This window comes from Thamnophis sirtalis, unplaced genomic scaffold (genome assembly GCF_051295495.1).
Source record: "Thamnophis sirtalis isolate CommonGarterSnake01/CBP01778 unplaced genomic scaffold, rThaSir2_p1.2 scaffold_2, whole genome shotgun sequence".
NCBI classification, from domain to species: Eukaryota; Metazoa; Chordata; class Lepidosauria; order Squamata; family Natricidae; genus Thamnophis; species Thamnophis sirtalis.
In genome coordinates, this window is record NW_028261382.1 from 30,022,952 (window position 1) to 30,095,040 (window position 72,089).

A 72,089-nucleotide genomic window follows, 5' to 3' on the forward strand; every position below is an offset into this window, starting at 1 on the left:
GTAGAGAATGGAGCCAGACCTTGGAAGCGGGCAGGGGTTAAGACAAAACACTATATTGGATTGCTTTTCGATTTAATGAAAACAGACTACATTAAGGGTATTGCTCCTATATATTTTAAAAACAGTCCCTTCCTCTCCACGTTTCGTCCTTATCATCAGAAAACAATAACGGGGAGAGGCTGTGGTTTGCTTAAGCATCCGAATATGTTTGACACCAGAAACCTCAATTTAAATTTTTCTTGCATGGTGGAGCCCGTGAGATGGGAATGAAAAGAAACCCACCGCCAATTAAGACTGGGTTCAATTCATAATGGCTTCCTCAAGCTTTTAATGCATTTTTTTTGGGGGGGGGGGATTTTTGTAATGAATCAATCAGAGCTGGAAGGGACCTTGGAGGTCTTCTAGTCCAACCCCCTGCTCAAGCAGGAGACTCGATGTCATTTATTTAAAAACTCCAGTGATGGAGCGCTTGCAACTTCTGTTCCACTGGTTAATTGTCCTCACCGTTGGGAAATTTCTCCTTCATTCCAGGTTGTTTCTCTCCTTGATTAGTTCCCATCCATTTTTACTTGTCTTCTGGTGAGATTTTCTTAGAGATCTTCTAGTCCAACCCCCTGCCTAGACAGGAAACCCTATACCATTACAGATGAATGGTTGTCCAATCTCAAAAACTTCCGATGTTGGAGCATTCAGAACTTCTGGAGGCAACTTCTGTTCCCCTGGTTAATTGTTCTCACTGTCAGGAAATTTCTCCTTAGTTCTAAGTTGCTTCTCGATTAGTTTCCACCCATCGCTTCTTCTTCTGCCCCCAGGTGCTTTGGAGAATAGTTTGACTCCCTCTTCTTTGTGGCAGCCCCCCAAATACTGGACCCTGCTATCATGTTCCCCCTAGTCCTTCTTTTCTCTAGACTAGTCAAACCCACATTTAATTTAATTTAATTTAATTTATTGAATTTATAGGCCGCCCAATCCTGGAGGACTCCGGGCGGCTTACACAGAATAAGAAAAGAATAAAACAAACAAAATAAAAATAAAGATTAAAATTCTCCAACACGCATACATTCAAATTGGGACTGGACCCTACATAATAAAGTCAACAGCCCCAGGCCTGCCGGAACAGCCAGGTCTTAACAGCTTTTCTGAAGGCCATGAGGGTGGGCGAGGTCCGGACCTCTGGGGGTAGCTGATTCCACAGGGTCAGAGCGGCCACAGAGAAGGCTCTCCTCCGAGGCCCCGCCAGCCGACACTCTCCGGCTGACGGCATCCTAAGGAGGCCCACCCTGTGGGATCTTATCGGCCGTTGGGAGGTATGCGGCAGTAGGCGGTCTCGCAAATACGCTGGTCCTAATCTTGCAACCGTTCTTCGTGTGTTTTGGTCTCCAGGCCTTCAATCATCTTAATTGCTCTTTGCACTTTTTCCAAAGTCTCAACACCTGTTGGCATATAATGTTGATAAGTGTATTATGTTTAAATTGTAATAATGGTATTAGTGACGCTTATTGTGCATGTTGTACACTGGCCAAGACTCTTTTTTTTAATTGAAAATTTTTAGAAAAAAAAAACTTTTACAAATATTTGCCTCCCCTCCCCTGCCCTCCTCACCCGACCCCCCCAATCTCCCCCCCCGACTTCCCAGAACAAATACAGGGTATAAATCTTTAACAAAGATATTCTAAAATAAACTTAAGGAAAGTTAGTATCATCTTTCATTTGAGCTTTAATTCCTCTTTGTTAGGCTAACTCTAAACACATTATATCATTCCTCGCTTTTTCAGTCATAAACTATCTGGAATTTCTTAGTCTTGTATTTATTTTGAATATAGTCAATCCATCTTCTCCACTCCAGTTTATATTTCTCGTTTGAGTGGTCCTTGAGATATGCTGATATTTTAGCCATCTCTGCTAGGTTTGTTACTTTTAAAGTCCATTCTTGAATAGTAGGCAAATCTTCCTTCTTCCACTATTGCGCCACCAACAGTCTTGCTGCCGTTATTAAATACAAAAGTTAGTCTCTATAACAGTACAATCAGTAGTTATACCTAACAAGAATAACTGGCCAGGACTCTTAAGGGACTGGTCAGCCTGTTAATGTCTTCTCAATCAATGAATCAATTAAAATATCATCCAAATCGATAATCACTTCTATAAGCTGTCCAAGACTCTTAAGGGACCGGCCAACATTGATTGACTTCCTCAATCAATACATCAATTAAAATATCATCCAATTATTACTCCTCTGGCCCACAAATCAATTAAATAAGGAACGATGAACTACATCTTCCCCGTCCTGATTAACACATCATACCTTTTCCCTTTCCTCCAAGGAAATTAGATGTCTTTTTTTTAAAAAAGGGAGCCGAACAATTCTCCCCCTCCCTTCTGCTGTTTCCTTTATTGCTTGAATATTTGTTTCAGCCTGTTGCTTCTGTAGGTTTTATGAGCGCTTTTCTACAGAGTAGATTTGCTCTGAAGTGATAAAAAGCTGACTTTAATCGGGAAGCTTTTGTTCTTGGGCACAACCGGTAGTAAATGCCACTTTGGAGAAGGTTTCCTTCGGTGCCTTTATTGCGGTGATTAGTCTAAGACACTGTGAAGATAGCAACAAACCCCAGGCTTAACTGATTAGACTTGGTTAAGAGGGCTTTCTGCGTAACGATAAAAACAGAAGCTCTTCAGGTAGGGCGCAATTCCAGGAAGAAAAGCCATGATTAGGGGAAAGGGGCTTAGAGCAATGTCCAGAAGAGATCAAAGTACATAAGCCATGTTCTGTTGGAGTGGAACTGTGGATCTTCTAGGACAGGGGTCCTCAACCCTCCAGTCTATGGACTAGTACTAGGCTGCAGCATGCCAGAAACTTGATTGTGCGAACAAGAAAAACTCCCTTTGGGGATGCAGGCAGCATGTGAAACCATGTCCCTCTCTGGTTTGTGGGAAAACCAAGGTCCCTTCCAACTCTGTTATTGTGTTATTCTATTCTGTTAAATTTAAGTAAACAATGACTTCCCTATATAATTCAGGTCACAGAACAAGACAATCGTAGACAGATTTTATATGTGTGTGTGTGTGCGTATGTATGTATATATATGATAAAGGAGGAGAACCTGTGGCTTAGTGGCTAACACAACTGCCTAATATGTAATACAGCCCAGTTTCGAATCCCAGTAACGGTATGGCTAGCTGATGAAAGCTAAATAGCTTGAAATAGATCTATACTAGTCTCCCTTTATTTATTTATCAGCTCAAATGCAACACACACACACACACACACACACACACACACACACACACACACAATCTCCAAAACAGAACACTTCAACAGGAGAATAATTATGGAAGCTATCGAAATAGAGAAACACCCCCACAACATGAATAAACCTGACGATTCCTCCCATCTACCAGACATCTGGAAACCAGCCCTAGTCAACAAATGAGCCCCATCCACCACCCAGGCCGTTACAACACGAAACATCAACAGACACACAGCCAGCACCAATCAGCACCAATCTACCAATCACAATACAACCACACGACCAATCATTCCACTTACTGAAACAAAGCCAGCCCTCCACACACACCCCACCAAGATTTATAGAAAGACGGCAGCTCGATCTTACACGGGAAAAGACCTGAATACAACAAGACTAGTATACCCACACCCATGAAAATCTACAAAAACAAATTACACACACACACACACACACACAAACACACACACAGTATATTTTACGAGGAAAACATTTTATGTAAAGCGAATAGAAGCAATTTTAATGTTTATAAATAATTGGTGCAATCATCATGGGTAGAATGTAGACGGAGTTTTGGAGGGTATTTTTTTAAAATTTTGATTCCTTTCATAAGATTATGTGCATTTATTTGAGATAATGTTGAAGTGATGATTCAATATAAATATTACAGAAGGTGGCAATGATTTGCAATCATTTCTCAGAACGGCACGGTGCTTTGAGCCAAATGTATTCAATTAGTTATGTAATCAATGAAATAACGAATTGCGCATTTTTTTTGCCACAATTGTAACTTTTCTTGCTTATTCATTATTTTATTTTCCTGCTGATTATACAATCGCTGTCAAAAAAAGGGGGAGAAATCCTGCGTGAAGTCAAGTCCATCGGAATGAACGGCGGGCGTCAAGGGAAGGTGAAATTTTGCAATTTTATTCAGAACTTGGTTACTTTCCCTCCTTTGCGAAACTACCTTCGGTGTCTTGCAGTAGATAATTCTCGTTTCCTGTTCATTTGTGGCTTCCTTCTAACACATTTGATTTCCTTAATGAGGGCTTCACGTTCTGCGCTTGACCTTTTTAAAGCATTCGCAACTTCCTCTCTTCAACGATTACAACTTTTTTTTAAAGCAAATTGGGGCTGGGGACAACTCAGCTCTCAGATGAGTTAGGAAATAATCACCAGTCTGCTCATTACATGCCAGACTTACGTTACGTTGTCGGGAATAGAGGGAAATTTGCCAGAAACTCTTGCAGGATTTAAGCTGGTGGTCAGAGGGGTGGAGGCCAAAGAGAACTCAGCTCTCCAATCTTTGTTCATCCCTTGAGGTCCTTCAGATGTCACTCCTTTATTTTTCCTTTGGTAAAAAGCTTTATTTTATTTTATAACTTACAGAAATTCCAATTTCAATTGAACAGTGTGTTGTCTGGGTTCAAATCATTTGAGAAACTGATAGTCAACGTATTTACAATGTTGTTGTTAATTGGGAAGTTGTGTCTGATCCATCGTGACCCCATGGACAATGTTCCTCCAGGCCTTCCTGTCCTCTGCCATCCTCTGGAGTCCATTTAAGCTCACGACGGCTGCTTCGGTGACTCCATCCAGCCACCTCCTTCTCTGCCATGCTCCTCCTCCCCCTTCTCTTTTCTCCTCTTCTCCACTATTCCTTCTCCCTCTCTTTCTCTCTTCACATTCTTTGATTGTTGTTGTTGTTAGTTGCAAAGTTGTGTCCGACCCATCGTAATCCCATGGACAATGTTCCTCCAGGCCTTCCTGTCTTCTACTATCCTCTGGAGTCCATTTAAGCTCACACTGACTGCTTTGGTGACTCCATCCAGCCATCTCCTTCTCTGCCATCCCCTTCTTCTCTTGCCCTCCATCATTCCCAGCATGAGGCTCTTCTCCAGGGAGTCCTTCCTTCTCATCAGGTGGCCAAAGTCTTTGAGTTTCCTCTTCAGGATCTGGCCTTCTAAAGAGCAGCCAGGGTTGATCTCCTCTAGGACTGACCGGTTGGATGGCCTTGCAGTCCAAGGGACTCAATGCAGGAGTCTTCTCCAGCACCAGAGTTCAAAGGCCTCCATTCTTTGGCGCTCAGCCTTCCTTATGGTCCAACCTTCACAGCCATCCATTGCAACTGGGAAAACCACAGCCTTGGCTAGACACACTTTTGATTGGCAGGGTGATGTGTCTGCTTTTTAGTAGCCATAATCAACATGGATCTCTGGACAATTCCCATCTATAGCAACCCCTCTGGAATATTTCAGGCTGGTTGGGTTTTCACAAAGATGGTGTTGTGTGGGTAGATTAGAGATAACTTACTTAACTTCCTTGGAGCAAGAGGAGAATATAACCATACTCCCCACCCCCGTTGAGCAGAAAATAGTTCTACCAACTTCTTTAAAAAGTTGGAGAGAAATGTGGGTGATTAGAAGAGGTTGAGCTAAGCGGGGTCGGCAGCCTGTCACCGATGGAGGTCATGCCGCTTCCTGACAAGAAATCCATTCCAGTTCATCCATAACAGTTGATCGACCTTCATCCTCACCAGCCAAATATATGTTAATGAGGAGATAGGAGACAAGACAAAATGAAGGGTTAAGCACCTCATTATTCATTGCTACCAGACTGGAAAGGAAGGTGGAGAAGAACAAAGAACTTCTACGGCCCCACACCTGCTGGCCCTTTTGCTGCTGGTCCACCCCTTTCACGAATGATGGTCCATATCCTTCTTGAGATGAATCAAAAGGACTACACCAGAGCTGGTTTTACTGTGAGGCTACCAGTGCAGATGGGTATCACTAATCCACTGGTGGGTTTTAAATTTTTTTCAAACCTACTCTGTGGGTGTGGCCTCCTTTGTGGGAGTGGCTTGCTGGCCATATGACCTGGTGGGAGTGGCTTGCTGGCCATGTGTTTGTTTGTTTGTTTGTTTCTCTCTCTCTCTTTCTCTCTCTCTTTTTCCTTCCTTTTGTCTCTCTGTCCCTTTTTCCTTTTTTTCTTTCATCTCTCTCTCACTTTTTCTTTCTTTTTTCTTTTTTCCTTTCTTCCTTTCTTTCTCTTTCTCTTTCTTTCTCTGTGTGAGTCTGTGTGTGTGTGTGTGTGTGTGTGTGTGTGTGTGTGTGCTGGGTTTCAAAAATTTTTGGAAGCTCTTCTGTAGGTGTGGCCTGCTTTCCGGGTCCACTAGTGGAACTTCTTCTAACCGGTTCGGTAGATTTGACGAACCGGTTCTACCGAACTGGTGCGAACTGGCAGGAACCCACCTCAGCACTAATCGGTAGAAAGCATCCTTCCCTATGATTGGTTTCTTCTGTAAATTTTTTTTTAGAGGGAAAGCACGTAATGGTATGTAGAACTCTCAATTCTGGCTTTACATTACTGTAATTCATGTAGAAGTGGCTCAGTGCTTAAGAGGTCCCTTCCTGTCCTATGCTTCTATGTTTTTATGTTTCTGTTTATATGTTTGCATGCTTGCATGTTTGTATGTTTGTATGTTTATCGCATGGCTAGTCTAGTGAAGAGAAGGACCAGGGGAAACATGATAGCAGTCTTCCAATATTTGAGGGGCTGCCCCAAAGAAAGAGGGTGGGGGGTCAAGCTATTTCCAGGGCATCCGAAGGCCAGACAAGGAATAATGGATGGAAACTGAACAAGGAGAGATTCAACCTGGAAATAAGGAGGAATTTCCTGACAGTGAGAACAATCAACCCGTGGAACAGAAGTTGTGGGAGCTTTATCATTGGAGGCTTTCAAGAAGAGACCGGATTGCCATCTGTTAGAAATGGTTTAGAGCCTCATGCTTGAGCAGGGGGTTGGACTAGATGACCTACAAGGTCCCTTCCAACACTATTAATTTGTAAAGGATATCGAGACTCTAGAAAGAGTGCAGAGAAGAGCAACCAGGATGATGAGGGGACTGGAGGCTAAAACATACGATGTTTTAGGTTGCAAGAACTGGGCATGGCGGTCTAGGGAAGAGAAGGACCAGGGGAGACAGGATAGCAGCCTTCCACCTTCCATCTGAAGGTCAGACAAAGCATAATGGATGGAAACTGACCAAGGAGAGATTCAACCTAGAAATAAGGAGGAATTTCCTGATAGGGAGAACAATCAACCCATAGAACAGAAGTTGCCTTCAGAAGTTGTGGGAGCTTCATCCTGAAGCTTTCAAGAAGAGTTTGAACTGCCATCTGTCAGAAATGGGGTAGGATCTCTTGCTTGGGTGGGGGTGGGGGTTGGACTAGATGACCTATAAGGTCCCTTCCAACTCTGTTAATCTGTTATCTGTTTCTTTCACAGCCCCTTCCCTTCAGCAGATTTTTTTATTATTATTTTTCCCTTCAACACCTTACAGTCATTACATCAACACTGTTATGTCACCATACCTGTATATGTATATAATATTTCGCTTCTGTATTTACACACCTTTATACACAGTTCTATATATATTTATATATATATTGTTTTTTGGCTTAATTAATTTTATTCTTGTTTTGCAGCCATTGGTACCAATTGTTCCAAATTTCATAATATTCCGACTCTTCTTTATCTTTTAATTTCAGGGTTAATTTGTCCATCTCTGAACAATCCAAAGGTTTTTTTTATCCCTAATTCGTCCGAGGGGGTATTATTTTGTTTCCAGCATTGGGCAAATGCTATTCTAGCTGTAGTTAGCAGATGTGTTAATATGTACTTAATTTTCTTTGTATATTTCCCTTTGATTATTCCAGGTAGAAAGATTTCGGGTTTGTATTTTATCTGTTCTCCTGTAATTTCTTGCACCCATTTCCAAATTTTTGTCCAATATTTTTGTGTTTCCGGGCAGGTCCACCATATGTGATAATTGGTCCCTTGTTCAAACGCAGAAGAGGAGGGAGAGAAAGGAACCCATTCAAAGCTTCCGGGCAGTCTACAACTTCTCCTGGAGCATCAGTAAAACTTTTCGATTGGACCTGATTTTTATTATTTCAGCCCGCAGCCGCTGAGCAATTTCCAAAAACAGGAGGGGAAGAAGTTGGTGTGTTGTCAGCTCTTAAAGGCCCAGAATCCTTGCTGAGTTGGGAAGCGGAAAAAAAAAACCCAGGTAATGAAATTGCGACTTGACCTTTGCGATGGAGATGTGTGCATCTTGGCATGCCTTTTCCCTTCGAATTGTTTTCTCCTTTGGAGAAGTGCGGTGCTTCACAGGTTCTGTCCCAAATTAGCTCCAAATTTAAGTCCAGGTCAATTGGGGAGACGCGGCTCTGATTCCTGGATTGCTTGTCATCAATCAACCCCAAATGCACTAAACAAATTGACCTGAAAGCTGGATCTTTCTGATGCTTCTCTCTTTCATTTATTCCAGTGTTTCTCAACCTTGGCAATTTTAAGTCCTGTGGACTTCAACTCCCAGAATTCCCCAGCCAGCTGTGCTGGCTGGGGGATTCTGGGAGTTGAAGTCCATAGGACTTAAAGTCGCCAAGGTTGAGAAACACTGATTTATTCTTTTCGTTCGGAAACCTCCCCGCGAACTAAATTGCTGGGTTATTTTTAGGAGAAGGGTGAGAAGCTCGGCGTCGGAGGTCAGGTTTTGGGATGGAAAGAGATGTCCTTTTAGAAAATAAAATAAAATAATCCGTACAAGGAAAAGCAAACAAACACACATGTTGAAACCATCCAGGAAACCGTCTGTTTCTCGTTATAAAGTTTTTTATTTTTATTTTTCATTTTCAAAAGAGCCAAGGTGGCACAGTGGTTAGGGTGCAGTACTGCAGGCCACTTCAGCTGACTGTTATCTGCAGTTCAGCGGTTCTAATCTCACCGGCTCAAGGTTGACTCAGCCTTCCATCCTTCCGAGGTGGGTGAAATGAGGACCCAGACTGTGGGGGTGATATGCTGACTCTGTAAACCGCTTAGAGAGGGCTGAAAGGCCTATGAAGCGGTATATAAGTCTAACTGCTATTGCTATTGCTATATCCACATGTGTACTATTACATAGCCAACATCATATTGTGTTATTAAATGTTTACATTAATTCATTTTACCATCAACTCCCAAACACAATTATTGGCTCTTCTGCTCTCCATACACCATATTGTACCTTATCCATCACTTTCTTCTCCCTCTCTCCTCCCCGTTCCTACCTCCTCTTTCTTTCCCCTGTCATCCTTCTCTACTTCAGAAACTAAATTTGTCGATCAGAAAGGTTGGCAGCTCGGCAGTTCGAATCCCTAGCGCCGTGTAACAGAGTGAGCTCCCGTGACTTGTCCCAGCTTCTGCCAACCTAGCAGTTCGAAAGCAGGTAAAAAATGCAAGTAGAAAAATAGGGACCACCTTTGGTGGGAAGGGAACAGCGTTCTGGGCACCTTTGCCATTGAGTCATGCCGGCCACATGACCACGGAGACGTCTTCGGACAGCGCTGGCTCTTTGGCTTTGAAAGGGAGATGAGCACCGCCCCCTAGAGTCAGGAACGACTAGCACAGATGTGCGAGGGGAAATCTTTACCTTTAGCCAGTTTCTGCAACCGTTCTTCATATGTTTTAGTCTCTATTCCCCTAGGCATCTTCGATGCTTTTTTCTGCAACCTTTCTAGAGTCTCATTGTTTGTGTATCATGGTGACCCCAACCCGTAAATAATATTCCAAGTGTGGCCTCACCACTGCAGTATAAAGCCGCATTATCCCTTCTTGCGATCCGGAAAGGAACGATGGCTCGGGATGTCGAGTGACAATCCAGATTTGCGGTGGGGAAAGGCAATATTTTATGAGCCAAGATTAATTGCATTTGTCCATAATAATTACTACTCCAGGCCAGCACAGGCTGGTCAGCCGGAGGGCTTCAGGAAACTCATTAAACCGAGTTGCAAAATAATGATTCAGCCAAAGTGGTTTTAAGAGGAAGTAAAAACACAGCCGGGAGAATTGGTTTTTTCGAGACTCGTAAGGTGTTTGGTTAGCGATGAGGGCTCAACATGGCTAGATTAAATAAAGAAACAGATAAATAAATTCTGCTTAGAGCCTGTGTCAGCTTTTCATTAAGCTGTTTTTAATTGCAGCCACATGGGCGTCTTGTCCTCTCCTCTACCTTCTTGTCTTCCATGGGGTTTTAGCCACTTCTATTTTTCGTTTTATAAAAACTTTACTTTTTGTTGAATTCATTAAAATCTTTGCTTTGCAGAAGCATACTGTCAGGCCTGCAATCATATTCCTTTTAGAATTTTGGCCTGCCATACTTTCTCTTATTTCATTATGCTGTTTCTTTAGTATAGTTGATGGGAGGGGGGAATAGACAGGAGTAGGATTGTGGAATGTATTGTTGTCATTCTTTTCTAGAAGCCAAAGTCATCTTTTGTCTCCGTACTTTTACACCTGACCGGAAGCGGCTGGGTGTAGATGCCAGCATGGAAGAAGAAGATTGGACCATGTGATGGATTGTGGGTGTGGGGACAAGATCATGAACTTTTAACTGGGTGGGATTCTGATGTCATTTCCAGAATTGGGATTAACACAGATGTGCTAAGATGTCTGCTTTATTAAATTGGAATTTTAAGGATCGTTTTGCCTTGGACTTTGATTTAATTCTACATGATACTTGGAATGCTGACACATACATTTGCTTCTATTCGCCTTTATTTTCATTGAGTATCAACACTCCAGCCTTAATGTCTAGGGAGATTCTCATCCATCCAGGTCCTGGTTGCCCCAAAGGTGCTTTTTCAAGAGGCAACTGGACTTTCTGGTTTTTTCTTTGAAGACATTTCGCTTCTCATCCAAGAAGCTTCTTTTAAATATATATATATATATATATATATATATATATATATATATATATATATATATATATATATATATATATATATATATATATATATATATATATATATATATATATATATATATATATATATAATTTTCAAAACAAACACAACACATAAAATCTTCCTTCCTTACATACTATAGAAAGTGTATCAGTTGGTTTTCGTGCATCTCTTCCACAGTCATCAAACATAATTCATATTAGCTTAAGTATTTTAACTCAAATATTTATACATGTTACCCTTGTACCTCCATTTATATTTGACTATAATTATTTAAATGTCCTTCATCATAAAATATACCGAAGTTTAATATCTAACCACATAATGACATTTCATTTAATATTTCTAAAATCCTCCAATAACACTGAATCCTTATGTCCTGTTCTAGCTAAACATCCATAATATTTAATAACAGACTTTTCTAATCCTCCTTTCCAAATCGCTGTTAGCAATTTTCATCTAGTTTCCTTATATTATACTCATATATATGTATATAGATGGTCATCATTATCCCTCCTTTATTTGACTATATCCTGTATCATAACATTTTCTCCCTAATAATAAAAACTGTATCTAACCTAATTCTTTTTTATTAACTTTTATATATAATCCAAAAGGATTTCTAATCTTCCTTTCATGGTTACCATTCAATGTTCATATCCAATTATTACTTATCATAACACTACACATTGTATACATTATTATCATTATCAATTATTTGTTTGATTATATCTATTATTACTAAATTTTACTAAGTTTATCTAGTTTTAAGTTATATTCTTCCATCTATCAACCTGTATCTTTCCAATAACAAAACAGTCTTGTATCTTCTGCCATAGTATTTTAACTCAGATATTTATCCATGTTGCCCTTATACCACCAATATTTATTTGACTATAATTGTTTGAACATCCTTCATCATAAAATATATCCAGATTTAATACATAATCGTATACTTCTTCAGCTCTGACTTTATGGTGGGGAATGGAAGGATTGATACTCCTTGCAGAGAGTTGGCTATCTGCATTCTTTTTAGAGAGTCGTTGAGGCCACTTGGAGGTTTAACTGTGTCCTCAGGGTCCCTTGAGTGCTGCAAATGGATGTGGAACCTTCTTGGAACTCTTGAAAGGATTGTGTTGTAGACTGTGTTGGATCTTTCAACAGTTCCAAGGCGGCTATACACCCATTTGTGGCATCTTTTGGATCTTTGGCCTGCCACACTTTCTATTATTCTACTCTGCCTTTTCTATTGTGGGAAAATGGGAGGAGGGGATTGTACGGAGTTAGATGCTATGTAGCCATAACAACATTCTTTCTAGAAAGCCAAGGTCATCTTTTGTCTCTGCACCTCTGCACCTGACCGGAACTGGATGGGTGGAAGCTGCCAGCGTGGCAGTGGGAGATTGGACCATGGGATGGACTTGTGGGTGTGGGGGGCAAGATCTTGAACTTTCAACTGGGTGGGCAAAACCGGGAAGCTTTCAGATTTGGGTTAATGTCGGGGTTCCAAATATCATCCAAAATTAAATCCAAGGGTTACGGTTAGGGTTAGGTGAGCCCAAGGCAAAGTATTCCTCAAAGTTCGAATTTATTAAGAGAGCCATGTTGGCACATCTGGGAAAACCCAAATCTGAAAGCTTCCCAGTTTTCCCCACCCAGTTGAAAGTTTAAGATCTTGCCCCCACACCCACAAGTCCATCCCATGGTCCAATCTCCCACTGCCATGCTGGCAGTTAACCAGTGGAACAGCTGGCCTCCAGAAGTTGTGGGTGCTCCATCACTGGAGGTTTTGAAGAAGAGACTGGGCAGCCACCTATCTGAAATGGCACGGGGCCTCCTGCATGAGCAGGGGGCTGGACTAGAAGATCTCCAAGGTCCCTTCCAACTCTGTCATTCAGTTATTCTGTAGAAGTAGAAATGAATTTTGGGTTCTTTGTGCCCTTGTCTTTGGAATGACCTTGAACAAGACCAGCTATGGAGGCTCACCCAGGTCTCTCTTGCCACCTTTGTCCTCAACTGTTCTCAAGGCAAACAGGGCTGTTCAAACCAACCAGCTCCTAAGCCAATTTTTTGGGGGTCTCTCTCTCTCTCGATGCTCATCTCAGCTGTGAGAATGTCCTTTCCCTGACTTTGACCTTGGTAGAAACAGCCATCTGCAGTGAAGAGAGGAGAACCATCTGCGTGCGAGGTCTTCTCCATCACGACTTCCCTAAACCCTGAGAAAGGTTGGAGCACAGTTATGAAATCATAACACTGAGCTCAAAGGAAGGTGGGAGGTGAAGAAAAAAGACAGCTCAGCGTAGCAAGGGATCATTGAAATCCAATCCAGTAGAATTATTCCAGTACCTTCCACTAGAGGGCAGTGTAGCACTGCATTTTCGGGAACCGGCTGTCTTAATCCTCCTTTTAATCAAGCACAGATCTAAATCCACTCCACAACCTCTCCCCAGACTGGATTTTGATGGCAATACATTTAGGCATTGCAACGGCAGGGTTTTGATTTGCAAGGACCTCCGTTAGGTGAGGTGAAAATTGAGCAAGGCTGAGATATTACTCTGCTGAGGCTGGCGCGGCGTTCGGCCCACCTCGGCGAAGAGGAAGGCGGCCGAGGGATGAAAACGGCCTTGGGTTGTCTCTCCCCTTGCATCTCATCTTCTCTGGATGTTCTCAGCTCTGAGAGAGAGAGGAAAAAATCACCTGTCCGATAAATGGGTCAGGAGCGAATGAGTTGACGTGATAGGATGAAGGAGTAGAAGGTTGCAGGGAGCAATCCTAACCTTCAACCAACTCTTCTTCTTTTGGGAGAATAACAGAGTTGGAAGGGACCTTGGAGGTCTTCTAACCCAATCCTCTGCTCAAGCAGGAGCCCCTATATCAGTTGGCGAACATTTTTGGCACCGCGCATGCACATGGGGCAGTGCTGGAAACTGGAAGAGCAGTTCCCCAGCGAGCATGTGCCCACCAGGAACCGAAGCTTCCAGTTTCTGGCGCATGCATGCACGCTGGTTACATGGTCTTCCAGTTTCTGGCCTGCATGCCAATTCTAGCATGTGTGCCATCGCTTTGCCATCACAGCCCTCTACCATTCATAACAAATGTCTTGTCTTCTTAAAATCTCGAGTTGGAGCAACCACAATTTCTTTTTTTTTTTTTAAAGTAGTTTTATTCCCCCCCCCCCCTCATCTACATTCACAAATATACATTCTCATAAGCACTATTAGAATAGAATAGAATTTTATTATTTGTATGTCGCCCTTCTCCGGGAGGACTCAGGGTGGCGAACAATTCAAGTGGGAAAAAGGGGAACATAAAAAACAAAATACAAATAATAAAAGTAAACAGCAGTCGCACAACCATACATGTCGAGAGGGGAGGGAACTCATCACCCCCAGGTCTGCCGGCAAAGCCAGGTTTTGACGGCTTTTCGGAAGGCCTGGAGAGAGGTGAGGGTCTGAATCCCTGCGGGGAGTTCATTCCAGAGGGCCGGAGCTGCCACAGAGAAGGCCCTCCCCCGGGTAATAGCCAGGTGGCATTGGCTGGTAGATGGCACCCGGAGGAGGCCAACCCTGTGAGATCTAATGGGTCTGTGGGAGGTAATTGGCAGCAGGCGGTCTCTCAAGATTGATTGATATTTGTATGTTATCTTTTAACATTTACCCCAATTTATTTAAAAATGTAAAAATATAATCGGGGTCACTTTCCTGCCACCCCTTACATCCATCGTATTTTACAACAATCCTCCTTTTTCCTCCTTTCCTCCCAGCCTCCCTTCTCTCCCTTCTTCTTTCCTCCTCTCCTTTCTCTTTTCTTCTCCCGCACTCCTCCTCTCTCGTCTTCCCCTTCCTACCCTCTCTCCTACTCTTGCTACCCCTCCCTTGCTTCCTCTCCTTTTCCCTTTCTTCTTTCCCTCTCCTTTCTCCCTCCTTCCGTTGTTACCCATAACTTCTGGAGGGAAGTTGTTCTACTGATGAATTGTTCTCGCTCTTGAGGGAATTCCTCCTTCGTTTTTGGTCGCTTCTCTCCTTGGTTAGTCTTCATCCATTGTTTCTTGTTCTATCTTCAGATGCTTTAGAGAAGAGATTGACCCCCTTGTCTTTGTGGCATCCCCTCTGTTTGAGGGGAACAAGGGAATAACAGAGTTGGAACAGACCTTGGGGGGTCTTCTTAGACTAACAGGAGACCCTCTACCATTTCAGACAAATGGTTTTCCAGTTTCGTCTTTAAAATCTTTAGCGTTGGCGCACTCACAACTTCTGAAGTTAAACTGTTCCACTGATTGATTTTCTGGAAATCTCTCCTTAGTTCTAGGTTGCTTCTCTCTTTGATGAGTTTCCATCCCTTTTTTTTTGGTCTGCCTTCAGTCCAAACACATGGAACAAACCAGAAATAATTTGAGTTTGATTGACCAAGCCTCCTGAGTTACAAAGAACTATAGAAGACACTGTATATGTTTGTCATGAGAACCGAGCTCAAGAAAATAAAATAATTGCAACGAGAATGATGAATAACGTTGAAATGATAGCTTTCAAATTGCAAGTAGTTGAATTGTTTGATAACCAGAAAAGAATCGTTGGTGCAACGTATCTTAAATGAAACTGTAAACCAACTCCCTCCCCCCAGACTTTTGCGAGTCCAATTTTTCAAAAAGAGTCATATTCTTCTCCGCGCAGAAATCGCTCATTCCTAAATATCGCTATATATTTCCCATTCTCCCTCCTTAACTGTTATTTCCATGCTAATAGCCCCTCAAAGCGTTTTAATTGGATTTTTTTTTCTTTTAGAAAAAAGAAAGTTCTCCAAAGTTAATTAAAAGTTATCCCCCCCCCTCTAATTGTGCGAAAGCAGACTTTCTGCTCTGAAAATTAACTCCCATAATTAAAATCCTATATCTGTTGTGGATAAAAAATGGTATGTTTATTACTCATTTATTATCATTGGTGATGCAAAGCAATTTACATTTGTTGACACACAGAGAGGGGAAATCTTATTCATAAATCATTATGTGTGTATATGCAAACACAAACCCACATACTTGTGAATAAAATTCTCCACCCCTCTGTAAATATATATATGGATGTGTGTGTTTACTTACTGGTTTATTAATTTATTTTGGTGTAGAAATCTTTTCACCATTTGGAAAAATAATTGCAGGAGAGAAGTTCCCGCCCCTGCTATGGCATCGGGTTATCTATTTCACAGAAATGACAAATGTGACATGAATATTTAGCTTTGCAGATTCAAGCACACAGACTTGTTAGTTTAAGGGCAATATACTGAGGGACGCGGTGGCTCAGTGGCTAAAACACCGAGGTGTCAATCAGAAAGGTCGGCGGTTCGGCGGTTCGAATCCCTAGCACCGCATAATGGAGTGAGCTCCTGTGACTTGTCCCAGCTTCTGCTAACCTAGCAGTTCGAAAGCACATTTAAAAAATGCAAGTAGAAAAATAGGAACCACCTTTGGTGGGAAAGGAACAGCGTTGCATGCGCCTTTGGCGTTGAGTTATGCCGGCCACATGACCACGGAGACATCTTTGGACAGCGCTGGCTCTTCGGCTTTGAAACGGAGATGAGCACTGCCCCCTAGTGTCAGGAATGACTAGCACATATTTGCAAGGGGAACCTTGATCTTCACCTTCCTCTATCTAGATTTAATTTCTCTGCCCCTTCCCCCGCTGTGGAACACTGAGGACTAGCCTCTTGGTTTGCTTTTTTAAAATCTGTTTAACGTTGCAGTCAAAACACCCGGCCTTAAATCTGTGGTAACGTCAGCTAAGAAAGGGCTCCTCTATAAAACTTTGGGGGAGCCACTGGCAATCCATTCAACTGGCTTTGACATCTAACGGGTTGTGGGCTGTCCATGATGTGTCCACAGGCGGCTGGTAAGGCCTCTGCGGGCACAAAATGTTCTGCCACATGTCGGGGAAGACATGGGTGGGCACCACTGTTGTAGCATTTGCAGCTCTGGCTTGGCGGAGTGCCCGCTTCTCTTGTGCTACGGTTGTCCTCCTGTCCTCAGATGTCTGGCAGCCTCGGTGGATCAGCGTGTCGATCGATCTTGTGCCAGCGTTTCCCAGGAGGGCCTGCTGATATCCAGGGACTTGAAGGAGGCATCTTTGTATCGCTTCCTTTGTCCCCTGTGTGATTGCTTTCCTTAGCTCACCATGGAGGAGCTGTTTGGGGGTGCGATGGTGTGGCATCCTTGCAACATGGCTTGCCCTAGCTGAGTAAAGAGAGAGAAAGTGGTGACAGAAGGAGAAAAAGGAAGGAAAGACTCAGGAACGACGCTCTGCTCTGTACATCATCCCTTTAATGCCCAGCCCAGAGGTCTCCAAACTTGGCAACATTAAACTTGTGGACTTCAGCTTCTAGAATTCACTTCTCATGCTGGTTGTTGGAATTCTGGGAGTTGAAAAAATATTGGGGGAAAAAAAATAAAAGATCGGCTAGAGGAGATCCCTACAACACCAAATTGCACTAAAACCTGATTTTTTTTTGGTTAGGCACTATAAAAGGAAATTATGAAAAAAAATTAGATACTTAATTCTACACATAATCACGGCAGCGAGAATTACATTCGCACAAAACTGGAAAAAAATAATTATACACCAACAGAAGAAAATGTAATAAAAAAAATTATTGGAATGTGCAGAGATGGATAGGCTCACGAAAGAACTAAAAGAGAAAGAAGAATCTGAAATATTACTCCCTATGGGATTTATTGTATAATTGGCTAGAGGAAAGGGGGGGAAAAACAGGGAAGCCAAAAAGAAAGGAAGAAAGATCAATAAACTAATAAATAACTACAAAAGCGGAAAACTATTAAAAGATAGAAATATGAGATAGACTGTAGCAAATAAATATTATACAAAATGAATCAAATGTATTAAAGACTGTTATACATAGAATATATAGAATATTATATATAGAATGAAAAAAATGTACTAAATAATATAAATGCACATGTGTGTGTGTGTGTGTGTGTGTGTGTGTGTGTATGTATTTAGTGTCACAACCCCTGGTATGCCCAAATATGGGAGGAAGCCTACTGCTTCCTTTCTCTGTCTATCGGCTCGTCACAAGAGACCATCCAGACAGAAACCCAATATTTTTACTGTTGCCTTTGTTACATTTGTGTTGTATTTGTGCTGATAAATAAATAAAGGGAGACTAGTATAGATCTATTTCAAGCTATTTAGCTCTCATCAGCTAGCCGTACCCTTACTGGGATTCGAACCTGGGCTGTATTACATATTAGGCAGATGTGTTAACCACTAAGCCACAAGGTTCTCCTTTATCAGCTGAGCCAGGAAAATAGGTATGTATTTAGTGTCACAACCCCTGGTATGCCCAAATATGGGAGGAAGCCTACTGCTTCCTTTTTCTGTCTATCGGCTCGTGAGCTGATGAGAGCTAAATAGCTTGAAATAGATCTATACTAGTCTCCCTTTATTTATTTACCACCACAAACACAACACAAATGTAACAAAGGCAACAGTAAAAATATTGGGTTTCTGTCTGGATGGTCTCTTGTGACGAGCCAATGGACAGAATGGAAGCAGTAGACTTCCTCCCATATTTTTTTTATATATATATATATATATATATATATATATATATATATATATATATATATATATATATATATATATATATATATATATATATATATATATATCTCTGTGTGTGTGTGTGTGTGTGTATATGTATATATGTATATGTATATATATATATGTGTGTGTGTGTATATATATATATGTATATATGTATATATGTGTGTATATATATATATATATATATATATATATATATATATATATATATATATATATATATATATATATATATATATATATATATATATATATGTTATATTTATGCTGATAAATAAATAAAGGGAGACTAGTATAGATCTATTTCAAGCTATTTAGCTCTCATCAGCTAGCCATACCCTATGTTGGGAATCGAACCTGTGGTACCCGAACATAGGGTATGGCTAGCTGATGAGAGCTAAATAGCTTGAAATAGATCTATACTAGTCTCCCTTTATTTATTTATCCCTTTATTTATTTATCAGCATAAATATAACAAATGTAACAAAAAGGCAACAGTAAAAAATATTGGGTTTCTGTCTGGATGGTCTCTTGTGACGAGCCGAAGACAGAGAGTGGAAGTGTGACCTTCCTCCCATATTTGGGCATACCAGGGGTTGTGACTTTAAATATATATATATAGTGTGTGTGTGTGTGTGTGTATATGTATATATATAAAGTTAGAGTTATAAAAGATTTAAAAGATTTATTTGTATAGATAAAAGAATCACAACAGATATGTAAAAAAAATGTAATGTGTTGCAAAGATGTGGAGTTTGTACAAATAAAATAAAAAGTTTAAAAAAAAAATAAAAAGGGAATTCTGGGAGTTGAAGTCCATGTTTGGAGGCCTCTTGTCTAGTTTAACAAAGAGAAGGACCAGGGGTGACATGATAGAGGTTTTCCAGGACTTGATGGGCTGTCACAAACAAGAAAGGATTGACCCAGTCTCCAAAGCATCGAAAGGCAGGACAAGAAGCAATGGGTGGAAATTAAATCAAGGAGAGAAGCAACCTAGAACTAAGGAGGAATTTCCTGAGAGTGAGAACAATTAATCAGGGGTGACTTCGTACCTTAATGGTGGTTAAGTGAGAACAATCAACCCATGGAACAGAAGTTGCCTCCAGAAGTTGTGGAGCCTCCATCACTGGAGGTTTTCAAGCAAAACATCCCCTGGAATATTGCATCCAGTTTTGGTCATCGCATAGCAAAAAAAAAGGGATGTCATTTGGGGAAAAAGTGCAAAGAAGAGCAACTCAGAGGATTAAAGGCCTCGAGAGGAAAACATATGAAGAAGGGTTGCAGGAATCGGGTATGGCCAGTTTAGTGAAGAGATGGACCAGGGGAGACATGAGAGCATATCTCAAAGGCTGCCACAAAGAAGAGAGAAGGCTCAATTTATTCTCCAAAGCACCAGAGGGCAAGGCAAGAAACAATGGATGGAAACTAATCAAGGAGAGCAGCAACCGGGAATTAGGGAGAAATTTCCTGACAGGGAGAACAATCCACCCATGGACCAGAAGTTGCCTTCAGACGTTGTGGGAGCTTCATCCCTGGAAGCTTTGAAGAAGAGACTGGACTGCCACCTGTCAGAAATGGTGTAGGGTCTCCTGCTTGGGCTGGGGGTTGGACTAGATGACCCCCAAGGTCCCTTCCATCTCTATTCTGATTGATTGATTCAACCTAGAAATAAGGAGGAATTTCCTGACAGGGAGAACAATCAACCCATGGAACAGAAGTTGTGGGCGCTTCATCCCTGGAAGCTTTGAAGAAGAGACTGGACTACATCTGTCAGAAATGGTGTAGGGTCTCCTGCCTGGGCTGGGGGTTAGACTAGATCAGTGTTTCTCAACCTTGGCAACTTGAAGATGTCTGGACTTCAACTCCCAGAATTCCCCAGCCAGCATTCGCTGGCTGGGGAATTCTGGGAGTTGAAGTCCAGACATCTTCAAGTTGCCAAGGTTGAGAAACACTGGACTAGATGATCTACAAGGTCCCTTCCAACTCTCTTAATCTATTTATCTAAATTGCTTGAAGAAGCACCCAAAGGCAAGACAAGGAGCAACGGATGGAAACTCATCAAGGAGAGAGGCAACCTGGAATTAAGGAGAAACTTCCTAACAGAGAGGACAATAAGCCAGTGGAACCGCTTGCCACCAGAAGTTAGGGGTGCTCCATCACTGGAGGTTTTTAAGAAGAGATTAAACAGCCATTTGTCTGAATTGTATGGGGTCTCCTGCTTCAGCAGGGGGTTGGATTGGAAGACCTCCAGGGTCCCTTCCAACTCTGTTATGGCTGAAGAATGAAATGACTCCACTGGGATGGCCAAAGATTTTTCCAGATGTGTGTGAAAAAAAAGAACCACCCCGTCCGACTTGCAACTGAGTGTCCACCGGTCAATTTCCTTTGAAAGGTTGGATTTGAAAAAGAACCCAACAATTTGGTTTTTCCTGAAGCACAGCATTGATGTGTCTTTATCTTCCCTTTTTGCTGATCCTCCCCGCCACGAAAATGACCCTGCTTTTAAAAGTGTTTGTGCCAATAATTTCTAGGTTGGGGGTGGGTGGGGGGGGGGGTTAGACAGATTCTCAGCGCACTGAATAAACATTTTAGCATTGAGTGCCTGGACACAAAGGCGACTCGGAGTAATTGCTTAGAGTCCTACTTCAGAGAAACATGCAGAGTTGGCATTTATGACCACACAAGGATGGGGGGAATGAAAAGAAGGAAGCACGCCACTGAAGCAAATTTAATTTCTCTCTCTTTCTCTCTCTCTTCCCCCCTCTTTCTTTCTCTTTTTCTCCCCCTTTTTCTCCCCCTCATCTCTCTCCCTCTTCCTTTTCCTTCTCTCTCCCTTTCTCTCTTTCTCCTTCTTTCTCTCTCTCCTGCTCCCTCTCTCCTCTTCTCCATCCTCCCCACTCTCTCCTTCTCCCTCCTTTTCCTTCTTTTTTCTCTCTCTCTCTTTCTCTCCCTCCCTCCCTCCCTCTCTCTCCTCCTCCATCTCTCTTTCTCATCTTCCTTCCTCTCCACATACCTTCTGCTTCCACACACCTTCTACTTCCTCCCCCTCCCTCTCCCCTTCCTTCTCCTTCTCTCCCTCCTTTTCTCTCTCTCACTCTGTTTCTCTCTCCCTCTCTTCTTCTCCTTCTCTCTTTCTCTTTCTCTCTCTCACTTTGTCTCTCCCCTCCTCCCTCTCCCCATCTCCTTCTCCTTCTCTCCCTCCTCTCTCACTCTCTCTCTCCCCTCCTCCCTCTCCCTCTCTTCGTCTCCTCTCTTTCTCTCTCTCACTTTGTCTCTCCCCTCCTCCCTCTCCCCCTCTCCTCCTTCTTTCCCTCCTTCTCTCTCCCTCTCTTTCTCTCTCCCCTCCTCCCTCTCCCTCTCTTCTTCTCCTCTCTTTCTCTCTCTCACTTTGTCTCTCCCCTCCTCCCTCTCCCCCTCTCCTTCTCCTTCTTTCCCTCCTTCTCTCTCACTCTCTTTCTCTCTCCCCTCCCTCTCCCTCTCTTCTTCTCCTCTCTTTCTCTCTCTCACTTTGTCTCTCCCCTCCTCCCTCTCCCCCTCTCCTTCTCCTTCTTTCCCTCCTTCTCTCTCACTCTCTTTCTCTCTCCCCTCCTCCCTCTCCCTCTCTTCTTCTCCTCTCTTTCTCTCTCTCACTTTGTCTCTCCCCTCCTCTCTCTCCCTCTCTCCTTCTACTTCTCTTCCTCCGCACTCTCTCTTTCTCCCTCCTTTTCCATCTTCTTTTCCCTCTCCCTCTCTCCTCCTCCAACCCTCCTTCTCTTTTTCCTTCTCTCTCCTTCTCTCACTTTCCTCGCTTCTCTCCTCTCTCCCTCTCTTTCTCTCTCCCTCCCTCTCTCCTCCTTCTCTCTCTGTCTCTCCCTCTCTCCTCCTCCCTCTCTCCTTCTCATCTTCCTCCCCCCTATTGCTCTCCACACACCTTCTGCATAAGGAAACAGTACGCTTGAAAATCAGCTCCAATAACATAATCCCGTCCGTGTTTGCAAAATTCTGCCAATGTAAGCTATTTGATATTCCCTCCCTGCTCGCTGCTCCATCAATTATTTTAGGCAACGGACATGGAATTCAATATTTCTACATTTCAGATGATATTCAAGAGATGGGCGAAAGCGGTAGAGGACCAACAGATCAATCCTGCACGTAAAAAGATAAAGCAGGCCTGGCATTTCTCCTTGATTCAGGTTGATGTGGGATGGATCCCTGTTCTAGGGCTTGATCAGAAGCGTTTATGCTTGTCAGAGAACGGATGGACAAATTTCCTTTGGCTTCCAAGCATCTGCTGGGCGATGCCTTCCAAAAGCTAAGATGAACAAGCCCACGAGAAAAGCCGCAATGATGCCGGAAAGAGGTGCAGAGAAGAGCAACAAAGATGATGAGAGGACTGGAGGCTGAAACATATGAAGAAGAGTTGCAGGAACTGGGTATGTCTAGTCTGATTGAAAGAAGGACATGATAGCAGTCTTCCAATATCTCGGGCTGCCACAAAGAAGAGGGAGCCAAGCTAGTCAAGAGTTGGGGCCTGGGCCATCCGACATTTATCCGCTGCTGTCGGAGTCGGACATCAGTGAGGCAGAAGAACAGTTGGAGCCTGTTCACAGTGTGCACATGCGCAGAGTTGCCAGACGAAGGGACAGCTTAAGAACAGGGGTTGATTTGGGAGTAAGGCCACAGGTGGACGATGAATGGCCCCTCCCGGAGGAAATAAAAGAGGAGCGAAAGGGGAGTGGAGTTTGCAGGAGGAAATTAGTTCGCTTTATTGGTTCGTGACTCTTCGAGACTCCTGGCCAAGTTCTGCAGATCTTGGCCTGGCAGCTCTCCAAACCAGATAAGGTCTGTGACCGTAAATCCTCCCTCGAAAGACTTTGCTGGATGTAAATGAGCAGAATTCACAGTAAATCACTAAAAGGGTTTTTTGTCGGGACAAGGAGTTTGCTTCATGCTCTTGGGAAGCCTCGGTCAGAACAATCAGTTTCCTCTACATATCAAAAGATAAGCAGCTGTGTGTGTGTGTGTGTGTGTGTGTGTGTAGCACTAAAAATTACACAAATTAGCCGGTCTTAAATATTCAGCCATTAACAAAAGGGCCTGCATTTTCATTTATGCAAATAATTGCTTTCGCTGTCATCCAGAGCTTTCGTTCTCCTAATGGTGTTTATTAATTAGAGATGGCAATATATTTAAATGGAAAACTAATTTGGGCCATTTTCCTCGTTATTTACGAAAAATAAATAATAAATAAACAAACAAACAGACAGAAAGGAAGGGAGCCAGCCTTTTTCTCCCTGATATTCCGAGCTTCGTGGCAATGGAGAAATCCTTTTATTGATTATATCCGCTCTCTCTTCCTATAACAAATGATCTTGGCGAGCAATTAAAGCCGCATTAGTCTTTATGTAAGAAGCTGACAGGTTACGTGGAAAGAGAGAGAAAACAAACCAGTTGCCATTCTTGTCCTTCTTTCCCCCCCCCCATCCAAGATGAAAATAAAATGAAAAGACTGAAGCCCGCCGATGTATTATTAATATGAATAAATGAGAGCCGGCAAAATTTAAGTCAGACCGTAAATGCATTTTCCTGGAGCGTTGAGGGGGATTTAAACAAGTTCCAGTTATTGAAAATGTGTTGTGCAAAATGCGAAACCCTAACCTAGCTAAAATTAAATATCCCCCTTTTAAAAAAGAGGCTATAATAATAATAAAAAATGGGATAGATTAACATAGTTTGCCCCGAAAGCTTGACTAGAAGTGGCTGAACTCATAAGACCGAATCGAAGGCGCTAGAAATGTTTCTTAGAGGTGGGATTCGTAATGAGAAAAAAAGTCAAGTTTAGTTCCTAGGACCTAGAATATTGCAGCTTCCCCTAAGGCTTGGTAGCATATTTGATATTCTTCTCCTTCTGTTTCTTCCTTTCCTTCCATATTTTATGGCGTCGTGTGAAGGAAAATTGCAAAGAAGGTTGTCTCATCAAAATCATTTTTTTTACAGAGTTGGAAGGGACCTTGTAGGTCATCTAGTCCAGTGTTTCTCAACCTTGGCAACTTGAAGTCCTGTGGACTTCAACTCCCAGAATTCCCCAGCCAGCTATGCTGGCTGGGGGATTCTGGAAGTTGAAGTCCATAGGACTTCAAGTTGTCAAGGCTGAGAAACACTGATCTAGTCCAACCCCTGGCCAAGCAGGAGACCCTACATCATTTCTGACAGGTGGCAGTCCAGTCTCTTCTTGAAAGCCTCCATTGATGAAGCTCCCACAACTTCCGAAGGCAACTTCTGTTCCATTGGTTGATGGTTCTCCCTGTCGGAAAATTCCTTATTTCCAGGTTGAATCTCTCCTTGGTCAGTTTCCATCCATTGTTCCTTGTCTGGCCTTCAGGTGCTTTGGAAAATAGACTGACCCCCCCCTCCTCTCTGGAGCAACCTCTCAAGTATTGGAAGATGCTCTCCTGTCTCCCCTGGTCCTTCTCTTCACTCAACCAGTCATGCCCAGTTCCTGCCATCGATCTTCATCTGTTTTAGCCTCCAGGCCCTTGATCATCTTAGATAGATTCAGTTTAACAGAGTTGGAAGGGACCTTGTAGTCCATCTAGTCCATCCCCCACCCCCAGCTTTGCAAATATTGGGAGAGTGCTCTCCTGTCTCCCCTGGTCCTTCTCTTCACTAGACTAGCCAGGCCCAGTTCCTGTAACCCTTCTTTATATGTTTTAGTCTCCAGTCCCTTCATCATCCTGGTTGCTGTTCTCTGCACTCTTTCTAGAGTCTCAACGTCTTTTTTATAGTGTGGTGACCAAAACTGGATGCAGTATTCTAGGTGTGGTCTTACTGAGGCTGCTTGATGATGATGTCCATGTCCCTTTTTTTCCTATTTGTATCCCCTCCCCCCCACCCCCGACCTGGTTGTGAGCCGCCCTGAGTCCCTTCTGGGAATAGGGCGGCATAGAAATATAATAAATTCAATAAATTCAATTCAATGATTAGAACAGATTTAGATTAGATTCAATTAATCTAGTCCATCTAGCCCAAACAGCAGTTCCTGCAACCGTTCTTCTTTTACATATCTGTTGTGATTCTTTTATCTGTACATATAAGTCTTATCTAACTATAAGCACACACACACACACACACACACACACACACACACACACACACACACACACACACGTGTGTGTTGCAGAAAATGGCAGGCTTTAGACTTCTCAGGATACAGGAAAAGTTTATTTGGCAGCCAGGTTCAGAAAGCTAGCCCATGGCTTAACATTGCAAGTTCTGAACCACCTTCATTATGGAAGCACGCATTCTTATACATTCTCAAAAGCATTGCAACACGGAAATACTTAACACATTTCTTAGTGGTTACCTTGAAGAGAAAGCCTTATAAGGAGATGAGAGTCTTACTTCTCCTTTTGTTACAGGTATGGATTACGTGTTATTAACGAACTTTAATTGAACTTTGTGGTTTGTACTTTTGACACAAGTTTTGACATAGGGACGTTGGCTAGAACATCTTGAGGTTAGTGAATGGTGACACTTCCTTTAAGCAACTTCTAACTGTCCCTGTTATTCTATGTCTCCATTCTTATATTTTTTAATCCATATTTTATTCTACTTTACATGTATGCGTTTATATTATTTCATACATCTTTTTTCTTCATTCAATATATATCATTCTATATATTCTATGTATAACAACCTATATTACATTTGACTCATTGTGTATCCATTTCCTATTATTTATTTGCCACAGTCTATTTCGTGTTTCTATCTTTTAATCGTTTTCTGGTTTTGAGATTGTTATTTTAATTTGTTGATCTTTCTTCCTTTCTTTTTTTCTTTTTTTCTTTCCTACTTCTCCCCCACCCCCTTTCCTCTAGCCAATTATATCATAAATCTCATACGGAGTAATATTCAGATTCTCCTTTCTCTTTTAATTCTTTCTTGAGCCTATCCATCTCTGCCCATTCCAATATTTTTTTATTACGTTTTCTTCTGTTAGTGTGTAATTATTTTCCCAGCAGCCATTCTTCGTGTGTTTTAGCCTCCAGTCACCTAATCATTTTGGTTGCTCTTCTCTGCACTCTTTCCAGAGTCTCCACGTCTTTTTTTTATAATGTGGTGCCGTATTCTAGGTGTGGCCTTACTAAGGCTTTATAGAGTGGTTCTAGTACCTCACTTGATCTTGATTATATCCCTCTGTTAATGCAATTTAGGATTGCGTTGGCTTTTTTGGCTGCTGCCGCACACGGCTGGCTCATAGGCTGCAATCTCCGTTGTATAGTTTTGACTGAAAAGTGTTGTCTAGGCTGCATTAATGGAGGGATAGAATCAAGGTCACGGAAAGTGTTATAATAAGACCACATTTTGAATGTTGCATCCAGTTTTGGTCACCAGGATATAAACAAGATGTGGAGACTCTAGAAAGAGTGCAGAGAAGAGCAACCAAGAGGATTAGGGGCCTGGAGGATAAAATGCACGAAGAATAGTTGCAGGGATTGGATATGTCTAATTTAATGAAGAGAAGGACTAGGGGAGACATGATATCAGTGTTCCAATATCTGAGGGGCTCCTACAAAGATGAGGGAGTCAAGCTATTCTCCAAAGCACCTGAAGGCAGGACAAGAAGCAATGGATGGAAACTAATCCAGGAGAGAACCAACCTACAAATAAGGAGAAATTTCCCGACAGAACAATAAACCAGTGGAACAACTTGCCTCCAGAAGTTGTTGGTGATCCAACACTGGGGATTTTCAAGGAGAGCTAGACAATCATGGTATAGGGTTTTCTGCCTGAGCAGGGGGTTGGACTAGAAGACCTCCACAGTCCCTTCCAATTCTGTTCTGTCATTCTGTTATTCTTCCAGAAAATAACCACCAGAAATGCTTACCTTGTGATCCATGATATAGATATTTTTTCTCTCCATGCAAACCAGAAATTTGGGATATTGCAATCTCAGGAAGTCTGGTATTAATTCCACTTTTGATCCACCCCCCCCCCCCAATCCCCCGCCGTAAGGCTCAAGAAAACCTAGATGATGCAATAACAAGAAAATGCAGTCAGTTAATTAATGGTGTAATTAAATGTGCATAAATATTTGTAAGTCAGCATATTCATCACCCACAAACGCTGGTGAGTGGATGCGTTTATGGAAAGCGCTTTTTCAGATAATTGCAGGCTGGTATGGAAGCAGCATAATACAGAATTAGGAACGAATATTTCAAGCTAACCCAAACAAGGGAAAGATATACACATTGCAATTTACAGTGGGAGAAATTTAGAGAAGTCATTTTTTTCTTCCTTGCCACTCTATTTGCTCCAGAATGTACTCTCTTCTGTTTCTCGGAATAACAAAATAACAGAGCTGGAAGGGGCTTTAGAGGTCTTCTAGTCCAACCCCCTGCTCAGGCAGGAAACCTTTTCCCATTCCAGACAAATGGCTATCCAATATCTTCTTTGAAACGTCCAGTGTTGGAGTACTTATAACTTCTGGAGGCAAGTAGTTCCACTGGTTAATTGTTCTCGCTGTCAGGAAATTTCTCCTTAGTTCTAGGTTGCTTCTCTCCTTGATTGTTTATTTGTTTGAATGTTTATTTTATTTATATGCTGCCCTTTTCCCCCGAAGGGGACTCAGGGCGGCTCACAACTCAACCAAGGGAGGGGGATACAGACAAAAAAATTAAAACTACGCGCAACAATACATAATTTAAAACATACAACAGTCATACCATTCGAGAAGGGGGTAGAAGCTTTTTAGCCCCAGGCCTGTCGGAATAGCCAGGTTTTAAGGGCTTTGCGGAAGGTCTGGAGAGTGGTGAGGGTTCGAATCTCCACGGGGAGTTCGTTCCAGAGGGTCGGAGCGGCCACAGAGAAGGCTCTCCTCCGGGTAGTCGCCAGTCGACACTGGCCGGCGGATGGAATTCGGAGGAGGCCTAATCTGTGGGATCTAATCGGTCTAGAGGAGGTAATTGGCAGCAGGCGGTCTCTCAAGTAGTTTCCACCCATTGCTTGATTAGTTTCCACCCATTGCTTGACTCCCTCCTCTTGGTGGCAGCCCCTCAAACATCAGAACACTGCTATCATGTCATCCTAGTCCTTCTTTTCATTAGAATAGAATAACAGAGTTGGAAGTGACCTTGGAGGTCTTCTAGTCTAACCCCCTGCTTAGGCAGGAAACTTTTTTCCATTCCAGACAAATGGTTATCCAATCTCTTTTTAAAAACTTCCAGTGTCGGAGCATTCACAACTTCTGGAGGCAAGCAGTTCCACTGGTTAATTGTTCTCACATTCAGGAAATTTCTCCTTAGTACTAAGTTGCTTCTCTCCTTGATTAGTTTCCACCCATTGCTTCTTGTCCTGCCCTCAGGTGCCTTGGAGAATAGCTTGACTCCCTCTTCTTTGGGGCAGCCCCTGAGATATTGGCAGATTGCTATCCTGTCTCCCCTGGTCCTTCTCTTCACTAGACTAGCCATACCCCAATTCCTGCAACCGTTCTTTTGTATGTTTCAGCCTCCAGTCCCCTAATCATCTTTCATCTCGTGCATGAACAGAAATATTTTCTTTTTCGGGTTTCTATCACTATTCTGAGCATTTCAACTTTCAATTTTGGCATTTAGCAACTTCCAGGGAGATTCCCTGGGGCACTGACAGCTCAAGGCATGCTTCAACCTTAACTTGGCTTTATAAAACCATAAATATTAAATATATGTTCATCTCCCTTGGATTCAGTGCTGTGTTTTGGGGTTGTTTTTTGGACAGCATCCATCCAGGAAGTAATCCATTGGTTATAGAGCAGTGTTTCTCAACCTTGGCCACTTGAAGATGTCCGGACTTCAACTCCCAGAATTCCCCAGCCAGCATTCGCTGGCTGGGGAATTCTGGGAGTTGAAGTCCAGACATCTTCAAGTGGCCAAGGTTGAGAAACACTGTTATAGAGTTTTGTTCTTTTTCCCAGCCCTGAATGTTGAATGTTTATTTATCTTCCCTGGGATTGATGGATTGATGGATGCAGTGCCATTATTCTGTGGGGTCGGCTTGAACCAACCATCTGCTCACGGTCATTTTGAAAATAGCAGAACTGGGAAGTTGGACGGGAGAGAATGTTGGGTTGGGTAGCAACTGTATCTGCCCATTTGTTAGCAATAATATTTTCATGGCCTTTCATTGTAAGATCTGTTTCTTTCTGGCAACTGGAAGCCGTTTCCACTAAAGCTTGGCCTAAATCAATTCAGCTCGGTAACAATTGCTCATCACACATATGGCTTCCTTAGAAACACACCATTATTTCTCATTTTGCCTACCTCTTGTTGTCGGGCACTCTTGTTTCCCCTGATTTGGGCTCTGGGAAAAAGCAAAATTGAAAGAGCATACGAGCCAAGGTGGCGCAGTGGTTAGAGCGCAGTACTGCAGGCTATGTCAGCTGATTGCTAGCTGCAATTCGGCAGTTCGAATTTCACTGGCTCAAGGCTGACTCAGCCTTCCGTCCTTCCGAGGTGGGTAAAATGAGGACCTGGATTGTTGGGGGCAAGAGGCTGACTCTGCAAACCGCTTAGAGAGGGTGGGAAGCGGTATATAAGTCTAAGTACTATTGGGAAGGAAGGAAAGAGGAAGGAAGGAAGGAAGGAAGGAAGGAAGGAAGGAAGGAAGGAAGGAAGGAAGGAAGGAAGGACGGACCGTGGTGTCACAGTGGTTAGAATGCAGTATTGTAGCCTAATTCCACCAGCAGGTTGATCCTGATCGACTCAAGGTTGTCTCGGCCTTCCATCCTTCCGAGGTGGGTCAAATGAGGACCCAGATTGTTGGGGGTAATATCAGTGGTGGGATTCAAATAATTTAACAAGTGGTTCTCTGCCCTCTGCCAGCAGTTCGATCCTGACCGATTCAAGGTTGACTTAGCCTTCCATTCTTTCGAAATGGGTAAAATGAGGACCTGATTGTTGGGGGCAAGAGGCTGACTGTGCAAACCACTTAGAGAGGGTGGGAAACGGTATATAAGTCTAAGTACTATTGGGAAGGAAGGAAAGAGGAAGGAAGGAAGGAAGGAAGGAAGGAAGGAAGGAAGGAAGGAAGGAAGGAAGGAAGGAAGGAAGGACCGTGGTGTCACAGTGGTTAGAATGCAGTATTGCAGCCTAATTCCACCAACAGTTTGATCCTGACTGGCTCAAGGTTGACTCAGCCTTCCATCCTTCCGAGGCGGGTCAAATGAGGACCCATATTGTTGGGGGTAATATCAGTGGTGGGATTCAAATAATTTAACAAGCGGTTCTCTTTCCTCTGCCAGTAGTTTGATCCTGATCAACTCAAGGTGGACTCAGCCTTCCATCCTTCTGAGGTGGGTAAAATGAGGACCCATATTGTTGGGGACCATAGGCTGACTCTGTAAACTGCTTAGAGATGGCTGTAAAGCACTGTGAAGCAGGATATAAGTCTAAGTGCTATTGCAATTGTTATTCCTTTTCTCTCTGTCCCTCCCTCCCTCCCTCCCTCCCTCCCTCCCTCCCTCCCTCCCTGCCTGCCTGCCTGCCTGCCTGCTTTCCTGCCTGCCTGCTTTCCTGCCTGCCATGGTGCATAGTGGTTGGAATACAGTACTGCAGGCTACTTCTGCTGACTACTGGCTGCCAGCAGTTCAGCAGTTCAAATCCCACCGACTCAAGGTTGACTTTGCCTTCCGTCCTTCCAAGGTTGGTAAAATGAGGACTCCGATTGTTGGAGGCAATAGGCTGATTCTGTAAACTGTTTATAGAGAAGGCTGTAAAGCAATATAAAGCGGTATTTAAGTGCTATTGCTGTTGGCTCTTTTGCACTTTGGTGTTGGAGAAGACTTTGGTACCATGGAGAGCGACAAAAGATTGGATCAGTAACCATTTGTCAAAACAAGTTGTGACGAGTTTTTGCTCAATGGTGTTGAGTTTTGAAGCATCTAGAGAGCATCAGGCTGCCTTCACCTTCATCTGTGGCACCTTGAGACGCCTTGCAAGTAGGTAAAAGAAAGATGCAGAATAACAAGAGGTAAGCAAAATGAAATATTTAAGGAAGATGTGTTTTCGTTCAGGTTTGCTAAGAGACCCCGGGCCTAGAAATAAGTTATATTCTCTTCTGTTGTTCCTCTGCATTTGAGAACAGGAATAGAGCTAACGGTGAGTGATAGAGATTTTATTTGTATGTTTCTCTCTGTGTGTATCACACGTCAAGTTTTGCAAGCTCTGTAGACTTGTCAATCTCGGTGCTTTGCTGACATCGATGTGATGCCTGAATTTTGCATGAATAAAATGTTCTGCTGCAGTTCTGAATTGGGAGGAAGGAAGGAGATAGGAAAGAGGGAGGGAGGGAGGAAGGAAAGAAGGAGATGGGAAAGAGGAAAGGAGGGAGTGGAGATGAGAAAAGTAAGGAGATGTAAGAAGAAAGGAAGGAAATAAGGAAGAGAAAGGAGGGAGTGGGGAAGGAGATGAAATACAAGGGAGGAAGGAAGGAAAAAGATAGGAAAGAGGGAGGGAGGGAGGAAAGAAAGAAGGAGATGGGAAAGAGGAAAGGAGGGAATGGAGATGAGAAAAGGAAGTAGAGATGAAAGAAGAAAGGAAGGAAAGAGGGAGGGAGAAAAGAAAGAAGGAGATGGGAAAGAGGAAAGGAGGGAGTGGAGATGAGAAGGAAGTAGAGATGAAAGAAAAAGGAAGGAAATAAGGAAGAAGAAGGAGGGAGTGGGGAAGGAGATGAAATAGGAGGGAGGGAGGAAGGAGATAGGAAAGAGGTAGGGAGGGAGGAAAGAAGGTGATGGGAAAGAGGAAAGGAGGGAGTGGAGATGAGAAAAGGAAGTAGAGGTGAAAGAAGAAAGGAAGGAAATAAGGAAGAGGAAAGAGGGAGTGGGGAAGGAGATGAAATAGGAGGGGGAGGAAGGGAGGAGATGGGAAAGAGGAAAGAGAGAGGGGGAGATGAGAAAAGGAAGTAGAGAGGAGAGAAGAAAGGAAGGAAATAAGGAAGGAAGGGAAGGAAGAGACGAAATAGGGAGGAAGGGAGGGAAGAGACGAAATAGGGAGGAAGGGAGGAAGGAGATGGGAAAGAGGGAGGGGGGGAGATGAGAAAAGGAAGTAGAGAAGAAAAAAGAAGAAGAAAATAAAGAAGGGAGGGAGGGAAGGAGGAAGGAAGAAAATATGAGAAAAGGAAGTAGAGATGAATGAAGGGAGAAAGGAAAGGGAGGGAGGGAGGAAAGGAGGGAGGGAGGGAGGCAGCCAGTCAGGAGATGATAAAGGGAAGTAGAGATGATGGAAGGAAGGAAGAATGAAAGAAAGAACCAAAGAAAGAACCAAGGAAAGAAAGATTTCAGAACCATAACTCTAAAACTTCCCACTGCTGGCAGCATAAATCTGAATTTCTATGATCTAGCTACGTGATTCAGCATTTATAAGATGCTTGATTCACAGCAACATCTCAGGGCATATAAAAAAAAATTGGCAGTCTCACTTAAAAAGAGATTTGTAGGCCAGCCCTGTTGCGTGCAGAAAATCCAGAACTGGCTGCTCATCTCTCTTAGAAAAATCTGGAATCCGTTCCACTGTGGTGTCTGCCAAGCCAACCTCCATCCCAGCAGTGAAAGCTCATAAGCCTGGTTGTGTTTACCCATCACACAAGCCGTGGCTTGTTGAACAAACAAACCACCTCATAGCTCAGTGCAATGCGGGAAACCACTCAGAGTCTGTAATTCGCGGAGTATTATATTCTAGTTGCTGCTGGCAGGGAGGTAGAAGGATGCAGCTATATATTTTCAATTTCCAATTGAATATTGGATATCATGACTGCTCCATTCTTTTCAACGCCTTCTTCCTTCCTTCCTTCCTTCCTTCCTTCCTTCCTTCCTTCCTTCCTTCCTTCCTTCCTTCCTTCTTGCCATCTGTTGTGGCCCGCCATATAAATCCAATAAACCTAAACCTTCTGGATGCCTACGCATCCTTGGTTCTGTTCCCCACCCTAGTGCAGGAAATTTGGAAAATGGCTAGAACTTTCAAGGTCAAAAGATACTGCTATATCAAAAGATATAAATGTGCGGAATGGAGGCGTAGCCAAGGGACGTCCTTCAAATTATGGTTCATGAGCAGAATCCCCGGACTAAACCACGATAAGGACATTATGGCTAGTCAATATGTCAGTTCCAATAGAAAAACCAGACCTTTTAAAGCTGCCCTTAAATTGCTAAGCAACCCACATCCCACAGTCTAATTAGCACTGCCCCCTGAATTACCCTGGCTCTCATAGCTATAAGAACGAATTAACCTGTTTTAGCGTGACTTCAGCCAAGGGAGGACTTTGGGGGAAAGCATCAACACGTAGGTGGAGACAACATTGAGCTAAGCATGTGATCCGGCTCCTTAGAAAGCAATTATTGTTCTTTCTTTCCGATTCCCATTCAGATCTTGCACCTCTTGTCCAGGGTTGGTGAATGCTCCATCAATGACAATGCATCTTCCACTGTGGGTTGACAGAAGTCAAGCCATCCCTTCGTGGGAATGTTCTGACCCAGGCTTCCTTAGAAAGCAAGAAGCAAAGTTTTGGTCTTTTGTTTACACGATCTGTGAATTGCTTTCATTCACAGTCAGCAAAGCTTTAGCAAACAGTAGGAACCGAATTCAGTATTTAGTTTCCTGGAAACATTTCCCCCCCTCCCAAGCTGAGTGGGTTGATAAATCCCATGTTAGGGCTCCTAGACTCCTGCGGAAGTTCTACTCTAAGTACCCTAATAAACCCTGATCTTAATTGACTTGTACATTTGTTTTGTTCTCTTGTTCCTGGGGTTTTTTTTTTGTATCTGTTTGTTTTTCTTACAGGGATGACTTCTTTTCCTGAAGGAGGGCTGAATGTCAGCCTCCGCTTCGCTACTTGCTTTCAGCTGTCATTGAAACGGGGAAGGGGAGGCATGGTATTTGGGAGGGGAAGTCTTAAGTACAGGAGTGATTGTTAAAAGGGAGTTTTGTTCTCACCATCTACTGCACATGCTGAAGATAGTGAATGTGCCTGCGAAGGCCAACTGTCCGGTATACCAACCTGATGATGCTTTTTGAAGATGGGACCCACATGACACCTGAGGGTTGTGCGGATTGGACTATGGGATGGGGCTACCAGGGGGAGGGAGTTGGGTCACTTACTGATATCTATGATTTCGCGTGCTTTTGCCTCAGATCTTGCTTTGCTTAGCTGCTATCCTTTCATAACAAGTAAAAGTACTCTTAATTCTGTGAAATGGAGTTAAGTGGTTTCTTTCTTGCTTGCTGAGGGAGGCTGGCTTGACATTTTGAGAGGAATGTTTATCCACACGGATCTTATCTCATTTGGAATGCTGCCAGATAACTAAGTTCCCAACCGCAGGGCAAGGCAAAACTTGGCACAGAGTCTCTTATAGTCACAAACAGAACTTTCCACTCTTGAAATGATGATTGAAGGAACGAATTGCTTCCTGCAAAAGCCCCCTCCCCACTCGCTCCTCTTTTGTCTCCTCTGGGAGGGGCCAATCACCTCCAAGGTGTGGCTTTACTCCCAAGTCGACCCTGCTTTCTTAGTTGTTCTTGTCTTCTGGCAGCTCTGCACATGTGCACACTGGGAACAGGCTCCAGCTGTTCCTCTGCCTCGCTGCTGTCCAGCTCCCTCTCTGCCCTCATCTGAGCTTCCCTCAGCCCCCAGGATTGGCCCATGTTCCTCCCCAACCTCCTCACTGTCCGACTCTGCTGCCAGCTGTGCAGGCCGCTGGTGGCCACAACAGGGAAAGGGATTTTATGAATGGAGCCACCTGGGTAAAGCTTCTCCCTGCATTGGGACACCTTCCTTGCAGGATTAGCCCGCAGGCAGATCAAAATCCGGGAAAGATGCCATAAGCGGGATCGTAAAAAAAAGCAATCATAACGTGATCCTTATCGCCACTGATAAGGAGATGTTGCATTTCTTCCCCCGTTTGGGGATCAGACGGTTATTTTTGATATTCGCCATCAGCCTTGGTAAATCAATTTCGAAAGAGAAAAGCTACAGAGGATGCCATGATGCAAATTACAATAGGAAGTACTAGTAATCCAATTTTACGGCCCAATTTTGGTGGTGCGCTAGAATTGCCAGTGCACAATTGGCTGCTTTCAATGTCTTTTAGCATTGTTAGATGTGAATAAATGCTACAGTTTTTGTAGCTAATGAGGGTTTTATTAACTGGATTTTTTAGAAAAAAAAATATATCGTCTCCATCTCATTCTTCCTCCCTTTCTCCTCCCTCCCTCCTCCCTTCTAACCTTCTCCTTTCTTCCTTCCTTCCTTTCCTCCCTCTCCTCTCCTTCCTTCCTTTCTCTCATTCTCAACTCCTTCCTCCCACTTTCCCTTCTTCCTTTCCTCCCTCCCTCTCTCCCCTCTCCTTCCTTCCTTCCTTCCCCCTTCCTTCTTTTCCTCCCTCCCTCTCTCCCCTCTCCTTCCTTCCTTCCTTCTTCTCCTCCCTCCCCTCTTCTTCCTTCTTTCCTTCCTCCTTCCTTCCTTTCCTCCCTCCCCTCTGCTCCCTCCCTTACCTTCCTTCCCTCCCTCCCCTCTCCTTCCTTCCTTCCTTCCTCTCATTCTCATCTCCTTTCTTCCTCCCACTCTCCCTTTCTCTTTCCTTTACTCCCTCCTTCTCTCCCCTCTCCTTCCTTCCTTCCTCCCTCCTTCCTTCCCTCCCTCCCCACTCCTTCCTTCCTTCCTTCCTTCCTTCCTTCCTTCCTTCCTTCCTTCCTTCCTTCCTTCTTTCCTTCCTCTCATTCTCATCACCTTCCTTCCTCCCACTCTCCCTTTCCTCCTTCCTTTCCTCTGTCCCTCTCTCTCCTCCCCTCCCTCCCTTCTCCCCTCCCCTCCCTCCCTCCCTCCCTTCCCTCTATACTGCAAGCATAGTAGAATTACTAAACCCGCCATCCTGGGCCCAACGTTTGGGAAGCCAGGCTCTGCCTGTCACAAGCCAGGACAAAGGGTGAGTAACACCTCCTTAAAAAAAACCTTGGTCCAGCTGGCCCGGCTGGGAGCACCTCGTAAGGGCCCCTTCCCAGGATTATGGGAGAAGACAGTCAATGTTTTGAAGGTGGAAGAGGGCTTTACGCCCCAATGGCAGATCCAGTGGCAGAACCATCTTCTTCTTGCTTTGACCTCTTCCCAGAGCACGACACCTTCGTCTGAAGGATACCAATGATGAATGATGATGAGTAGTCTTACTATGCTTTACTGGAAGCCTAGGAGCAAATGATTCCAGCTTGAACTGTGTAATATTTCTTATATGGTGAAATGTTCCGCAGGTTGATTCATGGATGAAAGCATGGAAGAAAACTCTACTGGAATGGACAATGAAGGAAAGTCCATCAATTTCTAAGGTTTGGCCATTCTGTGCCAAGCAGCTTCTCCTATTCAGAGAATGAAAATAGCATTAATCCTTCTGAAAAGAACTAGCTCGCACTTCGGGTTCTTCACTGCAGTTTCCACCAACCAGTCCTGCCAACTTCACGATGCCAGCCAAGGAGATCCTTCGGCTGCTGGCCCACACCCTGCACGGTGGCCAGGAAAGTGATTTAATTGGAGCAAGTCTCCCTCACTTAGCAACAGATGTGGTCATACGTCAAGGACTCCCTGCCTGTTCTGTTATTCCAAGAAGGCCCATCAGTTCTGAAGGTCAGATCTTACGTCCAGAAGACGCACATTGTGTAATTGGACAAACTAGGAATTTGCACTGGAGACAAATTGGCCAGTAAAGAATTCTATTCAATGTTCTATTCATTATTCTATCCTATTCTACTCTAACTTATTCTTACTCTTATTCGATTCCAATCCATATTCTATTCCATTCCATTCCATTCCATTCTATTCCATTTTCTATTCCATTTCATTCCATTCCCTATTGCATTCCATTCAATTCCATTCCATTTTCTCTTCTCTTCTCTTTTCTTCTCTTCTTCCATTCCCTATTCTATTCCATTCCATTCTATTCTACTCCATTCCATTCCCTATTCCATTCCATTCTATTCCATTTTCTATTCTATTCCATTCTATTCTATTCCATTCCATTCCATTCCCTATTCCATTCCATTCCATTCCATTTTCTCTTCTCTTCCATTCCCTATTCTATTCCATTCCATTCCATTCCATTCCATTTTCTCTTCTCTTCTCTTCTCTTCTCTTCTCTTCTCTTCTCTTCTCTTCCATTCCTTATTCTCTTCTATTCTCTTCTCTTCTATTCTATTCCATTCCATTCCATTTTCTATTCCCGTGACCCGTCAAAACCGCAGTCCACTAAAGCGCGCCCGATTAAAGCGCGTACCTGACGTCATCAGCAGCGCGACAATTACGACCGCAGAGAAAAAAGGGCGCTTTAAAAAGCGCTTTTAAAGCAAGCCGATTCACATAAAGGTAAGGGTTAGGTTTAGGGTTAGGGTTAGGTTAAGGGTTAGGGTTAGGTTTAGGGTTACGTTAAGCGTTAGGGTTAGGTTTAGGGTTAGGTTAAGGGTTAGCGTTAGGTTTAGCGTTAGGTTAAGGGTTAGGTATAGGGTTAGGTTTAGGGTTAGGTTAATGGTTAGGCTTAGGGTTAGGTTTAGGATTAGGTTTGGGGGGGTTAGGTTTAGATTTACGCGTTAATTTTAAGTTTACCGCTCACAGCGTGCTGTTTTCGTCGCGCTGTGATGACGTCACGTATGTGCTTTCGTCGAGCGCGCTTTAGTCTACCGCGGTTTTGTGGTGGAACCTCTATTCCATTCCATTCCCTATTACGTTCCATTTTCTCTTCTCTTCTCTTATTCTCTTCCATTCCATTCCCTATTCTATTCTATTCCATTCTATTCCATTCCATTCTATTCTATTCCATTTACTATTCTGTTCTATTCTGTTCTGTTCTGTTCCATTCCATTCTGTTCCATTCCGTTCCCTCTTCTCTTCTCTTCTCTTCTCTTCTCTTCTCTTCTCTTCTCTTCTCTTCTCTTCTTGTTATCTATTTTATTCTGTAACCTGTTCTGTGTTCTGTATTCTATTCTGTCCTGTCCTGTCCTGATCTATGCTGAGCATAGGGTTAAAAGTAAAACCCCAAATTCCTTTGGTTTGCATGCAGAATCTGCTCTGAGAAAGCAGCCCCGGAATTAATTAAGCCGCGGACAGAAGGCCGGGGCTGGCCAGCCAACAAGCTGGGAGCTGTGTAAATCTTGCTTTAGAAATATCAATTTGTGTTATCAGACTTTACCTATAGATTTATGGACCTTTCAGGGCCTGCTTTCCTGCATGTAATCACTTTGGCATTTTCGGGTGAAAATCTCAGGTGAAGCTTCGCGTTGCCAGCGTGAAATAATGGGATATATTGACAGAGTAGCCAGGGAAGCAGTTTTGTTTAGAAAAATTGCTCATCTATGAAATGTCAAAGGTGTGGGGTGGAGGCAGAGGAAGTACATATTTCCAACCTAGAGGGCTTATTGCTGGTAATGGATAGGGAAGGAAACAACGGTTCGTGAAGTGGGTGGACGGGAGGAAACCTTGAAGAAGTTGGGGCCAAAGGCAGCCGAGCCAGTTTAGATTCGTTCTTGGTTTCATGGCTGGTGAAGAAAAGGGAAAAAAAAAGGCAATCCGATCCTAAGTGGCATTAGCAGAGGAAAACAATCAAGATCAAGGGAGGTAGAATAAAAAGGTAAAGGCAAAGATTCCCCTTGCACATCTGTGCTAGTCATTCCCGACTCTAGGGGGTGCTGCTCATTTCCGTTTCAAAGCCGAAGTGCCAGCGCTGTCTGAAGACGTCTCCGTGGTCATGTGGCCGGCATGACTCAACATCAAAGGCACACAGAATGCTGTTACCTTCCCACCAAAAGTGGTCCTTATTTTTCTACTTGCGTTTTTTTACCTGCTTCGAACTGCTAGGTTGGCAGAAGCTGGGACAAGTCACGGGAGCTCACTCCATTATGCAGAACTAGGGATTCGAACCACCAAACTGCCAACCTTTCTGATCAACAAGCTCAGCGTCTTAGCCACTGAGCCTCCGCATCTAATAATAATAACAACATCATCAACAACAACAATAATAAACCACCCTACTTGGAACAGCTTATATCCTCCGACATTACCAATTCCTAAGTCCTTGGTTAGAACTTGAGCTGTTGAGCTACCAACCAGCCCCAAAGGCTGTGAATCTCACCAAAGATTAAAATAATAATAATAATAATAATAATAATAATAATAATAATAATAATAATAATAATAATAATAAATTATAATATTAAAACAGCAACAAACTGGTGGGAACATCAGCCTGAAAAAGTCACTGAAAATCAGATGGTCAAGATCTTGTGGGATTTCCGTATACAAACCGACAAAATACTGGCGCATAATACACCAGACATCACACTGGTTGAGAAAAATAAGGTCACAATCATAGACATCGCAATACCAGGTGATAGCAGGGTCGCCAAGAAGGAACATGAAAAAATCGCAAGATACCAGGACTTAAAAATCGAAATTCAACGACTATGGCACAAACCAGCAGTGGTAATTCCAGTGGTAATTGGCACACTGGGTGCTATTCCAAAAGCACTGGAATTACATTTAAAACAGTTAAAAATTGACAAAATCACCATCAGTCAAATGCAAAAAGCCGCACTGCTTGGATCTGCACGCATATTACGAAAATACGTTACGACGTCCTAGGCCCCTGGGTGCGGCCCGACTAGTAACCAATGCCAAATCCGGCGAAACAACTGGCCCCTGTGATACAATTGTATAATAATAATAATAATAATAATAATAATAATAATAATAATAATAATAATAATAATAATAATAATAATAATAATAATAATAATACGTTATGACGTCCTAGGCCCCTGGGTGGGGCCCGACTAGTAACCAATGCCAAATCCGGCGAAACAACTGGCTGCTGTGATACAATTGTATAATAATAATAATAATAATAATAATAATAATAATAATAATAATAATAATAATAATAATAATAATAATAATAATAACAACTCCGCCGTTGCCGGTCCCAAGCCCGGATGAGAAAGGAGGAAGGTTGGGATCAGGTTGACATCTGGTCCCGTAAAAAAACCCCTGCCAACCCATACAATATGGTGCAAAAAACGAATAAGAATTCCATACCGCATCGGTCGTCGCGCGGGTTAACAAGGGCCGCGGCGGATGTTGGGGTCCCTGGACATCCGTCGACAAGTGGGCTACAAGTGGACCAGCCAACAAAACGACAAAAATATAGTGCAGATGAAAACCGTGCCATAATGGCCTGTTACTACAACTCAGAGCCAGAAAAAAGAGGATATTTAAAGCGAATGTATGAATTATGGAAACAACAATATCCAGATTCAAATGTTAGTGAACAACGACTAGCAGATCAAAGGCGATTTATTATACGGAATAAAGTGTTTAGTGAAGTTGAACATGAGGAAATTCAGGCAAATTGCAAAACCCAAAAAACAATATCACAAGCGGAAATAACTGATATTCAAGACACAACTAAAGACACTATAGTAGAACTCCCAGAAGAAGCTCTCAGGAAGGAAATAACATCACCACCACTAGAACCAGTTATCACTGAACCAACTAATGAACTAACTCAAAAACAAAAAGAATTGAAGGATAAGATCATGGAGCATTTTCTGCTTAATGAGGAAAGGCAACGTTTACCATCACTAAAAACTGTGCCTAAGAAAATTTTGGCCCCTATCATGAAAATGGTTAATGCAGTGTTTTCAACAATTGAACCGGGATCCATCTTGGAAACAAACCAGTTAATGTACAGCGCAGCTGTAATAGTCACTAATGAACTAGGCATTAAAATTAAAGTACCTAGTCACACAACAGAAAAAGCATCAAAGCCAAAGTGGAAAATCCGTCTAGAACAAAAAATCAAAAAATTAAGGGCAGATGCTAGTAACTTAAAGAACATGCATGAGCAACGGCTTAAAAACAACAAAATCATAGATCGGCTAATCAGAAGATATAGATTGGATACAAGAAACATCAATGAAGCTGTAGAGATTGTAAAACAGCAGATAACAGCAACAGCTAGAAAAATTGAAAGATATGAGGCACGAATCATCCAATATAAACAAAATCAGCAATTTCGATCAGACCAACGGCGTTTTTATCAAAGTCTTAATGTGAATGGTGACACCAAAAGTGAAAAACCAGAAAAGCAGGCCACAGTTGAATTCTGGAAAGAATTGTGGGAAAATGCAAAGGACTACAACAAGGAAGCAAAGTGGATACATGACTTTGAGAAAAGCATTGGCAACAAACAAATGCAAGTATTAGAAATAACAACTGAGATGATCAAAAATCGAGTTAAAAAGGTAAAGAATTGGACATCACCTGGAAAGGACCAATTACATGGTTTCTGGCTCAAATATCTGACCAGTTTACATGCAATATTGGCCAGGCAACTGAATGAAATTTTACAAAAGGGCCAAATTGATGAATGGTTGACAACTGGAAAAACATACTTGATTCAGAAAGATCCAACTAAAGGAACAACACCTGAAAACTATAGACCAATAACATGCTTGCCAACAACCTTCAAATTACTCACAGGCATTATTGCAGATAACATGATGGATTATTTGGAAACAAACAACATCTTGCCAGTAGAGCAAAAAGGCAACAAAAGAAGGAGCAGGGGCACAAAAGATCAGCTTCTAATTGATAAAATGATATTAGAAAATTGTAAGAACAGAAAAACGAACTTGAATATGGTCTGGATTGATTACAAAAAGGCATTTGACTCACTGCCACATAGTTGGATCATAAAATGCTTAGAAACAACTGGCATTAGCAAAAATATTACATCCTTTACTGAAAAGGCAATGAAACAATGGAGAACTGAGTTGGCAGTAGGGAATGAGAGCTACGGAATGGTTAATATCAAGCGAGGAATTTTCCAGGGTGATTCACTTTCACCTCTTCTCTTCATCATCGCAATGATCCCACTATCAGTAATCTTAAAAAAAATGAAATTAGGCTACCAAACAGCCAAAAAAGCTGAAAAAATTTCGCATTTACTATATATGGATGATTTGAAACTCTATGGAAAGTCAGAAATAGAAATCCAATCATTGACAAATACAGTCCGAGTATTCAGCACCGATATTTCAATGCAGTTTGGCATGGAAAAATGCGCCACTGTATCCATAAAAAGAGGCAAAATCACTGCATCTGAGGGAATTGAAATGCCCAATGGCCAACTAATTAAATGCAAAGAAAATGAAGCCTACAAATACTTAGGCATTCTGCAGTTGGATAACATCAAGCATGGAGAAGTAAAAACTATTGTCAGGCGAGAGTACACCAACAGAGTTAGGAAAATTTTGAAATCTAAATTGAATGGTGGAAATACAATCAAGGCCATAAATACCTGGGCAATACCAGTTATAAGATACACAGCTGGCATAGTTAACTGGACACAAGCTGATTTGGACCTTTTGGACCGAAAAACCAGGAAACTAATGACAATGCACTACAGTTTACATCCACGTGGTGATACTGATAGACTGTACCTGCCCCGAAAATCAGGTGGCAGAGGATTATTACAAGTGAAGCAAACAGTTGAAGAAGAAAAACATGCACTGGCTGATTATTTAAAAGACACTCAAGAACATCTATTAATCGAAGTAAAGAACAAAAATCTACTGAAGGCCCAACAGACGAAACAAGAATACAGAAAAGATGTGATAAAATCAAGAATGGAGAGTTGGCAGAACAAAGCACTGCATGGTCAATTTCTGGAAAAAATAAAAGATAAAGTGGACAGTGAACAAACTTGGTTATGGTTAAAAACAGGTACATTAAAGAAAGAAACAGAGTCACTAATCCTGGCTGCGCAAGAACAAGCTATCCGCACAAATGCTATTAAGGCCAAAATCGAAAAATCCTCTGATGATGCCAAATGCAGACTTTGCAAAGAAGCTGATGAAACTGTTGATCACATACTCAGCTGCTGTAAAAAAATCGCGCAGACTGATTATAAATTGCGGCACAATTCAGTAGCACAAATGATCCATTGGAATTTGTGCAAAAATTATAATATTAAAACAGCAACAAACTGGTGGGAACATCAGCCTGAAAAAGTCACCGAAAATCAGATGGTCAAGATCTTGTGGGATTTCCGTATACAAACTGACAAAATACTGGCGCATAATACACCAGACATCACACTGGTTGAGAAAAATAAGGTCACAATCATAGACATCGCAATACCAGGTGATAGCAGGGTCGCCGAGAAGGAACATGAAAAAATCGCAAGATACCAGGACTTAAAAATCGAAATTCAACGACTATGGCACAAACCAGCAGTGGTAATTCCAGTGGTAATTGGCACACTGGGTGCTATTCCAAAAGCACTGGAATTACATTTAAAACAGTTAAAAATTGACAAAATCACCATCAGTCAAATGCAAAATGCCGCACTGCTTGGATCTGCACGCATATTACGAAAATACGTTACGACGTCCTAGGCCCCTGGGTGGGGCCCGACTAGTAACCAATGCCAAATCCGGCGAAACAACTGGCCGCTGTGATACAATTGTATAATAATAATAATAATAATAATAATAATTGGAATTTGTGCAAAAGTTATAATATTGAAACAGCAACAAACTGGTGGGAACATCAGCCTGAAAAAGTCACAGAAAATCAGATGGTCAAGATCTTGTGGGATTTTTGCATACAAACAGACAAAATACTGGCGCATAATACACCAGACATCAACTGGTTGAGAAAAATAAGGTCACAATCATAGACATCGCAATACCAGGTGATAGCAGGGTCGCCGAGAAGGAACATGAAAAAATCGCAAAATACCAGGACTTAAAAATCGAAATTCAACAACTATGGCACAAACCAGCAGTGGTAATTCCAGTGGTAATTGGCACACTGGGTGCTATTCCAAAAGCACTGGAATTACATTTAAAACAGTTAAAAATTGACAAAATCACCATCAGTCAAATGCAAAAAGCCACACTGCTTGGATCTGCACGCATATTACGAAAACACGTCACGACGTCCTAGGCCCCTGGGTGGGGCCCGACTAGTAACCAATGCCAAATACGGCGAAACAACTGGCCGCTGTGATACAATTGTATAATAATAATTGGAATTTGTGCAAAAATTATAATATTGAAACAGCAACAAACTGGTGGGAACATCAGCCTGAAAAAGTCACCGAAAATCAGATGGTCAAGATCTTGTGGGATTTCCGTATACAAACGATCAATGTGCCACTATATCCATAAAAAGGGGCAAAATCACTGCATGTGAGGGAATTGAAATGCCCAATGGGCAACTAATTAAATGCAATGAAAATGAAGCCTACAAATACTTAGGCATTCTGCAGTTGGATAACATCAAGCATGGAGAAGTAAAAACTATTGTCAGGCGAGAGTACACCAACAGAGTTAGGAAAATTTTGAAATCTAAATTGAATGGTGGAAATACAATCAAGGCCATAAATACCTGGGCAATACCAGTTATAAGATACACAGCTGGTATAGTTAACTGGACACAAGCTGATTTGGACATTTTGGACCGAAAAACCAGGAAACTAATGACAATGCACTACAGTTTACATCCACGTGGTGATACTGAAAGATTATACCTGCCCCGAAAATTAGGTGGCAGAGGATTATTACAAGTGAAGCAAACAGTTGAAGAACAAAAACATGCACTGGCTGATTATTTAAAAGAAAGTCAAGAACATCTATTAATCGAAGTAAAGAACAAAAATCTACTGAAGGCCCAACAGACGAAACAAGAATACAGAAAAGATGTGATAAAATCAAGAATGGAGAGTTGGCAGAACAAAGCACTGCATGGTCAATTTCTGGAAAAAATAAAAGATAAAGTGGACAGTGAACAAACTTGGTTATGGTTAAAAACAGGTACATTAAAGAAAGAAACAGAGTCACTAATCCTGGCTGCGCAAGAACAAGCTATCCGCACAAATGCCATTAAGGCCAAAATCGAAAAATCCTCTGATGATGCCAAATGCAGACTTTGCAAAGAAGCTGATGAAACTGTTGATCACATACTCAGCTGCTGTAAAAAAATCGCGCAGACTGATTATAAATTGCGGCACAATTCAGTAGCACAAATGATCCATTGGAATTTGTGCAAAAATTATAATATTGAAACAGCAACAAACTGGTGGGAACATCAGCCTGAAAAAGTCACCGAAAATCAGATGGTCAAGATCTTGTGGGATTTCCGTATACAAACCGACAAAATACTGGCGCATAATACACCAGACATCACACTGGTTGAGAAAAATAAGGTCACAATCATAGACATCGCAATACCAGGTGATAGCAGGGTCGCCGAGAAGGAACATGAAAAAATCGCAAGATACCAGGACTTAAAAATCGAAATTCAACGACTATGGCACAAACCAGCAGTGGTAATTCCAGTGGTAATTGGCACACTGGGTGCTATTCCAAAAGCACTGGAATTACATTTAAAACAGTTAAAAATTGACAAAATCACCATCAGTCAAATGCAAAATGCCGCACTGCTTGGATCTGCACGCATATTATGAAAATACGTTACGACGTCCTAGGCCCCTGGGTGGGGCCCGACTAGTAACCAATGCCAAATCCGGCGAAACAACTGGCCGCTGTGATACAATTGTACAACAACAACAACAACAACAACAACAACAACAACAACAACAATAATAATAGGTGGGGCCCAACTAGTAATCAATGCCAAATCCAGCAAAACAACTGGCCACTGTGATACAATTGTGATAATAATACCATCACTCTAGTATAATAATAATACCATTCTATAAATCCTTAGTAACATCACACCTAGAATACTGCATCCAGTTTTGGCCACTGCACTATAAAAAAGATGTTGAGACTCTAGAAAGAGGGCAGAGAAGAGCAACCAGGATGATGAGGGGACTGGGGGATAAAACATATAAAGAAGGGTTACAGGAACTGGGCCTGGCTAGTCTAGTGAAGAGAAGGACCAGGGGAGACAGGATAGCAGTCTCCCAATATTTGCGGAGCTGGGGGTGGGGGATGGACTAGATCAGTGTTTTTCAACCTTTTTGTGCAAAGGCACACTTTTTTCATGAAAAAAAATCACGAGGCACACCACCATTAGAAAATGTTAAAATTTTTTAACTCTGTGCCTATATTGACTATATATAAAGTGTTTTTCCCACGGCACACCTTATACTATGTCATGGCACACTAGTGTGCCGCGGCACAGTGGTTGAAAAACACTGGACTAGATGGACTACAAGGTCCCTTCCAACTCTGTTAAACTGAATCTATCTAAGATGATCAAGGGCTTGGAGGCTAAAACATATGAAGACCAATTGCAGGAACTGGGCATGGCTGGTTGAGTGAAGAGAAGGACCAGGGGGGACAGGAGAGCATCTTCCAATACTTGAGGGGCTGCCACAGACAGGAGGGGTCAACCTGTTTTCCAAAGCACCAGACGAGGAATAATGGATGGAAACTGAACAAGGAGAGATTCAACCTGGAAATAAGGACTTTTCTGAGAGTGAGAACAATCAACCCATGGAACAGAAGTTGCCTTCAGAAGTTGTGGGAAAGCTTTCAAGAAGAGACTGGACTGCCATCTGTCAGAAATGGTGAATGGTCTCCTGCTTGGGTGGACTAGAAGACCTACAATGTCCCTTACAACTCTGTTAATCTGTGAAATCTGAATCAAGCCAGTTGCTACGGTGATGAAAAAGAACATTTGCATTGAAAAACAGGCCCAGTGTGGATACATAGGCTGAAAACCAGGCCGAATATAATCCTCGACATGATCACAATTGAGCTCCAAATTTCCATCGCTAAGCAAAACTTTTGCCAAGTGAATTTTTTGCCTCCATTTTACGACCTCTCTCACCACAGTCATTCGGTGAATCCTTGCCATGCAATGGTCGTTAAGTGAATTTGGGTCCCCCATCCACTTTGGTCACAAAAGATGGACACTGCAAGCATCATAAATGTGATTCAGTTGCCAGCTTGGGTGGGAGGTTGAATTAGATGACCTACAAGGTCCCTTCCAGCTCCATTCTGATTGATTGATTCAAGGTAGAAATAAGGAGAAATGTTCTGACAGTGAGCAATAGCAATAGCAGTAGACTTATATACCGCTTCATAGGCCTTTCAGGCCTCTCTAAGCAGTTTACAGAGAGTCAGCATATTGCCCCCAACAATCTGGGTCCTCATTTTACCCACCTCGGAAGGATGGAAGGCTGAGTCAACCCTGAGCCGGTGAGATTTGAACCGCTGACCTGCTGATCTAGCAGTAGCCTGCAGTGCTGCATTTAACCACTGCGCCACCTTGGCTCAATCAACCCATGGAACAGAAGTTGCCTTCAGAAGTTGTGGGATCTTCATCCCTGGAAGCTTTCAAGAAGAGACTGGACTGCCATCAGAAATGGTGTAGGGTCTCCTGCTTGGGTGGGTGGGTGGGTTGGACTAGATGACCTCCAAGGCCCCTTCCAACTCTGGCATTCTATATTCAAAGGAAGTTGCCTTCAGAGGTTGTGGGAGCTTCATCCCTAGAAGCTTTCAAGAAGAGACTGGACTGCCATCGGTCAGAAATGGTGTAAGATCTCCTGCTTGGGCAGGGGGGATTGGACTAGATGACCTACAAGGTCCCTTCAAACTCTGTTCATCTGTGGCCAAGTGTCCAAATTTGAATCGCCTGACCGCGGGAATGCTGCCAATGTTTTTTAAAAAAAAATTCTTGTAAACACTTATACACATTGACAAAAATATACACACTTACAAATAACATCAGAACTTCCCATTTCTTCTTACAGCAGATATCTATCGGTGCATCTTTACAAACATTTTTTTCCCTCTCAATCTATACATTTTTACACTTATATTCCTATTATTTCTTACTCTTTTTCTTATGTTTGGTAATAATCGTTATTGCTCTTCTACTAATATATAACTTTTTCTAACTCTGTTTATCCTACTTTTCCTACCTTCCTATCACCAATTCTTACTTCTTTTATGAGTCAAACGATATTTTCCAGATTCTTATTTCCTGTTTCTATCATGTAACCATGTATACCATTTCCCCCAAATTAAATAGTACTCTCTTTCCTCCGTTCACTGAATTTCCTTGGTCAATTTATCCATCGCTGCGCATTGTAAGTTCTTCCGTATTACCTCATCCTCATTCGGTATTGTGTTGTTCTCCCATTTCTGCGCATGCGCTATTCTAGACGCTGTGATGATATGTAGAATGAGATATAAAGTCTCATTATTGTATTTTGTTGTGGCTACGCCTCAGTGGTGGATTCGGCTTCCCGTTGCTACCGGTATGCTGTGCACGGGGCCGGGCACATGTGCATGCCACCACCCCTGCAACACCCAGCTGCTCGGCGGAGGTCACACAGGTACCACACACTGTGTGTGCATGCGCAATTGGCCGGTCATGTTATAAACAGGTACGGAATGCAGGCAGGTGGGCGGGCCAAACGAGCCATTCTACTGGTAAGGTGACCTCTGCTCCCGTCTTCTACTGGTATGGTACCGTATAGATTGGAAACCGGAGACATTTTTATTAGGCATAACAGTGGTGGGTTTCAGCCGGTACGGCTGTACCGGGCTGTACCGGCTGAAACCCACCACTGTTATGCCTAATAAAAATGTCTCCGGTTTCCAATCTATATGGTTCCCTGTTATAGTTCCAGCCAGTTTTTGATTTTGGCCAGAATTTTGTTGCCACCTCGCATGTCCACCATGTATGGCAGTATGTCCCATATGCTGCCAAAATTGTAACTGTGAAAAATGATCGCGAGTCACTTTTTTCCAGAGCCGTTGTAAGTTTGAACAGCCACTAAATGAGCTGTTGAAAGTCGAGAATGATCTGTAGGGAGCCCCCTTCCTTCTCTCTGTGTTAATTCTTTCATCAGCTATCTGTCTGCCTTGTCTCCTTTTCTTTTGGAAAGAGGGGGGGGGAATCTTAAAATGATTTATTCCTCTCTTCATGTGGCTTAGTCACTGATCTGTTTTTAAATCCGCTCGACTCTAGACATGCAATTACTGCCCAGGTCTGTCCGTCACTGAGGGATTCGGAGCCATAAACACCGAAGGACGTTTGACACCGGTTCTCTTTTTTTCCCTCTTGATCCTTTGCAAATTGGGGTCAGGCCACGCTCTGAAGGGAGAAACAAGCTGTTTGATAGCCCAGCCTGCTTCCTCATTCATAACCAGCAATCTGGAGGAAGTGCAACGACTAGCTGAGAATATTAGTCACAAAGTAGGAAAGTTCTCCTTTGGCCTAATTTTCAGGTTGGTTCAGAGAGAATGAGAGAGAGAGAGAGAGAGAGAGAGAGAGAGAGAGAGAGAGAAGTGTGCTCTTAAATTGCTCTCGATGGCTGTATTCCCACAGACGAGGGGAGGGGGCCCTGCTAATGAATGGACTCAGTGCACAGACCACTGTGCTCTATTTTTAAGAGTGTGGAGAGGGGGGAAAGCATCAGATACAGTAGACGGCTTGACAGAGGGTGTCTCACAAATTGAAAGATAGAAGAGAACCTTTGTAGCTCAGGATTGAACTCTGGAGTCCTTGGTGGTCTCTGAGCTTGGTTGTTGTCTTGCAGATGTTCCATGACCCAACTAGGTAACAACATCAGAGCTAGAAGGGGGTGGGGTTTGTGGAGTAGAGGAGGAGGAGGAGGAAGAACAGGAGGAGTTCTTGGTGCTGAGTTTGTTTTCTTGCAGATGTTTCATGAGCCAACTAGGTAACATTATCAGGTAGATATATAGATGATAGATGTTGATAGATAGACGATAACTAGATAGCTAGATAGATGATAGAGGATAGATGGATACATAGCTAGATAGCTAGATAGATAGACAGACAGACAGACAGACAGACATAGATGATAGGTAGATTAGATAGCTAGATAGATGTAGATAGATGATAGATGATAGGTAGATAGATATATATAGATATATGAGAGAGAGAGAGAGAGAAAGAAAGGGAGGGAGGCAGGCAGGCAGGCAGGATGCTGACCTAGCAGTGAATACACTCGCTTTCCATTTGGAAGGCTGAGAGTTCAATACTAGGTAGTAGCAGATGTTTATTTCCTAGGGCACAATGAAAAAAAATGTGCTATGAACTCTGTGTGGTGTCAGGCAGGGCATCTGACCAGTAAATGCTCAACTCTATCCAGTTGCCCAACTCTAGTCTGAATTAAGTGATTACAGGGTCGTAAAGATGAGATGGATGGATGGATGGATGGATGGATGGATGGATAGATAGATAGATAGATAGATAGATAGATAGATAGATAGATAGATACATAATGAATGGATTCATGGATGGATTAATGAATGGATGGACAGATCTGTCTGTATAATGTTGTCTATCTATCTATCTATCTATCTATCTATCATCTATCATCTATCATCTATCTATCTATCTTCTATCGTCTATCATCTGTGTATCTATCTATCTATCTATCTATCTATCTATCTATCTATCTATCTATCTATCTATCTATCCATCTATTATCTGTCTGTCTGTCTGTCTGTCTATCTATCTATCTATCTATCTATCTATCTATCTATCTATCTAATCTATCTGTTTGTTTCTATCTATCTATCTATCTATCTATCTATCTATCTATCTCTTATTTATCTACCTACCTACCTACCTACCTACCTACCTACCTACCTACCTACCTACCTACCATCCATCCATCCATCCATCCATCCATCCATCCATCCATCCATCTATCTATCTATCTATCTATCATCAGCACTAGGAAATAGTTAGGAATAAATACATTGAAATGTACGTCTATTCAAACTTTACATCTCCGGGACGGGTCAAACAACTATAGGTTGGGAGAAGATGCATGCTTTATGAGATGACCCTGTGTGTGCAACATAAGTGATATTTTATCATTCTCCCAGGAGAAACAAACACTGAACATCAGGACCGTGGCTATCTATCTCCATGGAGATGCGATTTGGAATTACCATCGTTGCATAATTTAAGCCATCTGCCTCTTAGCTTGGCTCCTTTTCAGTTGCCACTGTAGGTATTAAGAAGTGGAGCAGTGAAGATCTTACGCCTCTGGAGGGTCTCCACTTTCTGGTTTTAAAAGAGGAAACAGTTCATCCTTGTTCCAAAATGCCAGCCAAGAGAACGTGGAATGTTTGTGTCCAGAAGCCAAGTTTAACAGCCCTCCCATAAAGCTCATCTCTTTATGCCACGGGAGGAAATGTTTCATTTCACCACCGTCAGCTCATAATTGAAACATCTGAACGGGGACCGAAAGAATGGCGCAAACCTTTCTCACGTCCCTTCTGGTCTGCTGGTCTTCACTGACGCGCTGCTGACATGCTTAAATTAATCAAAACAGGACATGCTAATGGAACGCCTTGGAAGGCATTTCAAGAGGAGAAGACATTGGCCGTCGGCGAAATCAAGGCTGGTCTGGTGGTGACCCCAGTTTGACTCGCAGGAGTGATCAGAAGAGCTGAAAACACTGATTTCAGATATCTGCCAGAGAAGGAATGGCAAAACTGGAGGCGGAGTCAAAAGAGGAGTTAGTCTAGTATCCCTACATGGCCACAAGCAGATGAAGTCCAGCGCCCCTTGAATTCTGTTGATCCTTATCCAACTCCAAGCAGGTGCTAACTATTAGCTGAGGTCCAGAATTGTATAGGGCAGTGATGGCTAACCGTTTTGTCCTCGCGTGTTGAAATCGCACATGTGCATGCCCACACCCTCAATGCAATGCGCCCCCCACCTCTGTGCATGTGTGCAACCCCCCTGCTCCCTTTTGGGTCTAGCAGGCCTCCGTGAAGCCTCCTGGGACCAAAAGCAGGCCGCAGATGGGGCGCCACACACCCCACACCATGTTTTGGGCCTAGCAGGCCTCCCTGAAGCCTCCTGGAACCAAAAACGGATCACGGAGGAAGCATTACATTCTCCCCCCATGGCCCATTTTGGGCCTAGCAGGCCTCCCTGAAGCCTCCTGGAACCAATAACGGATCATGGAGGAAGCGTTACATCCCTCCATGGCCCGTTTTGGGCCTAGCAGGCCTCCCTGAAGCCTCCTGACATCCCTCCTGCACTCCCCCATCCCCATGCATACACATGCAACCCCCCTGGGCATGCACTTGCATCTCCCATGCAGCAGCGATCCCAAAATCAGCTGACCGGCGGGAGGCGTGCATGCATTACGCAGTGGAGCTGAGCTGGGGCTACCGCTCCTGTGCCCGCAAAGTGGGCTCAGTGTGCCACCTGTGGCACGCGTGCCATAGATTCGCCATTGTGGGTATAGGATCTTGTTCTGACCCCCCTCGTCCCACACCAACACACTCCGAGCCAAATATAAGTTACGGCATTTAATTAACAGACAGGCAGCAAACCAGCACAGACAAGCTTGGGCAGCAATCCAACACAGATAAGCCGTGGCAGCAATCCAGCCTGCCAAGCTCACAATAATGTTCTCCAACATTAGTTCCTGCGTTGACTTCTGCAAGGGGGGCATGTGCACAAGCAGTCCTTTTATAGTCTGGAAAGGAGCATAATGACCACCAGGTGAGTGCAATTACCTCCTATAACTGCACAATTGTTCCTGACGCCTATTAGCTCTTCAGCGCTTGGCATCCAGGAACAACTCACTGCTGGCGTCTGGCTCACTCTCCCTTGTCTCCTCCCCACTGGTCCAAGGCTCAGGCACCTCCTGGTGGCCAACCAGCCTCTCTGCGCCCTGCTCGGAGTCAGAACTCTGTCCAGGGTCCTCACATCCTCCAGAGCCGACTCATAGGGCCCCTCGCTGTCGGAGTCTGGTGGCAGCTCCAACGGCTCCTGCTGGGTCACAACAGGATCTCCTGCTTGAGAAGGGGGAGTTCGACTACAAGATTTCCATGGTCTCTTCCAGCCCTGTTATTCTACGTTCTTAAATTCCTATGGTTAGTTTTATTTTTAAGCAACAAATCAATTTAATTGGACCTTCACATGAGGAAGGTCAGAAGGGGTTCTTCTCCACTGAAAATGTGGTGGGTTGATGCTTCAAGGACCGAGCAGTGTGCTTTCCCCAACAATAGAAGATGGAACTCATTTTTCCACTCATCTCTGATACTTTTAACGCAAGAAAAGGGGCACTGGCAGGTTGCGAGCTCCATGAAGTAGCTGGTGGCTCTTTTTGGCAGTCAGAGCAACCTTTGTCATCTTCCTATTTTTGTCTTGCCATCTACTTCATCCTTGGAGTGCCTTCTGGCGCCTTTTTGTCAGTCTTTAGACTTCGCTTGATTGCCACACTTCAGAAGTGAAGAGGCTGCTGCTTTAATACCGCTTCACATGGCCCACATTTTTGTCGTGTCTAGGGAAGCGATGGCAGACTTTTTTGGCACCAAGTGGCCAAACCAGAACCCTGCGTGTATATTTGTGCACTGGAGTGCTGGAAACCCGAAGACCAGCTGGTCGGTGCATGCATGCCTATTTTTGGGGCATTTCAGGCTGGTTGAGGGCCATTTTCAGGCTGTTTCTTAGTGTAATTTTTGTGCCGGTCTTCAGCTGTTTCCACACCATTTTTCAGGCCAAAACCAGATTGAAAATGGTCTGGAAAGCAGCTAAAAAACGCCCCGGAAAATGGCCTGTTTTTTGGTCATTTTCAGTCTGGTTTTTGGGCCGTTTTCAGACCATCATTCGTGTCATTTTTGTGCTGGTTTTTAGTCTTTTTTGCACTGTTTTTCAGGCCAAAACTGGATTGAAAGTTGCCCAGAAAATGGCCTAAAATCAGCCCGGAAAATGGCCTTTTTGGGGGGCATTTTCAGGCTGTTTTGGGGTGTTTTCAGATTGTGTTCTGTGTCATTTTTTTGCTGGTTTTCGGCCATTTTCTAGGCCATTTTTGAGGCCAAAACCAGATTGAAAATGGCCTAGAAAATGGCCTAAAAATGGCCTAGAAAATGGCCTAAAAATGGCCTAGAAAATGGCCTAAAAATGGCCTGGAAAATGGCCTATTCTGTATTTAAGGCTAGTGCTATATGCATTCTGCCTCTTCATCATTGGATATTTATATGTATGTATGTATGTATGTATGTATGTATGTATGTATGTATGTATGCATGTATGTGTATACACACACACACACACACACACAAACACATATAGCATTTGTGCTGATAAATTTGTGCTGATAACAAGGCAACATAAAAAAATGGCTTTCTGCCTGGATGGCTCCCAGAGTGAGCGGATAGACAGAAAAGGGAAGCAGTATGCTCCCTCCCATATTTGGGCATATCAGGGGTTGTGACACAATGCTTTCTGCTCCTCCTTCTTCCAAAGCTTACGTTTTGTGGGGGGAAATGGGGAAAGTTGATTATTTGAGCACGGGCCAGGTAGAAAGGGAGGTCATATGCCTTGTTATGTTTTTGTTTGCTGCTTCTACAGTCTAATTTTGGCATCCACAATTGCTTTAAAACCTCCTATTGTACATATATTTTCATAGTAGATTTCAATAATCTTCTTATTGAGGGTTTTTTTAAAAAAAAAATAGAATTCTTGTTTGCTATTTGGTGCATACACTGCAATCAGCAGAATCTGTTTCTGATTTATTACAACCTCCACCATCAATATTCTCCCTTCTTCATCTGACTATACTGGTTTAACTTTTAACGTTTCTTTAACATATAATGCCCCCCCTCTTTTTCTTTTGTTCTGCTAAGGCAGAGTATCATTTCCTAATTTTAGGGTATTTCAGTAGATTGCCATGTTGTTTTTTTAATATGCACTTCTTGAAGACAAGTTAAGTCCAATTTTAATTTCTGTAATTTCATAAACATTGTTTTCCCTTTTCCCAGGGGAGTTCAATCCATTTATGTTAATCGATAACATCTGCATTTTCTCTTCCATCACTTCATTTATATATAGGTTGTACACTCCTAGTTATTCTTATCTCTCTCTCTCTTCTTTTGCTCTTGCACCTTCTCGTTCTGCTTGCTCTCTTTTCTCATTTTCACTCTCTTCTTGTTGTGGGGGAAAACGGGGAAAGTTGATTATTTGAGCAGGAGATCACGTGGCTTGTTACGGGTGCGGCTTAAAAATGATTGAAAATCCATGCCAGTTTAAAGGCTCGGCTATCGATTTATGCTACTTTGTGGCTAAGAACAAGCTTTGCATGAAAAAAATAATAAAGGCTCCCAATTCTGGCATTTTCAATTAAAAGAAAACCAAGGCATTGATGATGGGAAAATCTTGTTTTTCTGTTTTTTTTGAAGTTTATCTTTTTTTGAGATTTCTGCCAGCTCATTTCATATCGGACAAACAGAACAGCTTGATTCATTGGAGCAGTCAATGGTTTGAGGGGTTTTTTTGAAGGAAAAGTGACTTGATTGTTATAATCAAAGGGGGAAGAAAGGGGGCAGGGGCTTGGCAGTTTGAATTTCCAGGTTCTCATCCCATCCAATCCTTTTCCTTTTTTTAATATAAATTTTGTTTTTATTTTTTCCAGTATAAACATTCATATTTTATGGATCTAGTCCAACCCCCTGTCCAAGCAGAAGACCCTACACCATTTCTGACAGATGGCAGTCCAGTCTCTTCTTGAAAGCCTCCAGTGATGAAGCTCCCACAACTTCTGAAGGCAACTTCTGTTCCATGGGTTGATTGTTCTCCCTGTCAAAAAATTTCTCCTTATTTCTAGGTTGAGTCTCTATTCTTGGTCAGTTTCCATCCATTGCAATCAAAATAGTGATGGAAGGGATCTTGTAGGTCTTCTAGTCCAACCCCCTGCCCAAGTAGGAGACCCTACACCATTTTTGACAGATGGCAGTCCAGTCTCTTCTTGAAAGCTTCCAGGGATGAAGCTCCCACAACTTCTGAAGGCAACTTCTGTTCCATGGGTTGATTGTTCTCACTTAACCACTGTTAAGATACAAAGTCACCCCTAAAAAGGAGGAACTACATATCCACAAAGGATAATGATGAGAAAAAGGACATCTGTGTGCTCGAACATCGTCCATAGGTTAAGCTGGAAGGATAACTGGCATTGAGGTCAGCTTCCTTTTGAGGCTTAGATGTGGCAGTTGGGCAGCTGGTTGACTCGCAGCAGAGAACGGGCAGTCATCCTTACTGAATTAGGGTGTCATCCAAAACTTTGAAGGGCTTGTAGATGATCCAAGCCTATCTGGCCTACAGTGGAGCTTTATGGATTCATTTCAAGTCCAATCTGTGTTAAACACTCACTCAGGAGCAGAGCTCAGCTATGGAGGTCTGATTAGGGGAAAGGTTTTGATTCCAAAGCCTGGACACAGAATTTCTTCCCTTGCTGTTCCCTCACTAAACCCGCCATCCTGGGCTCAACGTTTGGGAAGCCAGGCTCTGTCTGTCACAAGTCAGGACAAAGGGTGAGTGATGGGGGAGTAACACCTCCTTAAAAAACCTTGGTCCAGCTGGCCCGGCTGGGAGCACCTCGTAAGGGCCCTTTCCCAGGGTTACAGGAGAAGACGCTCAACGGGTTTGGAGGCGGAAGAGGGCTCTACGCCCCAACGGCAGATCCAGCGGCAGAACCATCTTCTAGGAGAAGGGAAACTCCAATGACAAACCTCCACTGCCTTGTGGCTGCATCCACTCCTGGAAAAGGCTTCAGGAGTCAACCTCCAGGCAAAATCCGGAGCCGGAGTCCCGGAGGCAGTTCGTGACTGTGGACAACCACGTTGTGATAACTCCTGCAATGCAGCTGAATGGCTGTGCTGTTCCATTGGACTATTTCAGCCACGTGGAAAGGGAGGATCTGCTGCTTGGGTAACCGTCTATCCTCCAATACAATACAATAGCAGAGTTGGAAGGGACCTTGGAGGTCTTCTAGTCCAACCCCCTGCCTAGGCAGGAAACCCTGTACTGTTTCAGACAAATGATTATCCAATCTCTTCTTAAAAACTTCCAGTGTTGGGGCTTTCACAACTTCTGGAGGCAACTTCTGTTCCCCTGATTAATTGTTCTCACTGTCAGGAAATTTCTCCTCAGTTCTAAGTTGCTTCTCTTCTTGATTAGTTTCCACCCATTGCTTCTTGTTCTGCCCTCAGGTGCTTTGGAGAATAGTTTGACTCCCTCTTCTTTGTGGCAAGCCCTGAGATATTGGAAGGCTGCTATCATGCCTCCCCTAGTCCTTCTTTTCATTCAACTAGTCATGCCCAGTTCCTGCAACCATTCTTCCATATGTTTTAGTTTCCAGTCCCCTCATCCTCTTTGTTGCTCTTCTCTGCACTCTTTCTAGAGTCTCCACATCTTTTTTACATTGTGGTGACCAAAACTGAATGCAGTATTCCAAGTGTGACCTTACCAAGGCCTTATATAAAGTGGTATTAACCCCTCATGTGATCTTGATCCTCTCCCTCTGTTGATGCAGCCTAGAACTGTGTTGGCTTTTGGGACAGCTGTCGTTAGTTTGTCACTCATGCACAAGATAACAGGAATAAGAATAAACACGAATAAGAACATAGGAAATGGGTACAAATAAATGGGGGCAGTAGGACAGGGACGGTAGGCATCAGTGGTGGGTTTCAAAAATTTTTCGAACCTACTCTGTGAGTGTGGCCTCCTTTGTGGGAGTGGCTTGCTGGCCATGTGACCTGGTGGGAGTGGCTTGCCAGCCATGTGTTCTCTCTCTCTCTCTCTCTCTCTCTCTCTCTCTCCTTCCTTTTGTCTCTGTCCCTTTTTCCTTTTTTTCTTTCATCTCTCTCTCACCTTTTCTTTCTTTTTTCTTTATTTCTTCCTTCCTTCCTTTCTCTTTCTGTGTGTGTGTGTGTGTGTGTGTGTGTGTCAGTGGTGGATTTCAATTTTTTTTGGAACCTCTTCTGTAGGTGTGGCCTGCTTTCTGGTGGAACCTCTTCTAACCGGTTCAGTAGATTTGAGGAACCAGTTCTACCGAACTGATGCGAACTGGTAGGAACCCACCTCTGGTAGGCATGCTGGTATGATTATTCATGCGTCCTTTCGGGACCTCTTGGGAATGGGGTGAGGTCCACGGGAGACAGTTTGAGGTTGAAGCTGTGTTGGTTAGAGGATTAATAACGGAGTCAGGTAGAGCATTCCAGGCATTGACCACTCTGTTCCTGAAGTCGTATTTTCTGCAATCAAGTTTGGAGCTGGTTACCTTGAGTTTGTATCTGTTGTGTGCCTATGTATTATTGAGGTTGAAGCTGAAGTAGTCATTGACAGGTAGGATGTTACAGCAGATAATTTTGTGTACTACACTTAGCTCAGACCAAACACAGCATAGTTCTAGGTTGTCCAAGCCAAAAATTTCAAACCAGGTGGAATAAGGGATTCTCTTGTGAGCAGAGGAGTGGAGGACTCTTCTCGTGAAATATCTCTGGACTCGCTCGATTGTATTAATGTCCGATATGCAGTGTGGATTCCAAACAGACTAGCTGTATTCGAGAATTGGTCTAGCAAAGGTTTTGTATGCCTTGGTTAGCAGTACAATGTTACCAGAGAACAAGCTTCACGATATTAGGTCAACAACTCTTAATGCCTTTTTTGACAATGCTGTTACAGGGAGCTCTGGGGCTTCGATCATTTGATATGAATACTCCAAGGTTTTTGACAGAGTGAGGGTCGAAATGGCCACGGATGGTGGTCTTGCATTGATAATATCTCATCGATAATATCTTCTGATATAGCAATAGCAATAGCAGTTAGACTTATATACCGCTTCATAGGGCTTTCAGCCCTCTCTAAGCGGTTTACAGAGTCAGCATATTGCCCCCAACAATCCGGGTCCTCATTTTACCCACCTCGGAAGGATGGAAGGCTGAGTCAACCCTGAGCCGGTGAGATTTGAACCGCCGAGCTGCAGAACTAGCAGTCAGCTGAAGTGGTTGCAGTACTGCACCCTATCCACTGCGCCACCTCGGCTCTATATTTTAGGGGTTGCCACAAAGAAGAGGGAGTCAAGCTATTCTCCAAAGCACCTGAGGGTAGAACAAGAAGCAACGTGTGGAAATTAATCAAGGAGAAATCCTTCTTTCTCTCCTTGCTTCCTTCTTTCTCTCCTTGCTTCCTTCCTTCTCTCCTTCCTTCCTTCCAATATCTCACGGGTTGCCCCAAAGAAGAGGGAGTCAAGCTATTCTCCAAAGCACCTGAGGGTAGAATAAGAAGCAATAGGTGGAAACTAATCAAGGAGAGAAGCAACTTAGAACTAAGGAGTAATTTCTGACAGTTAGAACAATTAATCAGTGGAACAGCTTCCCTCCAGAAGTTGTAAATGCTCCAATGCTGGAATGTTTTAAGAAGATGTTGGACAACCCTTTGTCTGAAGTGGTGTAGGGTTTCCTGCCTGAACAGTGGGTTGGACTAGAAGACCTCCAAGGTCCCTTCCAACTCCTCTTCTCACTTTCTAACAGTGAGGACAATTAACCAGTGGAACAGAAATCGTGGGTGCTCCATCATTGGAGGTTTTTTAAAAAGAGACTAGACAGTTCCTTATCTGAAATAGTGTACGTTCTCCTGCTTGAGCAGGGGGCTGGACTAGAAGACCTCCAAGGTCCCTTCCAGCTCATTCATTCTTTTCTATTCCACCGAGAATTATTTCCTAGGTCGCAGGCAGACCTAAGGGAAATAGGTCAATCCTAGCAGGGCAGAAATTCTGTACAATTCTCTCTCTCTCTCTCTCTCTCTCTCTCTCTCTCTCTCTCTCTCTCTCTCTCTCTCTCTCTCTCTCTCTCTCTCTCTCTCTCTCTCTCTCTCTCTCTCTCCCTCCCTCCCTCCCTCCCTCTCTCTCTCCCTCCCTCCCTCCCTCTCTCCCTCTCTCTCTCTGTGTCTCTCTCTCCGCCACTCACCCTTCCGTCTAAGTTGCTTTGCATAATGCCGGTTGCTTAAATGCAAGCTTTTTAATTGACTCCTATTAGACTAGCGGGAGATCAAGGAGGTGAGCAGTGAATCTAGAAGAGTGCTTCTGAATGACTCTTCTCGCTCAGCTCATTAGAGACAAGTGGGAGTTTGTCTGCGGGGGGATCAGAAGCGACTCCGAGACTTCAGGGGTGGTATGGGGAGCCTCTGCTCTCGTTTCATCTCCTGGCGGCTGGTCCAGCAAACCTAAGCAGATGTTGTTGTCCTTCTGAGAAGGGGAGGAATTCTAATCAAGGGCTGATTTTGTAGCCCTCGTTTGTCATCAGGAGACGAGGGAGGGCTCTCCAGTCCTGTTGAAAGTTTTCTGGAAAAAGAAAGAAAGAAAATTCGAATTTTCAAGTGGACCTTCTTGGAGAACTGGAGCTTCTCCATCATCGGGAAGCGGCCGTCCTGACCCAGGCTTCCCGAGAGCCTGAAGCAAACTCCTGGTCCCGACAAAAACACCTTTTATTCATGGGCTGTGAATTCTGCTCATTCCCATCCAGCAAAGTTTTTCATGGGAGGATTTACGGTCACAGACCTTATCTGGCTTGGAGAGCTGCCAGGCCGACATCTGCAAAACTTGGCAAGGAGTCTCGGAGAGTCACGAACCGATGAAGCGAACTAATGGTCTCCTGCAAACTCCACTCCCCTTTTGCTCCTTTTTTATTTCCTCTGGGAGGGGCCATTCACAGTCCCCCTGTGGCCTTACTCCCAAGTCGGCCCCTGTTCTTTAACTGCTCCCTTCGTCTGGCAAATCTGCGCATGCGCACACTGGGAACAGGCTCCGGCTGTTCTTCTGCCTCACTGATGTCTGACTCTGAAGGCAGCTGATAACTATCAGACGGCCCTGGCCCCCTCTCTGCCTCCGACACAGAGGCATCAGAGCCTTCCCCAGACTCCAGGACTGGCCCATGTTCCTCCCCAATTTCCCCAACCCTCCTCACTCTCTGACTCTGCTGCCCGCTCTGCTGGCTGGCCACAACAGTGGCGATGGAGTCATATTTTCTGCAATTGAGTTAGTGCCTGGCTAAGCCTGAAGAAGTTTAAGGGTTAGGGCCCACTGAATAGCGTGACACGACAACTGTTGTTTTGTGTGTTGTTTGATCCAGGCATCCTTGGGTCAAGAGGGGACAAGAGAAGAGCAATGAAAGGAATCCATAATGGGGGGGGCGGAAAAAACGGGGAAACAGCAGAAGATCTGAGAGCTCCTTGATGCTTACAGATGTTTCATGACCCAACTAGGCAACCCCATCAGTTCTAGAAGGGTGTGGGGTGGATGAAGTAGAGGAGGAAGAGGAAGAAGATGAGGAGGACTGTGGGGTCCTTGGCACTTTCTCAGCTTGGTTGTTTTCTTTTGCAGACATTCCACAACCCATCTAGGTAACCTCATCAGTGCACTGATGATCATCTTTGGTCGTTATCCAACACTGATGAGGTTACCTAGTTGGGCCATGAAACGTCTGCAAGTAAACACCCTGAGATGCAAATAAACTGGCATGTTTTTAAAGTCTTCAATTGTTTCTTGTTACTTTTTTCCCCCTCCACAGTTCTGGTGAGGAAATAATTTGGGCTTTTTTTAATCAAGACTCAAATGGGACGCGGTGGCTCAGTGGCTAAGACACTGAGCTTGTCGATCAAAAAGGTCGGCAGTTTGAGAAGTAGAGGAAAAGAAGAGGGAGAAGTAAGGAGGGAGGAAGAGGGGAATGTAAGGAGGATGAGAGGGGAAGGAGAGTGAGGAAGGCGAGAAAGGAAGATAGGAGGGGAAAGGGAAGTAGGAGGGGTGATTGTTGGAGGGAGAAAGGAAAGTTGGAGGGGGAGAAGAAGGGGTGTATGGAGGACAGGTTGGTTTTATGAGTTGTGTTTAGGTTTGTTTGATTTTTTTATATTATTATTACTGCAAATATTCAGTATATAAGTGAATGTATAAAATTGAAAATGAAAATGAATAAAACATTTGAAAATAAAAAATAATAATTAAAAAAAAAAAGGTCGGCAGTTTGGTGGTTCAAATCCCCAGCGCCGCATAATGGAGTGAGCTCCCGTGACTCGTCCCAGCTTCTGCCAACTGAGCAGTTCGAAAGCACCTAAAAAATGCAAGTAGAAAAAGAGGAACCACCTTTGGTGGGAAGGGAACAGCGTTCCGTGCGCCTTCGGCATTGAGTCAGGCCGGCCACATGACCATGGAGACGTCTTTGGACAGCGCTGGCTCTTCGGCTTTGAAACGGAGATCACCACCGCCCCCTAGAGTCGAGAACGACTAGCACAGATGTGCGAGGGGAACCTTTATCTTTACCTTATCAAGACATTTATCTATTCGACTCAGGGACTTTTTTTCTAAGAAGTCTAGAATCATTCCCAGGACTCCCAATTGGGCAACCTAAATTTCACAACCTTTTCTATTTCTGAGCTCAAGTATATTTTCAGCAATCATGGGGTACTTAAATCCCTTTTCTTCCCACCAGATATTGTGTGACATCATTTCAGAACCGACCTCCCCTGAAAAAGAACAGCTGTTATTGCATTTCGTTTGCTCCAAATAAATCTTTTTGGGGGGAGGGTGGACAATTTTCATTTATTCCTTTCCTGGATAAAATTAACAATGATAATTTTAGAATCTGCCTAGGTATTTTCAGGGATGGCGTGGGGCGTAGGTGGAAATATATATATATGAAGGATTAAATGAAGATTACATAAACCATGACAGGGCAGAGGAAACAGTGGAAGAGTGTGGTAGAATGTGCAAATATAGAAACCTTAAGAAATTTGACATGATAGCAGTGTTCCAATATTTGAAGGGTTGCCACCAAAAAGATAGAACCAACCTATTCTCCAAAGTAGCTGTGTTTTGCCCTGCTAGTGGCAACAGATTCGGACAGTGAGGAGGTTGGAGAGGAACCTGGGCAAGTCCTGGAGTCTTGGAAAGGCTCTGATGAGGGCTCTGTGTCGGAGGCAGAGAGGGGTCCAGGGCCATCCGACAGTTATCAGCTGCCTTCGGAGTCAGACATCAGTAAGGCAGAAGAACAGCTGGAGCCTGTTCCCAGTGTGCGGATGCACAGAGTTGCCAGACGAAGGGAACAGCTAAAGAACAGGGGTCGACTTGGGAGTAAGGCCACAGGTGGGACAGTGAATGGCCCCTCCCAGAGGAAAGAAAAGAGGAGCAAAAGGGGAGTGGAGTTTGCAGGAGGCAATTAGTTCGCTTCATTGATTCGTGACTCTCCGAGACTCTTTGCCAAGTTCTGCAGATATCGGCCCGGCAGCTCTCCAAGCCAGATAAGGTCTGTGACCGTAAATCCTCCCTTGAAAGACTTTGCTGGATGTAAATGAGCAGAATCCACAGGATATTAATAAAAGGAGTTTTTGTTGGGACAAGAGTTTGCTTCAGGCTCTCGGGAAGCCTCGGTCAGAACAACATGAAGGCAGAAGAAGAAGCAACAGATGGAAACTAATCGAGGAAAGAAGTAACCTAGAACTTAGAAAACATTTCCTGACAGTGAAAAGAATTAGCCAGTGGAACAACTTCCCCCCAGAGGTTCTAGGTGCTTCATCACTGGAGGATTTTAAGGAGAGATTGGACAGCCATTTGTCTGAAATGATGTAGAATCTCCTGCTCAAGTAGAGGATTGGATTAGAACAGTGTTTCTCAACCTTGGCCACTTGAAGATGTCTGGACTTCAACTCCCAGAATTCCCCAGCCAGCGAATGCTGGCTGGGGAATTCTGGGAGTTGAAGTCCAGACATCTTCAAGTAGCCAAGGTTGAGAAACACTGGATTAGAAGACCTTCAACGTCACAAACTGTGAGACGGTCAAGGCTTCTCACCTCACTCATCAAACCAAGATGTGACATGAGTTGTGATCCAATTCATTAACATTAAGTTTATTCTGTAGAGACCGTACCATTAGGAGAAACCCACCTGGAGAAACACTAGAGTCCAAAAACCTTACCAGCCTTAAGAAACAGTGAGATCAGGTTAACAGATTGGAAGGGGCCTTGTAGGTCATCTAGTACAACCCCCCCAAAAGCAGGAGACCCTACACCATTTCTGACAGACGGCAGTCCAGTCACTTGTTGAAAGCCTCCAGTGATGAAGCTCTCACAACTTCTGAAGGCAACTTCTGTTCCATCAGTTGAAAATTCTTCCTTATTTCTAAGTTGAATCAATCAGAATAGAGTTGGAAGGGACCTTGTAGGTCATCTAGTCCAACTCTCCACCCAAACAGGTGATCCTACACCATTCCTGACAGATGGCAGTCCAGTATCTTCTTGAAAGCCTCCAGGGCTGAAGCTCCCACAACCTCTGAAGGCAACTTCTGTTCCATGGGTTGATTGTTCTCACTGTCAGAAAATTCCTCCTTATTTCTAAGTTGAATCTCTATTCTTGGTCAGTTTCCATCCGTTGCTTCTTGTCCTGATTTCGGGTGTTTTGGACAATAGGTTAACCCCCTCTTCTTTGGGGCAGCCCCACAAAATCCCATGCAACTCCAGATTAAAGCACCCGAGACGGAGGGCTATTTAGAGTCCGCTTGAATGACTCAACAAGAGCCCATCGCCTCTCTAAATCACGAGTTTCGCTGTCAAGTTGCTCTTTCTGGAGCGACATTTTTCATCGCATTCAGCCAGAATGCGCCAACGTCCATTGATTGACCTGCTGACTGTGTGTAAATCATCACGATGGGCTTTGCCGTATTCGGAAAGCGTTGGAGGAAATAAGATTAAAATTATTCTTATCAGAGGCTGGGTGCTCCATGCTCTTGATGTAATTCTCCTGCCTCATCTATCTTCCAGATGAGATTAAAAAGAATATATCTGTTTGTTTTCCTGAAGTCTGGTGGTGCATCGGCGTCTTAAAAAAAAAATCCACGTTTTATTTATTTGGTTCTTAATGGGCAGAATCCAGCAGCGAGAAATATATGTATTTCTTTTTTTTAAAAGGTAATAAAAACGGTAATTTATCAAAAAGGGTGGGGGAGAGATAAACCAAACACAAAACTTATTCAGTAGAACAGAAGTTCATCTCGAACATTAAAAACAAATCCGGTGGCACATTTTTTTTAAACATCCAATCTCAGCAATATAAAAATCAGGCATCCAAAAACATTTTATATTTAGGAAGCTCACTAGGTTGATTTTTCCTAATTACCCTACAGTTTTCTTCCTTTAGTTTACAGAGAGAAACAGCCCAAGTTTTAAATACAATTCCAGGTTTGCTATTTGAGATCCTGCTCATCTTTAAATGTGATCCATGGCTTGCTAGCTGTTAGAAGGTTATTTCATATTGTGATTCTGATTTTTCCTTTCTTCTCTCCTTTCCTTGCCTTTCTTTCTTTTTTTCTTCTTCCTTTTCTTTCTTCCCCCTTTCCTTTCCTTTCCTTTCTTTCTCCTTCCCTTCCTTTCCTTTCCTTCCCTTCCCTTTCTTTCTCTTTTCCTTTCCTTTCCTTTCCTTCCCTTCTTTCTCCTTCCCTTCCCTTCCTTTCCTTTCTTTCCCCTTTTTCTTTTCCTTTCCTTCTCTTCCTTCCCTTCCTTTCCCCTTTCCTTTCTTTCCTTTTCCTTTCCTTTCTTTCTCTTTCCTTTTCCTTTCCTTTCTTTCTCTTTTCCTTCCTTTCTTTTCATTCTCCCTTTTCCTTTCCTTTCTTTCTCTTCCTTCCGTTCCTTTCCCCTTTCCTTTCTTTCTCTTTTCCTTTCCTTTCTTTCTCCTTCCCTTTCCTTCCCTTCCCTTTCCTTTTTTCTCTTTTCCTTCCCTTCCTTCCTTTCCTTTCTCGTTTCCTTTCCTTTCTTTCTCTTTTCTTTTCCGTTCTTTTCCCTTCCCTTCCTTTCTTTTCTTTCCCCCTTTTCCTTTCCTTTCCTTCTCTTCCTTCCCTTCCTTTCCCCTTTCCTTTCCTTTCTTTCTCCTCCATAGATCGCAATTGTATTTCCAGGCTAACTTGGAGATGCGAGTTTAGAGTGACAATTAAACCTAACTCTACCATCTTTTCTGATTCCTTCTGCCATCCTCTCCAGATCCTTTGAGCTCTCAAAATGTTGAAGAGCTCCACAAAGGCCAAGGATGATGGGCTCCTTCCTGAGGCTAATCAGAACTCAAGTGCAATGCATCTTCAGAGGTTCCTGCTCTAATCAAAACCCTACAAAGCCCAACCAAGTACTAGTGGAAATGGAGGCACATCATGGCATGTGGTGGTAGGTACATCACTGTTATTTTCTTTGGATGAGAAGGAGGAGGAGGAGGAGGAGGAGGAGGAGGAGGAGGAGGGGGAGGAGAAGGGAAGGAGAAGAGGAGGAGGAGGGGGAACGGAAAAAGAAAGAAGAAGGGGAGGGAGAAGGAGAAGAGGAAAGAAGAGGAGGAGAAGCAGAAGGAGGAGAAGGATAAGAAAAAGAGGAGGAGGAGGAGAAGGAAAAGGAATTGAGAAAAGGGAGGAGGAGAAGGAGGAGGAGGAAAAGAAGGAGGAGGAAGGAGGAGGAGACAGGGAAGGAGAAGAGGAGGAGGAGGAATGGAATTGAAAAAGGAAGAAGAGGAGAGGGAGAGGGAGAAGAGGAAAGAGGAGGAGGAGAAGTGAAAGAGGGAGGAGCAGAAGGAGGAGAAGGATAAGAAAAAGAGGAGGAGGAGGAGAAAAAGAGGAGGAGGAGAAGAAAGAAAAGGAATTGTGAAAAGGGAGAAGGAGAAGGATGGGGAGGAAAGGAAGGAGGAAGAAGGAGGAGGAGGCAGGGAAGGAAAAGAGGAGGAGGGGAATGGAAAAGGAAAAAGGGGAGAGGGAAGGAGGAGAAGAGGAAGGAGGAGGAGGAGGAGAAGGAGGAGGAGAAGGATAAGAAAAAGTGGAGGCGGAGAGGAACGGGACAGGGAAGAGGAGAAGAAGGGGAAGGGGGGAAGGAGGAGGAAAAGGAGAAGAAAAAGAGTAGGAGGAGGGGAAGGGAATAAGGAGAAGAAGGGGAAGGAGAAGAAGCAGAAGAAGCAGAAGAAGGAGGGGAAGGAGAAGAAAAAGAGGAGGAGGGGAAGAGGAGAAGAAGGAGAAGATGAGGAGGAGGAGGAGGAAGAAGAAGAAGAAGACGAGATAACTAGCAGCTCTCTTTGATTTCATGATCTTTTGAATCACTGCTTGCTCTTCTTCCAAAAATAACACACCAATCTCTCAGGAACGAGAGGAAACCCCAAAACCTGGGCCACCTCGGTGAGAAATGACACATATATAATTCTGCAATTCTCTCTCTGTCCCTCAGAGACAGACATGTCTCCTAAACACCTTCTGCACAGGTGGCATTCAGATCGCCTGGTTTCAACTTTGCCTTGTTAATCAACTTCTTCAGACCTATTCTTCTGATATTTTTTGCCCCCTACCCTGGTAAATCTAGCCGGCATTATTAAAAGTGCCAACTGCCTCTCCTAAGAGCTTCATAGTTTTCATCTGTCTAGAAAGTACATGTTTAGGCATAAGAAGAAGACGCCATCTGCAAGAGATCCTTGTTGAGATGGATAGAGAAGGATGAAGAAAGTTGAAAGACAAATTAAAAGGCGCTTGCTCCTGGGGAGGAAAGCGATGGCAAATCTAGACAGCATCCTGAAAAGCAGAGACATCACCCTGCCAACAAAAGTGCATCTAGCGAAGGCTGTGGTTTTCCCAGTTGCAATGGATGGCTGTGAAGGTTGGACGATAAGGAAGGCTGAGCGCCAAAGAATGGAGGCCTTTGAACTCTGGTGCCGGAGAAGATTCCTGCGAGTCCCTTGGACTGCAAGGCCATCCAACCGGTCAGTCCTAGAGGAGATCAACCCTGACTGCTCTTTAGAAGGCCAGATCCTGAAGAGGAAACTCAAGTGCTTTGGCCACCTAATGAGAAGGAAGGACTCCCTGGAGAAGAACCCCATGCTGGGAACGATGGAGGGCAAAAGAAGAAGGGGAAGGCAGAGAAGGAGGTGGCTGGATGGAGTCACCGAAGCAGCCTGCGTGAGTTTCAATAGACTCTGGGGATGGTAGAGGACAGGAAGGCCTGGAGGAACATTATGCTGGAAAACACACACACAGACACACAAACACACAAACACACACACACACACACACACACACACACACACAGCCATTTTATATATATAGAAAATGATGATGATAAACTCTAAAAGGATGTAGACGATCCGAGCAAAGAGTTTCCTAACTCCTTGAGTTGCAACCGATGCATTTCAACGAAACCTTCTCAAATTTTGGACTTACCTGGACGGGAGGTGTGGACAGGCTCCACTGTAACAGCAGTGGTCCAAAGAAAATTCTGGAAACCACGATGAGTCGAATGTCTTTCATTCGAATGTTGAATTCAGACAAAGAAGCTCTCGGGAAGGGGAGAATTTCCTCTCCTGTCTTCCTTTCTTGGTCTTTGCAATTTTAAATAAATAAAAATGAAGGTTTTTTGCCTTGGGCATCTCTGCTGGATGTTTGGCAGGCTGGCTCAGAGTGATTCCACAAAAGAACCACACAAAGGAAAGAAGGAAAACGGTGTGCCTGAAATTCCAAAAACCTGGATGCATTCTTATGGTCGGCTTGGAATGGATCCGAAATAAATATGGGAGAACTAATAAGTACAGTTTTTAAATGCAAGAAACTCAGCTTGTTTGAGAGCCAGCACAATCCTGGTGTCAACTCACAAAGCATCTCTGGCCTACTCTCGAGTTGCCATAGGAAGGCGGGGGGATGGGAAACCAATGAAATGGCAGGGCAGCACAAGACAGATGGACATTCCAGACTTATCTCTCTCAAGGCTGTATCCCAGGGTTACTTACAGCTGCCGGAGGGGAGTGATCTCTACAAATTGCCGCATTGGTGAATGTGATTGATGACACACCCCGGAGGCAGTGGTGGGATTCAGCCAGTTCGCACCTACTCAGGAGAACCGGTTGTTAACTTTCTAAGCAGTTCAGAGAACCGGTTATTGGATGAAACCTTATTTTGTTTTGTTTTTTCCACTTTACAATCCTGTAAGGAAGGCAGGAAGGAAACATTCTGATGTTGTTTCTAGCCTCATTTTTATTGCCCTGCTTACAGAAACTGCCTCTCCGGTTAACCCTTATTCTTTTGTAACAGCTAAGGCGAAGCGCCCATCGTCCTGAGTGACGTTGAGTTGGCCACGCCTACTCAGTCACATGACCACCGAGCCATGCCTAAATGGGTTTCTTTTGAAGCTTGGCTAGAGGTTCATGATTTAATTAGGGCATCCGTTGGAACCTTCACACCCAGGTTGTACAGGGATAGAATCAGGATCACACGAAGGGTTAGCCCTGCTTCATAACAATATAGCAGTAGACTTATATACCGCTTCATAGGCCTTTCAGGCCTCTCTAAGCGGTTTACAGAGAGTCAGCATATTGCCCCCAACAATCTGGGTCCTCATTTTACCCACCTCGGAAGGATGGAAGGCTGAGTCAACCCTGAGCCGGTGAGATTTGAACCGCTGACCTGCTGATCTAGCAGTAGCCTGCAGTGCTGCATTTAACCACTGCGCATAACAGCTTGGTAAGGCCACCCTTGGAAGACTGCATTCAATTTTGGTCACCACCATATATTAAAAAAATGTTGAGAGTCTGGAAAGAGGGCAGAGAAGAGCAACCAGGACGAGAGGAGAGATTCAACCTAGAAATAAGGAGAAATTTCCTGACAGTGAGAACAATCAACTGCTGGAACAGAAGTTGCCTTCATAAATTGTGGGAGCTTCATCCCTGGAGACTTTCAAGAAGAGGCTGGGCTGCCATCCACCAGAAATGGTGTTGGGTCTCCTGCTTGGGCAGGGGGTTGGACTGGATGACCGCTAAAGTCCTTTCCAATTCTGTTATTATATCATAATTCAGTTCTTGGATACTGTAGAATGTCTTGGGAATCGGTAAGTGGAATCCATATTGGGTTTTCTCATGCTGCACACAGGGAAGGTTCTACTGAGACCCCTTAGAAGAAGAGAAAGGACTAAAGGAGACATAATGGCAGTCTTCCAATATCTCAGGGGCCGCCCCAAAGAAGAGGGAGTCAAGCTATTCTCCAAAGCACCTGAGGGCAGGACAAGAAGCAATGGGTGGAAACTAATCAAGGAGACAAGCAACGTGGGATTAAGGAGAAACGTCCTGACGGAACAATCCAACGAGTGGGGAAAATCGAAGATTCAATCTCTTGAAGGTTCAAACAATTTATTCTTGCAATCCGAATCCACGGCGGCCTTCATTTATCCAGATTATGGGGAATAGTTTGTGATCCAGGTTGCCAGTGATGGACAAGCCACCTCTGTAACTCAGCTCTTCTGTATTTCAGGGACCCATCTGTTCCTCCCTGCATTTTTTTGCAAGGCAAAGTGAACACATTTCACAGCAACGTCATCGAAAAGTAAGACAAATGCTATTTTAATGCACGGGTGACATATGTTCTTCTTTTTTTCTTCCACACATTGGGTGGTAGTTTTTTTTCTCTCTCTCCCTTCCTCCCTCCCTCCCTCTCTCTCTTTCTCTCTCCTCCACCTTCCAAAAGCAAGTGGAAAGGACTCCCAGCCTCCAAATAGACTTGTTAAGAGCGCCTCTAAAAAGGAGACGGATTACTAGAAGAGGGAGAAGGGTATATATCATTTTAGAGAGATCAATACATAAATAAAAACTCTGTCTAACCTGCTGGTTTCCAAGGAAATAGAAAAAAAAGCATTCTCCAAGGAAAAAACAACAGCGCTCGCAAAGCCTGAAAATCCAAGGTAAAAATGGGGGTTAAAAAAATAAGGCCTATCAAAAATTTATTCTGCGAAAGCTGGTGGGACCATCAAAGCGTTTCAATTCTCAAGAGGTGGATTTTGTGACTCTTGACAGAGGGATGTGGAGGCTAAGATGCTGAGCTTGTCGATCAGAACTATTGGCTGTTCGGCGGTTCGAAACCCTAGCTCTGCATAACGGAGGGACCTCTCGTGACTTCTGTCAACCTAGCAGTTTGAAAGCACATAAAAATGCAAGTAGAAAAATAAGGACCACCTGTGGTGGGAAGGTAACAGTGTTCTGTGTGCCTTGGACATTGTCATGCCGGCCACATGACCACAGAGACGTCTTCGGACAGCGCTGGCTCTTCAGCTTTGAAACGGAGATGAGCACCGCCCCCTAGAGTCAGGAACGACTAGCACATACATGCAAAGGGAACCTTTACCATTTTACAACTCTTGACATGTGGAGGTTGGGAATACCCTTTTGGGCAGCTGATGATGGCCTCCAAATCAAGAAGACTAATGCCCCATTGGTTGACATTGGCAAAGCAAAGCAGAGTTATCCATGTTGTGGCCTGCCAGCGGCCAGTGGAGTGGAAATTTTGAGTAGTTCCGAGAACCGGAAAATAACACCTCTGGCTGGCCCCGCCCCTGATCTATTTGCTGCCTCCCGAGTTCCACTTTATCGGTGTCCCAGCTCATCAGCTGGGTCTTCTTCTGTTGCCCTGCACAGGAGAACAGAGCTGGAAAGCAGGTTAGTGGGGTGGGGAGGGAATGGGGATTTTACAATATCCTTCCCCTGAAGTGGAGTGGAAATGGGGATTTTACAGTATCCTTCTCCTGGAGTGGGGTGGAAATGGAGATTTTGCAGCATCCTTCCCCTGGAGTGGGGAAGGAATGGGGATTTTGCAGTATCCTTCCCCCTGGAATGGG